Raw genomic sequence first — 60948 nt, forward strand, 5'->3', positions numbered from 1 at the left:
CACGCCCTGAGCATTTTTACACCTGGTAATTGCTCCACAAAACGTCGTGTAATTTTTCTTTAACGAATCTCAAATGACTTTTGTCCTTTGTTCAATCTGGCAATCTGGACCGCAAGGATTCATTTTGTTTTGTTTTCAGCTGCAGGCCAGTAAAACATTCGCATTGCTTACTTTATTAAAGCATTGGAGACATTTATGACCTTGGTCAAAAATACTTACATACTCGTATATGCGAGCTGCATGTTGGGTACATGATTAATGCTTCAACCTTGGCACAATGCTGGCAATTTGGTTTTGTGACTGTGTGCAACTGTTTCTATTGAGGCATTGTGCATCTGTAGGCGTTTTGAGCCTGACTCTTTGTCGGCACAGCAGCATTCTTTACACCTCGAGAGACGGCTGCTTCTTTCTTGGACTTAATGCGTTTACAATGAGACCCAGAGATGACTTTTGAATTATTGTTCCAAGGAATCGAACCTTTACAATATTTGGCCAGCTGAAAATGGGTGAATTTGGGTTACACACACACTGATACACACTGACACACTGACACACGTACATACATCCATGTGTGAGATAAAGTATTAAAATAATAAGCAGTGTGCAAACTTTTACATATTCAATTGATGACTTTTCGCTCGGCTAAATCGCTGGGTCACCAGGTTGATGATGAGAATGGCTCATTACGGACCACTTTCCCGGGGCCAATTATTGAGAGTGGCGTTGCGCGTGGACTTAAATTCAATTTAAAATGCATCAGACTGTTTACCGTAATAATATAAACACATTTATGAATGCCTGCCCACTGCCTTATCTTATAAATATCCACAATATCGCCCTCAAGCGTCCAACCGATTTCTGGCTCTGCCATTTGCGCAGGCGCACAGATCAGGACCAGTTTCAGTTTCAAATTCAGTTTGCGCTCTCTTCTCCCAGATGCACCAGGTGCAATACTTTAATGAGCTTTTGTTGTTTTTTTCCATTGCTTTTGCTGTTGCCTCTGTCGATCTCAACCAGTCGCCGACTTCGTCAGCGCTTGCGGCTGCTGCGTTTTTATGTTTATATGTATTTTTTGTTGCTTGGCTGAATTAAATAAATTTAAAGCTGGCACTTTTTTTGCAAACAGCACGCAAGATTTGTTAAGGTACAACAGCTGTTTATACCCTTTGCAATTTGCCTGAGAGGGTATACACATGTACACTGTTTTGTGTTCATTGCAATCTATTAATTTAACCCTAAACTTAATGTGAGGAATACGAATCTTGTGTGTGGATTCCAAAATATCCGATTCCCCAAGTCAGATGGGAATCTGTGCAAAAGAAATGCATACTTCTCGCTCTTCTTCGCAATGTTTAGGGTGAGTTGCCGCCGTAAAACGATAGATTCCTCATTGACTTTCCCTCCCCAACTAACGTGATGCAAGTTTAAGTGCTTGTAGTGCTTGCACACCTTGCCACATTCTCTTAACCGGTGAACTAGTAATTATTCTTTGCATAAAGTACTCTGTTGTGATTACATTAGGTTTTCTCTAGCAATTTTATCCTTTTCCTTTTTGTTCGGCATTTTAATTAATTCTTGTTAACTCTTTCTCATGCTAGGCCTGTTTGGGTTTTTTCTTCCCCAACCCATTCAATTTTGCAATTAAATGCCACCAGAACATTTATCCATTTTTCATATATTTCAAAATTAATTTAATTTAAAAAACATAAATATTACATTTTATTTTTAATTTTAATATGCTTAATACGAATATATATGAATGCAAAATATATCGGAGCATACAATAAACAATAAAACACTTGAACTGCAACCAGTGAAAAATATATTAAATTATAAAAATAGGTTATCAAACAATAAACAAATTTTAACTTGATTTAATTTGATTTATTTGTACATTTTAATGACATTTTAAATTATTTCTTGCAATATTAGTCGTCATTAAATAAATAATTCTGTTTAAGAAGGTAACAAATTTTTTAAATAGTTGAGTTTAATCTATAGTCTACTACATAGTTGTATACCGTTTAGGAGCCTGACGAAAATGTATTGGTTGTGAGACTAGAGAATTAGACCAACTGCAGGGTAATTAGCAGTCCAGCCATGCGTTTTTCATCTCAGTCTCTCTTTCTCTGGTTAAGTTTTTACTGGCATGTTTCTTGTAGCTGTTCCGCATCGCGCTGCTTATGCAGTTAACTGATATTTTTGCATGCCAGATAAAAGTTGTGTGTGCTGTACCAGTGCGCATCTGTTATCCTGACAGCAGGCAGGTGAGGCAGTGAGGACTCTACCCGCCCCTGCCCCGCTGCTGTCGCCGTCGCCTCTGTTGCCGCTGCCCGCACGCTGGGGAGGTAATCGATCTCTTGTGGTTTATTTACATCCGTTATTGAAATTCGCTTTTTGCCTTTGGTTGTTTTTATTGTTGTCGCTGGCCTTTGTTTTTGTGAATTGGCTTTGTAGTCCTTGCTGTTATTGTTGTTGCTGATGGTGTATTGATGACAATTGCAGTTCGGCATACAGCTGGACCTTCATTTACATCCGGTTAACGTTTTTTGCAGCAGATTTTTTCTTCCGTTTTTAGTTTAAATGGCAGCCGGCGGAAGTAAACAGCATCCCAGTTCTTTAATATTTATTTCCACATTAGTTTACTGATTTTTATATAAAACGCAAATTTAGGAAATTGCACTGCAATAAATCAATACAATGGATGCTAAAGGCAACAAATCAACTAGACATAATCCTTTAGCTTTGTTGAGAAAAGCAGTTTTGATTGTTAAGGAATATTTTATTTGTTTCAAAGTATTTTGTATTTTGTTGCATTATTATAGCAATCGAATTTATGCTTTGTAATATAGCCTTTATTTTTTTTTATTACTTTTTAATTCTAAATTTTAATTCAATTAATCACTTTTAATATTAAATGTTTCTTCTTAAACTGTGGATTGTTTTTAATGGACAATAATTAAATTAAAATAAAATGTAGTTATAAAGTGACCACTTGACGGTAAATAAATAATTACAAGCAAAGTTGGTATTAATGTTTTGAACACACAACATTTAATTGCTATTTCAATTAGAATGTTTTGAGTAATGTTAGTTATTTCATTTTGTGGGAAATGAGTTAAAAAATCAATTAGCAAGCGAAAAAGTTTCAATAATATTTTGCCATAATAAATTGTTTATAAATGTTTAGAATATTGAGTTTCTGTCTTACATTTTGTTTATAATTCAGTTAGATCAGAGTTTCAAGCAACATTACTTAATATAAGTTATTTTATTTAAGCCTAAATCAGATAAGAAATCAACAAGATATATCAATTATATTTTGCAACAATTTTTAACAACAATATTAAATTTAATCCTAAATGAGACAGGAAATCAAGAAGAAATATCAATAACATTTGCCATAATAAATTCACTATCTCTGACAAACTTTTTCCCACATTCGCATCAACTGCATTCCCAGGCGTCATTCCACTGAATTTCCCTCACCTGTCCTTTAGCTGCTACTAGCATTCATAATCAGCAATTTCACTAGCAAGACAAAATTATACATTTCTGTAGCCTGACTGCCACAAAAATAGGTATCCAATAAGCAGGGGCAGGCAAATTCACCTGTCCACACGGATTTCTAACTTGTAATACATAAATGAATGCTTTAAGAAAAACACAAAGCAATCCAAGACATTAAAAAGATAAAGACCTGATCACAAACACACACAAACACACACACACAGGTATATTGAGATTCCACCTGCAGTTCAACATTCAAGAACAACATATAATAATCCCATCAACATTTTTGGATACGCTTTGCAAATGAATTGTATCGCGGCCGGCAAAGTCGAACAACCTGACCAGACAGGGACAGAGACCGGGCCACAAAGCGTGGATAATAATAATGTGGAACCGAAAATGAGCTGGGATCGGTCAGGACTGACGACTGGCAAAGTGGCGACTGCCGGTGCGGACTCTGAAGTTTTGTATTTGCACCTGCAACACTCGATGCAGAAATTTTGATGAGCCATGCGCGGCTTATAATTAAATTGAAGTTGTAGATACAGTTTGATATCAGCACCGTTGCGCCCCATAAAACATATGTGCATAAAAATTACATAATGGCTAAGCGTGCGTTTTAGAAGCCTTGGCATTTAAAATTGTTTGCTGGGTAAATGTGTGAAAGGGAATAACCCCGAAGGCAACCCAACGTAAAAGTCGCATATATAAGCTAACTTTAAAAATGTGAAAATGCAAAGCACGTTGTCCGAGACTTGGCTTTCGAATCTGCCTTTATTCATTTTAATACCCTTGCAAAGGGTATATTATTTTGTGGTAAAGTTTGCAAGGCATTGTAGAAAGACTCTCAGTTTTAAGGATAATCCGACTTGGGAGATATCAATTTTCTCCTATTTTTATTGAAAAGAATGGATTCTAAGGAAATATATTTTCCCAACTAAGGTAACAAGATCAACTAAATATTAACTAGTAAGATTTTGGTAAGGAATTATCAACATCAGAGTAATTTATCATATGGCTGCCATATCTTTTTTGGCCATGTTTATTCGGGTATTTCTTCGCCTATTAGAATTTATTTGCACAAACAAAAATTCGTAGCCTGAGTCGAGACTCATCCATAGCCACTTTATAAACCGATCCTTTTCAGCATTCCCAAGCTGCACCACCAAACAATTGAACCGAATCCACTTCTATTGTAGAGTCCGTTTGACAGCTTATTTTCATGCCACACATTTGCATTTATCGAACGAGAAAAGCTGCAAATTTAATGTAGGCCTTAACCGAAAATAAAGCTGAAGCTGAAAACTATGCATATATATATATGTATTGTCATTGTCGAATAAATCAAAATTCACACACAGGTCGCTTGGCCAAGTTGCAATTGTATGCAAAAAGAAAAAAAGTGAAAAAATGAAATAAATAAATGCCGCAGGTGGCCACAAACTGTCGGCCGTTTGTCCGATTGTCTTTCAACGTTTCAAGTGTTTGTCTTTGCATCCAGTTGGACAAATTTACATGCGCGCCTCGCGCACAATGAGGCAGCCACAGGTAGGCACGGCTGGACATTCCATTCTGGCCACTGGACAATGGCCACACGTCGATATTCAAATATATACATTTTTTCCTTTTTTTGTTTTTTTTTTTTGTTTTGTTTTGTTTTTGCGCTGCCCGCTCAAGGCACACATTTGAGCATTAATCGCACCGGTCAAATATGTTTTAAATGGAAAAACTTGTGAGGGACGCTTGGTCGTGTCATTTCCGCTTTTGTAATGCTCGTTATCCTTTGACAGTATGTGTGACAAACGTACAGCTGTGCGGGTGTCCAATTATAGAAAATATTTGTAATTAAAGTGCAACTCTTAAGCTGTGTGAGAATCCAGCGAGCCTAAATCCATCAATCATTTTTTTTTAGTAATCTTTGAATTTATATATAAAATATTCGTTTTTGACAACTCTCCTTTTTATACCTTTGTGTAAAGCTGATAAATCCGGATGATATATGTATAAGTCACCTGAATCTATCTGTCATTTAACATCTGGCGATTTTCAAAATGTAGGCTTAAGATTTATGAATCCATCAGTCAATTTTTTGTAATGTGTGATTTTATATCTATAATTTTAATTTGTTTTTAATTTGGGAAAAACTAGTTCTTTAACCTCAATTAGAAAATATCCTAAATAAATGTATTTCCCCATTACAAGGCATACACGTCTTAGATATTTAAAATAACACACGTTTTTAATTGTACAACTGTGAGTAATTTTGGTAAATATTAATATACAATTTCCAGCTGTATTTCTTAACCGATCTTGATTTTTGCGGATGATAAATTGTATGCCAAGTTACATAATATTGATATTGGTGATCGATTCGCGGAGACTGTGGATGCTAGACAAACTAAATCTGCGACAAATTTAATCTCTACCAGAACTGAGAGAAAGAGAGTCTATGAGATCGATTCAATTGGTAGATATTCTGCACGGACGCCACACTGTATAAACATATCTATTAATGTTCACCTACAGAATATACAGCTGCACGCATTCCCACTAATTTTAGATCTTGTTTGTCTACTATCTCAGATCGTTAGTCTGAGCAAAAGTGTCAAATCAAATCAGAGTCAAGATGATTTGCTGGTAAAAATTACACTAATTCAACTTTTTAGGGCGTCAGATTTTTCATATGCAGTTGGTTTTTGTTTTTAGTAAGGATTAAGAGAAGTCAAGGAAGTCTAGGAAAACATAACCCACACATAAAGGAACTGTAGCTATTAGGTGGGAATTGAAAGCTCAGATTTCTATATGGAAACTATGCAGTGACCGCAATATCCAATACCAAAAACGATGTCTGGGTTGACAGTTATCCTGCAGGGAGTCAATCTTCATGAAGATTTGAGCAGGGAACCGTCAACGCTTTTTCTTGGGTTAAGATCCACAGCATGATAAGCAATTTACTTGAAATATCATTATATGAATTTATAACATTTTTGTTAATATCAAACAAAATATTGGAATCTTACAGAGATTTCAAAAGACATCAACAATCTTTTGGCTTAACCCTAGACAAATCACTAATTTTAGACAAACATCTAGACAGTAAGGCAGACTTCTTGCTTTAGACAGTTTCCACTAAGAAGTCTCAAATCTACAACGTTCCCCGGATGTAATCGACTTTTCGAATTTTGGCAGAGTATTTCTTAATAATGAGAGTCGCTCTCGGACAGCTCGCCTGCAACATCCTCCAACTGTTCCTCTGGATTCTTAAAATTAAATTATATTCACAAGCCATAAGGGCGGACTACATATATAAAAAAAAAGTTTTAATAAAAAGAGGGGAACATTTTGTGGTGACCAAGTATAAAAGCAACAAGAACAGTCAAAGTAATAATATTAATAAGGGCGAGCAACATGCAACTTTGGCATTTGCATTGTTTACGGCTGCCGGCAGCCGGAGGAATGTTCCCGAAATTAGTAAGTCATTTTTCTACTTATCGCAATTAGTTTGTGTTTGTTTAATTATAAAAATAGTTTGCCAACAAAGTTTTGTGCGCTGACATTTATTTGGCGTGTAGCCTCCCCTGCCCAACCCCGTACCCCACGCTCCGCTCCACTGCATACTCAACTCATCAAATAAAAACTTGTTCGACATTGGCAGGATGAAAAGTGAAAAGAAAAAATGAAAATGAAAATGAAAATGTGAAACTAACAAATTTTATTTAATTTTTGCTGCGTTTCGTTTCGTTTGCTATGCAAATTTGGCGCTTTTGATGCGCTTTTAATTAGTCCGCTCTCTCCCCGCATGGAATAACGCGAAAATCCGCTGTCAATCGGATTGTTGTCTTTGTTTTTCTATGCTGATTCGTATTGCACTTTGATTCCGACCCCCTTCCCATTCCCCTTCCCCTTCCTTGTCCCACAACCCACTCACCCACTGCCTGTCAATCGCATGCAAATGAGCTCGTTCGTTCCCTCACACGACAACAGCAGCCAGGTGTGGCCAGGTGCACTGTTTGGGTGTTTGGATGTTTGGGTGCGGCGGGCTGTCAACGTTTTACGTTTTTAGTTTTATGTTGCGAAAATTGAAGTGTCCTTTGCATATTCAGCAGCATGCAAATGCATTGCACTCAGCCAGCAATTACAACGCCACTCGATTCGAGGGGACGCTTCTCGCATGCCCCTGCTCCTTAATATACCCGGCAGCCATTAAAAATGGCACCAAAATAAGGGTATTACCGAAGACTATACAAATATATATAAAAACTTTGTCATAGCAAAGTTGTATGTGATAAAAAAATCGCAGTAAATTTTAGTAAATCACCCCAAAAAAGAATTAAGTTTTAAATGTTCTTAGAAATAATTTCTAAATATTAGGAAAAATAGTTCAATTTCATAAGAAATAAGAAAAACATTTCCAAAAATTAATTTTTAGAAAAAATCATTCCGAAATTCAGAAACAATCAATGGCTCGGCTTTCATATTAGAATTCGTGTTCTTTCAAGTTAAGTATGTGAATATTATAAACTGTATATATGTAAAGTTTTAAAATATTAATGTTTAATAATAATTGAATTAACAAAAAATCGAATATACGAATTCTTTAATGTTACATACATATTTTTTCTAAATTTTTAGCAAAATCCACCCTGAAATTTTGAAATGCAAAACATGGTTTTTAGAAAGCTACAAGCATGAATTTTAGAAATTTCCCTTCTGAATAATATGGAGACCAATCATCCAGGCACATTTTATTTTATTTTAGGGAGCACTTTCTGTTTGTCTAAGACATATATATATATAAATTTACGTTGCCTTGATCTGTAATTGTAAAGATTCTTCACTAACTACACACTTCTTTATTAAAAATAAAGGAACTAACGCTTATAGTAATGATCAAGTCATATTTATAGTTTATTTACATATGTTTTATAATCAAACATATTGCTTATAATTCTAATTTTAACTTAATTTTTAACACCACCACAATCAAATGGTCTTGTAGTAAACAAAAATAATATTATTTGTTCATATGACATATAGCTGGAATTTTAAAGTTTAAGATCAAATCCATTTGATATTACAAAAGTGAAAACTCTTAGATCCCATCGATGCTCATTTTTGATGGCAGATAGGAACAGACACATTTTACTTTAAGAAAATTATTGAAAGCTTACACAAGCTTTGTACAACGATACGAAAGAGAAGAAAGATTATATAATAAAAGTTTACTACCGTAAGTAGGTTAGCTAATATAAGTACTCCCAATATGATTCTATATGATTATTACAGGCACAATAAAAGATTTAACCCCAGGAATCAGCTTTGGCAATGCCTTCTTACAATGAGAACCATATCAGGTAATGTTGTAAAATGTAACATTATTTAATTATAAGGAAATTAAACTAAGTAAGACTAGGTAATATTTATTGCCCAGTTTTGCTGGTGCTGGCGGCTGCTGCTGCCGCTGCCTGTGTTGCATGATGTTTGGCGACGGCTTCTTGGGCTTTGCTGAGCTGTATGTATCCTTCGTGGGCACGCGAACGGAGCTCGCTTTCGACACTTTTGTTAACCGATTTTGAAATGACCGCCTTAATTTTTTGCGTTTCATTGAATTTGCCTTTCTTCGCTTGGATGGGAGCATCTGTAAAATGCAAGCAAAATGTAATTAAATAGTTTTACATTATTATTGATCTACTCACTTGATCGACGTGTGAAGGCTGCTTGTTTCTGCTGTTTCTTCTTGTTTTGTATGGCAGCCGGTAACTTAGCTTTCTTAAATTTACCTTGTGGCATTTTGCTGCTAATAAACAATAACTACGCTAAAAGCACGTTTTTGTATGATTGTTTTTATTTTGCACAGCTGATGGCCAATTCGCTGTGTGGTGGTCAGCCGATAACGATGAGCGCAAAATCGAGCATGTTAACGCATTTAAACCTCTGTTAAACTTCTGTTATATACCTTATTCTTTAACGAAAAGACGAATTGTACAATTCCCTTTCGTAGTAAATATTTAAGCTTATCGAAAATAATATGCTATCTTTGAATTCCTTAAACAAACAGAAACGAAAACAGAGCGATTATTCATCGAATATTATCTTTTGCTACTACAAAAACAAATTCTACATTCAATGCAAAACGCAAATTATTATTGTGATATTTGTTTTAACAGATAATAATTTAACATTTAAAAGCGCTAAATATTGTAAGTTGTTATATAATTTTAAATGTTTTTTTTTTGTTTTGTTGTTGTACATATATGTATATTTATAACTATAATTATTATTTTCATACACATAACTAAAATCTACAACGCGCTTCCGATTTAAACTCGTATTTGTATTTAATGTTTGCTGTTTTGTCTTTGCTCGCTTGGCGCGCGCTTTTCCTCACTTTGTGATTAATGCATTATATTGTTTTTTTTTTGTATTATTTTTTATAAAAATAGTTTTAGAAAATTTTAATGAATTATTAAATATGTGTGTGTGTGTAGATGTTTATGTTTCTATTGTGAAACGTATGTGAAACAATTAACTCAATTTTCCGACTATAATGCCAGTTACGACTAATCCTATTATCACAGCAATCACTAGAAGTATTAGTATCTTACGGCGGTGGCTATAACGACTGGCAGCCGCTTTCTCCAATTCGCTGCGCCCCTCTTCCACATTAACGGTCGTATGTTCAATGGTTTCCTCGATGGTGCCTGCAAATTAGAAATTTCAATATGGTAAAAATATTCATATGGTAATAATATTTTGATATGATTTTTGATTTTTGCGGTTGGGTTTAAAAATTCATTTGTATTTTTTGATGGGTTTTTCCCAATCAATGCAACAAATTCTGGACCATTTCCAATTTAAATACCCCCGAAACCTTATAAAACTTATAAATATTTCTTATTTCTTTAATTTAAATTTAATGCATTTCATTTTTTATATAAACTAGCTTAAACTTTTTGCATTTAAATACCCCAAGACATTTTATAATTATTTCTTAGTTTTTTTTTTTAATTTAAATGTAATATTCAATTTAATATTTCTACAATTTATATTTGAAATTGAATTATATTTTTAATTTAATTTCAACTATTTTATACTTTTATACTTCTTATATTTCTTGGACTTTTTAAATAAATAAACTATTGACAGCTGATCGAACAGCTGCCTCATATAAAAGTCAAAACAGAATCGTTATCGAAACAGGAAATCGATATGACAACATATTCCGAATTTGAAAATATCTTTAATGTTTGGGGATTGATTGTACTCACCGACCACCGCTCCCTGCTCAGTGACCAAGTTGCTCAGCTTGTTCATGATGACATTCACATCGATGATGTCTGCCTCGATTTGTTCAACTTGGCGCTGACGCTCCACGAGCATATCGTGTTGGCGCTCGAGGCCCGCCTGCTCCTCCCGCTGCTCCTGCAGCAGCTGCGATCTGGCACCGATCTCCGATTCCTGCTCGGCAGCGGCAGCCTGATAGCTACGCCGGGTGGCCAGCGAAATTCGCTTCTGCTGCGTTGAGTATTTCTCGACAACGTTCTGAAACTCATGAGTCAGTTTATCCAGCTGCAATTTCTGCTGGCGATCGCCATGACGCACAACGGCTTGGAGCCGTTGCAAGTCGCTGCTGGTTGCCTGGACACGGGTATTGGTCTTTTTATTGATGCTGTGTATTTTCTCGCGCAACGCATTCAAATCCTTGGGGGTGCCAATCATTTTAAGTTGCTTCTCCAGCTGCTTGGTGCTACTGTTGATCGCCGTGATATTGTGGCCAATATCCTCGCTCAGCGAGACAAACTCTGTAGGACTGAAACCGGAATTGCCCGAATTGGAGGCAGCCGCAAAGCTAACCTCGGGTGTGGCACTCGATGTGGCACCATAATCACGATGTGAACTGCCGCCTCCAGTGGGATTATTGAGTGCCTGTGACATGATAGCAGCCCTACTCTCTGTCTGTGGTTCCTCTTTACAAATTTAATCACTCCAGATCTGTGTCTCTGATTTGTCTTGGTTTTCTTCTTTTTTTTTGTGGGTGGTGTGTTCTGTCTGCGAATACAAAGAACCTGAATTTGAGTTATACTGTGTTGTCGGCCTCCAAGCATACCGCAACTATCTGCAAACTAATGCGCCTCACATTACACAAGCAAACAAACTCGAACTGCGAGCTAAACAAATGATTCACTTTAAGCTCACAGAGTTTATCAGACAAGCTAACATATGACCAATATACACACACACACACGCACGCACACTAACACATATATACAAACATATGTACGTCGTATGTATGCGGGTGCACAACAGACCAACACACAAACACACACATGTTCACAGTGGTTGCCAGCATTTATATGGCTTCGAATTATTAGTATTAGTTACCTAGGATTTACTTCAGTGGGTAAGTTGATGGCCAAGTTTCTTTTTAACTAATTTGTCCAGTGCGCAAGCCTTTCACTGCATTACACACAAAGACACAACTTATTATCGATAAGTACAATACTTTTACTAGCTATGCTTTGCAGCCCTGCACTTAACACATTTGACAGCACTGAACACTGATAAGCCAAAGAAATTGCGCGCCAAACTGAAAAGCCTGAATTACAATATTACAATTACAATCAGACAAATAAATTATGTTCACGTCTCATGATTTCTAAAAACATGACTTGTTTTACAAATTTTTTCTTGAACATTAAAACAACGCGAAAACGTTTGCCAAAATTCAATTGCAACTTTAAAATTGCTCTCGATAAAACACATGTGACGGCGATTATTTAAGCAACTTTGTATCGATAACAATTGAGAGCTGTTAGAAAAGTGTTGCTAAATGCACCCTACATTTGCGGAAATTGTCACTCCATAATAAAGACAAATACTTTTTGTTTACGTTGTTTTTGTAATTCCGTAGCTTTAACGTACAGAGTTATGCTAAAAAGTAAAAATCCTCATTACTCTTGTCCCTCTGGCTGTCTCGCTGGCTGGCATGTTATTTATTTAGTGGGTCTTGGCGGCCAAACGCTTGTCGCGCTCCTCCGAGATGCTCAGCTTGACACCCTTGCCCTTTGGCAGGGAGATGTAGGGTTTGTTGCCCTTGCCAATGATGAATACGTTGGTCAGCCGAGTGGCAAACACATGTCCCTGCGAATCCTTAATGTGCACAATATCGAAAGAGCCGGGATGACGCTCACGGTTAACGACGGTGCCAACACGTCCCAAATTCCTGCCTCCGGTGATCATGCACAGATTGCCTGCGAATTTAAATATAATGTTTATTATTATGGTCAATCTATTTTTGTTTTGCTTCAAATGTAATTGCACGTAAAAGTTACTGAAATGGCTGATAAAATGCACAAATCAGAGACCGTCGTATCAAAAATTGCTTTGGGCTTTGTTTTTGAACCACGCAACTTGAATTTGAATGCGTTTTGTGGTCTTCGAACCAGCCAAGAATATTCATAAAGTCTCTTTAGCACCTACCCGAATCGAACTTGATGTAGTCGGTGATCTTTCCGGATGCAATGTCCACTTGCACCGTATCGTTGGCGTGCACCAGCGGATCGGGATAGCGGATGGTGCGTCCGTCATGCGTAACCAGAAAAGGAACACCCTTGGCACCCAATTGTGTCTTGCGCACCTTGCACAGCTTGTACTGCAATAGCCAGAAAATAGTATTTAATAATAAATAATACAAATATTGAATATTTAATAAAGAAATCTCTTAAATCTAGCCTAGTTTATAATGGAATTAGGTTGATTTGTAATTGCACGTAAAAGTTACTGAAACGGCTGACAAAATGCTCAAGAATCAGAGACCGTCGTATCAAAAATTGCTTTCGGCTTCATTTTGAACCAATTAGCGTATGGGTAAAAAGTAAACACTAAACGGTCTTCGATGAAGCCCACGATAAACTAATTCCAAGCGATGCTCTTCCCGTATTCCCTTTCTTCTTACCTTTGCCTCCTCAGCGGAAATGCGATGAATGGTGAAACGACCCTTGACATCATAGACCAGGCGGAAGAATTCACCCGTCTTCTCAATGGTGATGACATCTACAAAAATTACATTATAGAATAAATAAGTAATATAAATGAATAATATACATAATAAATTAAAAATATAATTTAAATAGAAATAAATTAATAATTTAAATATCATAATGTAAATAAATTGAATATTAATATTAAATAAATAATAATTAAATATAAATAATAAATTAAATAAATGCAAATTGAAAATTGGCCTTCTCTTCGTCGACTCACCCATGAATCCCGCTGGATAGGTGGGATCGGTGCGCACCTTGCCGTCGACCTTGATGAGACGCTGCATGACAATTTTGGTCACCTCGGCGCCATTCAAAGCGTACTTGAGGCGATTTCTCAGGAAGATCAACAGCGGCAGCGATTCGCGCAGCTTATGTGGACCGGTCGAGGGACGGGGGGCGAAGGCGCCTCCCAATTTGTCCAACATCCATGCCTTGGGTGCCGCTAAGCGCTTCAAATGTTTCTTAGGTCCACGAGCCTAAAAAATTTTTACTCAAATTAAACCCAATTCTTTTTTTTCGATGACTCGGCAACAACAAACAAAAACTCGAAGTTTTTTCATTTAAACGAACGCACTTTCACATAAATGCTCACATATTCAACAATCGCATAGTTTGTAGCGATATTTTTGTTATATTTCACTGCGTTTTTGTTTGTATTGCGCGTCGATGTCAGCGTATTTAAATTGCATTTATGTTTTTAGTCTTACCATCTCGTACGATACGTAAAAAAGGAAAGGAAGTTGGTGCGCTGTCAAAGCATTTGACAACTGTTGGCAGCGTTGCCATCACGCTTCACTTAGTGTGACCAACGCCGATGAAAACAATGTTGCATAACGTATACACGATTAGGGTTGTAAGGAGGGCGCCCTCAATTCTTCGAAATTCAAAATGCCAATGATTTCTTTTACAATTGTTTATTTTTGTTGTTGTATGTATTATAATAATTAATAATGCTTTCAAACGCACACAATTTTCGTTTTAGGTATTATTAATTACATTCTGTAAAACCTACTTAGACATTAAACAGTAGTGTTCTAAGCAAACATTGTTGCCAATTAACTGCAGCAACTTGCATTTTGCCAAACGTTTTGCGTTTGCTTTATGTATTTTTTTCTCTTTTTGTTTTTGTATCCAAAGCACATTGGCTTTTTTTTTATTTATATGTTTGTTTTTCTGGTTTTGTTTTTTTTTTTTTGAGAAATATTTTGTTTTTTCTTTTTGTACATAATACAAAAAATGTATTTATCATGCACGAAGTCCTCTTATATTGATTCTGACGCGCAATGAGACTTAAAGTGTATGAAATAAATTGTTAGAAATATTAATTAATGTGTAGTATGCAAATATGAATGTTACGTTAGTATTTAAATGGCTACGCATGTCTGTCCAACGGTCTGTCCGTCTCTCAGCTTGTCTGTCCGTCCATATGCATATGTATCTTTTTTTATGAGGGAGTTCGCATTAATGTTAATGTTATTTCATTTCTCTTTTTTGTTTAGTCAGTTTATTGTAGCTGTTCTTCTTCTTCCTCCTCTTGATGTTCTTCTCTTTGTTGTTGTTGTTGTTTTTTCAGTCCAACTTCTTCATGGATTTGAGTGCACGCTCGCGCAGCTGTTTCTCCAGATCCTCATTGATGCCGGGATTGCCAGTGATGAGCAACGGCAACTTTCCATTCCGCTTGGCAGCCTTCGTGGAAAGCTCCTCGTCGTCGTCATCGCCACCGCCGCCGCTGCTGGCGTCTGAGCTGCTTGCGTCTTGCCGATGCTTGGCGTTGCTGCTGCTCTTTCGCTTATGCTTCTTATGCTTCTTGCTCTTCTTGCTGTGCTTCTTATGCTTCTTGTGTTTCTTCTTCTGCTTCGATGACGACTCAGCCTCCGACGCAGAGTCGCTTTCACTTGTATCGGCCGCTTTCTTTGATTTCTTACGTTTCTTTTTGGGCAAACGTTCATCCTCCGATTCGCTGGCCTCACCTCCCCCTCCACCACCACCCCCGCCCCCAACCCCACCACCGCTTCGCGATTTTTTATGACTTCGCTTGCGGCTTCTGTCGGAGCTTTTCTGCTTGCTGTCCGCCATTAACGCATCCGTTGGCAGCAAATCATTTGACATGCTGCGCTGCAGTTTCTTGTCCCCGCTGCGGCGCTGCTTCTCCGACGACGCCACAGTCGTTGTTGTTTCCTCTTTACGCTTCTGGTTCGCCACCAGCTGTTGCTGCTTCTTCTTTGTCGCCTGACGCTCATCGCTGCTGTCGTCATCGTCACTGCGCTGCTCACTGCTGCTGCTGCTGCTGGCAGAGCTGCGCAGCGCTTTAGCCTTGTTACTTGACGACTTCGCCGACGCTGACGCAGACTTTGACTTTGACGTTTTGGCGCTGCGACGCGCCTGTTGACGCTGCTGCTGCTGTTTCTTGTGCAGCTGCTGCTGCTGATGCTGATGGTCGTCGTCGTCGCTGTCCTCGCTGTCGTCGGCGCTGCTGTCGGAGCTGCTGCTTTGACTTTTGTTGCCGCCGCTGCGAACTTTCTTTGGTGCAGACGCCGACGCCGCTGCCGACGCAGCGCTGCGCTCATGCGATTTAAGGAACGGCGACGGTGTGCGCGACAAACTGGCAAGACTGCGGCGTCGCTGCAGCTGCGACGGCGGCTGCGACTGCGACGGTGGCGGCTGCTGCTGCAGAGACTCTGATTTGCGCAGCGACTGCGACTGCTGCTGCTGCTGCTGCGACGGTTGCTGCTGCTGCTCCTCGCGACAGAGATCGATGGTGTTGACAGAGGGACCGGCAAATTCCACAGAACGACGTCGACGCTGCTGCTGCGGCTGCCTTGAAGTGGATCGACTGCGACTGCGACTATGCTGGCTGCGCTGACTGCGACTGCGCGAGCGACTGCGACGTCGCGGCGGCAGTGGACTGACGCTGCGCTGCTGCTGCTGGCGACGCGGCGGCGGCGGACTAACGCTGCCAGAACTGGAGCGACCCATGCGCTGCTGCTGCTGCTGACTGCGCAGCGGCTGACGCTGCTGATCCCAGCGATTAAAGTTCGCTGGCGGCGAACCGCGACGCTCGAAGCGACGTCCAGGCGAAAACTGCTTGCGGAACTGCTGCTGCTGACCCGAAGGCGGCTGCTGCTGCTGCGGCGACTGGCGACGATCGCGTGAGTAGCGACGCTGCTGCTGCTGCGACGACGGCGGCAGCGGCGACTGACGTCGATCGACAAAGCGACGTCCGCCGCCATTGGGACTATTCTGCCTGGCCTGCCAGTGGATGCGACCGCCCCCGCCGCCACCCCGATGATTGTTGGGACTGTTGCCACGGTGCAGCTGCTGCTGCTGCTGCTGTTGCTGCCACATGTTGCGCGGATTACCACCACGCCCACGTCCACCGCCGCCGCCGCGAAAATGCATCGGCGACGAGCGTCGCCGATTATTAAATCTGAATGCAGAAAAATTATGAAAATTGTACATTAGAAAAACGCGTTGAAAAACTTCTGAACAAATTGTCAAGTGTCGAGTATCGAGTAAAGATTAATGAGTATCGTTAATTGAAGTCCTGATTGTGACAAGTCGAATTGACACTTTTAAAATAGTCTCCATAAAATACAAAGCTAACTATTTAAAAATGACAATTAATAAGTCTAATAACAAAATTCATTTTTTGGCCGATACAGTTCTGGATATATATATATATATATATATATATATATATTATGTTACAGGATAATTGCATTCCTGATTATTAGATACCTTCAAATGCACTAATTTCCTATCCATTTTTCTTTTGGGTTTATTATTCTTTTTAATGTAACTTTTAGTTTTTTGATTGATTGATTGAGATAATTTGCAATATTCCTTATTGTAAATTCAGGGGGGTTTTTAAGACAAAAATTATCAAAATAAATCGCTTATCAAAATTTTAGCCTAAAGTGATCACGTTGATCAAGTTGCTTCAAATATAATTCTTCTCAATAATTGCTAATTTAGTTTAATTGTTGTTCAAAATGCTTATCGAAATTACAACCTTTTAACTAAAATTTAGTTTTAAATGCTCATAAAGAAGACTAAGACTAAGTTGCTGTTATTCTTCGTTCTTTCTCAAATTAATGTTATATAATCTTTCAATTGGTTGATCAAAGTTTACAATACATTTTAATATCTTTAGCTGCTCTCTATATTTGCTAATTTAGTTTAATTTCAATTTTAAATGCATATAAATATTTCTATAATTGCTATCTATTTTTGCTAATCAAGTTTTTTGCGTGCCTATAATTCTCATAAATATTTCTTATTATTGTTTAATATTAATATTATATTTAAATTTAAAGTTAATTTAATTGAATCTATTTTTTACCGACTTTAGATGGCATTAAATAAATAAATAAATACTGTACATTTTAATTGCTTAATTATTTAATTTATGTTTTACTTTTTGTACTTTGACTGACTTTAGGTTTAGTTAACTAAATAGATTATTTAATAAATGGGATTTAAATGATGGATTCTTACCGCCTGGGTGATCTGGAGTAGCGCATGGGCGATCTGGATAGCATGCGGGAGCGCGAGCGACGTCGCGAATTGGAGCGCTGGAAACGTCCACCGCCGCCTTTATCCTGGCGAATGGGACTGCGTCCGCGTGGCGAGAAGCGTCTGCCATGCGGCGGCGGACGACGTCCACCGCCACCGCCTCCTCCAGCTCCACCAAATTGGCGGGCACGAGCATCACCACGCTCCATGGAGCTGGCGGAATCATCTCGGTTATTGCGATACTGTCGCTTATTCTGCACGCTATTCTTATTGCGCCGATGCTCAAACTGTTGATCCTGCTGGCGCTCGGGCGAGAGCGAGATGCTGCTGGCCCGGGAACGGGAGCTGCGTCGGCGACGATTGCTGCGCACCGAGGAGCGGGATGAGCTGCGGGAACGGGAACGCGCCGCTGCAGAGCCTTTGCCTCCTGCTGAGCCTTTGCCTCCTGCTTTGCCTCCACTGCGTGATCTAAAAGACAAATAAAAGTTATCAATTGCCATGGAAACAGAATTGTTACTGGTTAAACTTCATTTTCAATAACGAGCATTGATTGACATTTCTTACTCAGATTTTACAGATAACATAATATATATTAACAGATATTACAATGTTGCTTAATAAATCATATATTAGTTTCGAGGGAATTAAAAAAAAACTGCTTCTGAATAATTTAAAATTTAGAAATGTTGCAATTCCCAATTGAATAAATAATCCGTTTGAAATATATAATATCTCAGGACACAAATATATATATGCATATAAGAATCTACATCTAAATCTACATCGTTGATAATGTCGAAATACATTTATAATTATATATCGAATAATGTCATTGTCAAGCTGCCTCTTTAGTAGAATGTGTGCGATATTAAAATAGTTCATAAAATGTTGCTTAATAAATCAAATTTAAATTTAGACTAGAGAAATAAAAAAATGCAATTTCTGCGTATTTAGATTTTGAAAAGTTGCAATTTTCAATTCACAAAATAAAGATGATCTGCGCCTGGTTAAAATCTGTACACATAAATATATATATATATGTCTACAGTTGCGAAAAATATAATAACTCACTCTCATAAGAAATATTTTCAAAGACGTATTTCTTAAATTTGTAGTTTTAAGAAACTTATGAATACGATTTTCAGAAGTGGAAGAAGAATCTTAGAAAAGTGAGAAATAGAAAATCCTCACTTTATTTAGATTTTTCAACTTAAGAAATTCTAAATAAATGGAAGAGAAAACGAACACAACAAAAAAAATTGTATATATAATAATAATAATTGTGTTGCTATAATTTGGATCCCTATAAGAATGTTTATCGAGCATCGTTTTAATTAATTGAATTTATATTGCAATCAGTAAGTTGAGTCAACCTGAAGTTTGGAGTCGATTTGTACCTGGTGCGACTGCGCGATGAGCGCGAACGTGAACGGGATTTGGCCTTGGATTTGGTTTTGGAGGCGGCTGCCGACGACGGCGGCGACGACTTCTTTGCCACAGAGTGTCGTCCATTTAGAGTCTTTGCTGTGCCACCAGCCGCATCCGCTGAGCGATTGGATCGTGAGCGGGAATGTGAGCGACGGCGACTCGAACGCCGCTCTCTGGATGTGCTCGATGGAGGAGCTGCTGCTCCAGCTCCTGCTGCTGATGTTGTTGTTGTTGCACCCGCTGCTGCACCAGTTGATGCAACTGGTGAGGCACCACCACCCGCACCACGTTTGCGTAGACGTGCCGCTGCATTTGCGGCAGCTTCGCGTGCTGCACTGTTAATGGGCGGCGGTGCCGCAGTGTTGTTGTTGCTGTTGTTGTTGGACGAGGCAGCCAACATTTTGGACGAGATGGAGCGACTGCGTGAGCGAGACTTTGATCTGTCGTGGCGTCGCTGCTTGTCCCTCGTGCGTGACTGCGAACGTGATCGGGAACGGGAGCGTGTCGAGTCACGTTGACGCTGCTGCTGCTGATGATGCTGGCGTTGCTTTTGCTGCTGCTGTTGCTGCTGCTGCTGCTGTTGTTGCTCCTCCTCGCGCTTGAGTATCTCATCCTTTTTCTGCTGTATGAATTCGGCAGGAATGCCACTGTCGCTGTCCTGGGCGGACAGCAGCAGCGACCAGAGTTCACCCATAAATTGGCGCGCATTGCGACCGTTGAGGAAGCCAGTCATATTGATTTGCATCTTTTTGGGGCACGGATATTTCTCCTCCTCCAGCTGATTGTAGACAAATTCAACGACAACATCATCCTCGATATGCAGAATATCGGTGATTTTCTTGCTTATCCAGGGACGCAGCACATCCAACTTGACCTTGGACATGTCCACGCGCTTGTTGAGACAATCCCCAAATTTCATTTGCTTCATTAGCTTCTTCTCCTTGTCGCTGAAGCGCGTGTCCTGCTGCTGATTGGTGCCCTAAACGAATAAAAACACATAGAACATTTATATTTCATTTTCCAACACTAGATTAATTGAGTGTGCATAACGACATTATTCGCCTATTTGCACACACACACACACACAAAACATAAGCAGAGCATAACAAGAACTGCTGCTGATCTTAAAAAAAAATACACTCAAATTTTTGCGGCTCTCTCTTCTTCTTCGTGTGCAGTTCTGCAGCGCCGCCTTTTATCGATTGTATTGGAAGCATCGGCTGCTGTATATGTATGATAAGCACCCCTCTGCTTAACTCAGCAGAACTCAGCACAAGGCGTAACAACAACGTACCGTGAACATCATTTTGAGATGAGAGCCACTTGCACTCAGCTAGCTAGCGTTACGTGGTTTTTGACTGCGGCACCGGCCAACAATTTGCGTTGTTTTTATTTCTGTGTGTTTTTTATATCATGCCACACAATCGATGCGCGCGCTTCCCAAATCAACAACAAAAATAATATTGTAATATTTGTAGCTGTAACCCGGCACCACGCAACAAAAATTGTCACCTATACACACACACACACACGCACACACTCGGCGTGTGTGTGTTAGTGCAAGTGCGGGGCGACTAAGTTTGCGGTACGGTAAATGCACACGAAAACAAAACACCGTTGCAATAAGTGCAATAATCACACAATGTTATTCTGTTGCCAAACACAAGATAGCACTTGCTATAAATTTGGCCAGCTTTTGGTTGGCCTTTTTCTAATTTTTCGCTAAAAATTTATGCGTGTAGCTAGTGCTGGCACGAAGCAAAACGATACACGGCAACCGAGAGATGAGACGATAGTTGCAGCGGCGGCGCATGCACTTTAACCGGAAAAAAAAACTATCGATAGTGGTGAGCTTCAGTGGGCCTTGATAACTCACCTCAAGCTGCCCAAATATATCGTACTCGATAAGTTTTCATTTAAAAAAGAAAAGCAATTTCAGTAAACGGCGCTTTTTGGCGGCAATATTTTATTGTTGTGTTATGAATACTTGCGTATGGGTCTAAATTAAATTCGCTGCGGCAACAGCCAAGGTTTATTTAAAATAATTTAATTCATTTAAAATTAGTACATACAAATAAATTTTAACAAAACGTTAAAAAAGGCGTGTTATAATTAATTTACTATTTGTAAATATAAACTAAATTTGTTTGTTTTGCCATGTAAATTGTTCATTTAATCTGTCGGTTTTGCTTTCTTTTCTTTTTTTTCTGACTACAAATCTAATAATTTGTATTGCAGCTGATGGTGCGCGCATTTAATGATATTAAGTTTAAATGCATAAATTTTAATTAAAAACTTAATACTAGCATTATTTTTCGAGCAAAAATCTATTCCATTTTTACAGCGACAGGGAGAGATAAGAGAGACAAACTAGAAACGAATAATAAATAACATTGAACATTTGATTTTGCTACAAAAAATAATTCCACATTTAAGCACATTCTGCGGCTCCACCCCATCATACGTAACCTCGCTCAGTTCTTTTGGTTGCTGTTGTGTACCAGTAAGGATCACACTTTCGAATCCCACCATTCCACATCCCACCTGCCATCTCCAACTCCCTCCCTCTACGGTATCATGTTCGGCTCCTGAGCGGCGCCCGTCGAATACTTCGGCTTGCAAACGCATCCACTCTCAACCAGCACATAATCCTGGCCGGTCAGCGTTACGGGGCCAAGTGGTATAACCAGGAACAAATACGGCACATATGTTTGCGTGCACTCGCCGCGCACCACGTCGCATTCGGAGGATCTGCAAGGAGTGAAGATATATTGTTATTTATAATCACTTTTATAATTTATATATGAATATTTATTTCTTACATTCTAGATTTAAAGTTATACAAGAATAGATTAGCAAGCCAAACAAATCCAATAATAAATTAATTGATTTGCCAACGTTATCGTTAGTTCGATCACACATATAAATATCTGATCACAATATTACCGTTACAATTTGGTATGCTTTTATTCAAATCATGCCTGACCGCTTTGATCGTTCTCTTTTGTTCGCTCACGAACTTAAAAGAAACACAGCATAAGCCCGATTCTGGTTCGTGAACGAACTTGAGCGAAAAAATAAGCTAACGATCGCTGAATTGGTTGATCGATAATGTGCGATCAGTAGATTTTTGATATACACTTATAAAGTTGCGAAATAAAAAAACATTAGTTTTTGAATTTTGATTTTTAATACATTTTTTAGTATTCCCCTATAAATTAAATTTGTATTGCTCCTGAACATCGATTCCGTATACATCTATATATATATATAAATCATTTATTTGTAATTTGCATAAATACAAATGCACATTTGAATTCTTCTATATATATTGAAGAGTTAAATGGTCAACGGAATCGAAGGGATTGAGAAACTAGCTGTGCTAATTTAGAGTATTGGCAGGATTGTTTTTTCTTTCTCACGTTTTTTAGTCTTCTTCCACTTCTAAAATCGAATTCGTATGATATTCCTAAACTGACAAATTTATAAAAGATACTTTTGAAAACATTTCTTTTGAGAGTGGTGATATTATTTTTTTTAGCCAGTGTGTGTAAATATTCACATATGTATGTATGTATATATAATATATTTGCACACACATTAATTATGGGTTTTTCGTTTCGTTTTATTATTGAATACTCACTCGCACACCTCGAAGACGACCTGCTGCAGCAGATCGGGAAACTTTTGCACAATGGTCACGGGCTGACCCGAGGTCAAGCTAACGCCATACATGGGCGCCGTGGTGTTGTAGCGCGTCTTGCAGAGTCTCGCCGGCGTATCGCTTTTGCACTGTTGCGCCGGCGTAGCGTTCTTTAGCGAGCGACCTAAGCGAATCGCAAAGATATACAAAAATGGAAAAAAAAAAAAAACAACCAGTTAAGCAATCATCAATCAAACAGAGTCAGTCAATCAATCAATCAATCAAACGATAAAATCAATTGCGGCCACGCCACGATTATCATTAGCGTATTTGCGGCTGACCGACTTACCATAACGATTGCTTCCGATAGCCTCATTGTTCACCTCATCGTAGGCCCTCAACAATGCACTCGTCGTTATTGCTGGATCCAACGTGCTGGGCAATTTACTTTGGCGTCCACGTCGCGAATTTCCGTTCCAATTGGAGAATGTGCGCGCAACGGCCGCACTGCAATACGTATGTAGATGAACGGAGCAGAGGCGTTAGAAAAGAAAGTTTTGCATACTTGACAACACTGACTCATACAAGGCACACGCACACATATACACAAATGCATACCTGGGATAAGGCGCATTATTCGGACCCAGGCAGTCTAGTGAATCTGTCAACGCATCGCCCGACAAATATTTAAGTCCACGCGCACCGACGCATTTGCTGGGCGGCGGCGCATCGTCAGCGCTGCTGCTGCTGCTGCTGCTGCTGAAGCTCGGCCACAGCGCCGCGTTGGCGCATCTGAGTGCAATGCTGATGACGCAGAGTGCCGTTAGCTGCTGTAAATCGAGAGAGAAAGAGAGAGAGATAGAGAGCAAAAAAAAACAAAAAATAAATAAAAACCGTTTGCATGCATATCTCAATATATTATCTATGTATATTGTTAGCGGCCAAGCCTCTTTCTTCGTGTAGTTTTGTGCTCATAACGGTAATTGCGAACATGCCAATAAGTGTCAGGTCAAAAACGGCTGCGTCATCCGTCATAAAGACAACAAATACCACAATGCTATACCCAGCAGGAAACCCAGATTACAGGTGAATCAGCCGTTTGGCATGAGATTTTTTTAAACAACTCTCATAAACCTTATAAAGTGCTTTTATTTCTTAAATTTAAATTTACAAATTTGTAATTTTATTTAATCTATTTTTTACTTTTTTTTAAGTTATCTTTTAGTTAGTTCTTATTTCGCTTTAATTATCTAAAATATACTTGATGTCTTACTACATTATTACAGTAATGCTTTTTAGCAGCAACTGCAAAGCGTTGACTGAAAACCAATCTAAAAATTGTGCACATATTCTTAGGGAAAAATATTTAAAAAAAAGGTATCTCATCAAACAAAAACTCATTTGTAAATAAATATTAAATAAACACATATGCTTGAGTTGTATGCCTTTCAGCAGCTTATCAGTTCTAAGACGATTACAGTCAAAATTGGCAAATTTTATATTTTATGTTTTTCATTTGACTCGTTATTCTTTATATTATAATTTATTTATTATTTATTCATTGGCTACGTTTGAAAATAAAATCAGAATTTAATTTTTTTGAACATTTTTTAATAACGGAATGGAACGATCGACTAAAAGCGGGTAATTTTTGTAATAAAATATACACAAATATGATGAGTATTTGAATTTTACTTGTTGCTTCATAAAAACCGTTTTATCTAAAGGCATAAGCAGTTAGCCTATTAGTGAAGTACTCTGTCTCTGTCCCTCTTTGTTTAGGCCTGGCCTGTGTGCTTGGGGTTGTAACTCCTAATATAATTTCCCAGTTCCCAGAAATACAAACAAACTATTAAATGACGTACATATGTTATGTATAAATACATAAAAAGCATGAGTAAATAATTTCGTTTTCATCATCAACAAACCACAAGCTCAATAATACAAATTTCTATTTTCTTTAAATAAAGGCGGGCGGTTACAGACTTGACCCGCTTCAACTTTTTTGTAGTAGTTGTTAAGCAAATTAGTAGAACTCATAAATAACCACAACAACAACAGCAACATTAGCTACAAAAAACAACCGCAATCGCCCCCATAATCGTACGTGAAAGTAAAAACAAAAGAAGAAATTCCAATTGGCGCGTCCAAAAGCGGACAGCAACAGCAATAACAACAACAACAACAACCACAGCAGCAAGAAAGATGTGAATACATTTTTCAAACCACATGCAAAGTTGGCTTCTAATACGGTCTGAACTTTTTATTGCCACTACTTTTAGTTTTATGTATATCGTTGGCTTGATTTTTTTCTTTCTTCTTTTTTTTTTGGTATTTTCTTTCACTTTCTCTGTGCAGATTTTTGTTGATCAAGTGTTGGCCTAACCAAAAAAAAAAAAAAAACAAAGGCAAGAGGCCAACGCCGAAAAACCAGTTAAGATTGAATCAAATTGCAGCAGCACAAAAAAAAGAGATTCCCGTTGAGAAAATCATTTCACGTATGCCACTAAAATGATAATAAGCTCAAGTCTGATCGTCGCCGTCCCCCGACAAGTTGTAACGTGCACTGGCCCCCCACCACTGCCAGACCAGCATTTGATGTTTATCAATAATAAATAAGAAAAATTAAAAAAAATAATTGCAATGGCAATGCGAAGTTATTTTCAAATTGATTTAAAACATTTCTTTTATTATTACATTACACATGCCTGTCTATTATTACCGTTGTCTGCGTCTTGCGTGATAAAATTGTTCATTTCATGCGAAAGCATTAAAAAATAACGACAAAACTAAACTAAACTTTCTTTTCAATTGCACATTTGACAAAATGTTTGAAGTGACAAGCTAACTCATTATGGCCCATTGCGTGTTTGCCGCTTGTGGGAAGTGAATGAAAGCGAAATTCTATTATTTAATTCTTTTCACAATTCACATTACATGAAATTAATGAACGGGCTTTTGTTGCTCTTTTCAGGCAGGTCTGGTCTGGTGTGGCCTGGTCTGGTCTGGTCTCACAGTCGGGGCTTCCTTCATTCGCAGTGGGGCCACTCTCACCTGAACTCGAAACTCAACGCTCGACGCTCGAAGCTCGAACTTTGGCTGGCCCTTTTGTCAAATTCTTCTGGTAGTTGTCATTAAATGCGTCCATTGTCAATGCCGGTTTTTAACTTTCTGTTTTTCGACAATTTCATTTAATAATCATTATAAATATATATATATGTACAGCAATGTATGTGTGTGTGTATGAAGCTTAGTTACTCCTCGAACTAATTTCACATTAATGACATTTTGAAGCATTCCAAGTTTCATTCGCCGTCGTGTGAATGACAATTGGCTGTCGCCGCCTGCCTCCAAGGCGAATTTTGATGAAAAGGCGAAAAGTCTAATGAGGGGCAATATATTCGTAACTAGCCAGCCGCTGACTGTTTGTCATCTTGCTCTGAGTTCATTGAAATTGACTGGACTTGGGGACTGTACACAGAAAGATGCAAATAATTATCATAATTATGATAAGCGATTTTTTTTCCTTCTCATAATTGGGTTAGAAATTGTAAAATCATGCATTAATCAAAAAGCCATTGAAGGCGCTTACGGCGACAATTTGAACTTTTTCGGACTAATGCGGCGTCATTAAGCGACGACAAAAGAGCGCTTACATAACAGAAACAGCAACAGCAGCAACAACAACAGTAACAGCGAACGTAAAACAGCAGCGGCAAACGCACTAAATGTCATAGTATGTATGTAAGTATTTATGCTGTGTGTGTATGTGTGTGTTTTTTTTGTCGTTGATGACTTAACGCGTAACAACAAATAAAAAACAAAGTAGACAAGGTGAGAAAGAATAAGAACTAAAACTACAGCAAAAGAAACAGCAAACTATAAAGAGCACACACACATACATATAAATATTCACATATACATATACATATGTGCAGACATATAAGGTGCCGTTATAACGAGGTTAACGACCCACATTCATCCATCTATCTCTGTCTCTATTTCTCAATCTATCTGTCGCAGATGTCGCACTCTTGGTATTTGTATTATTACCTGGCAGATCTTAGAAAAGCATGAGCATTTAATAAAGAATATTTAATTCTCAAACACAAAGCAACAATTGGCTCCTATAATGTGGGGCGCTCCCAGCAATAGTTCAAGTGAAAATTGGTTTCTGAAAGCAATGGGGCGACGACAGATAAAATTGACAGCCAGCAAACAAACAAACAAACAGCGAGCAACTCGCAACTGGTTTATTGATAAGCAGCTGTTGGCACGCAGAGAGCAGAGTTCCACATTTCATCCTCATCCTCATTCACATTCACATTCACACTCGCATTCACATTCACAATGGAAGTCAGTGGTGGTAATCTCTATTGATTGAAATAAATTACTATTCGCTTTGCTTTGGCTTGCTTTGCTTTGCTCTGCTCGGCTTGGCTTTGCTTGGCACAATTTTCAAGGTCTTTGTTGCTGCAGGATCCGAGTTGTTTCAATCTGTTGTACAACTTGTCGTGCATGTTGAACATTTGTCGAACTGTTCTCAGCGTAGCTTTGATTTTAAACCGTTGTTTTTTTCTCTCTTTCCATTTTCTGCGCTTTGGCGTGATAACCCCAAGCGACAAAACTTTCAATATGCGGTTTCTTTTTTTTATTTTCTGTTTTTCGCTTTGTATTTTTAGAGATATGCAAAGCACGTTTTCTCAGACACTGAAACCACGGTGCGCACGAGGATTGCCATTTGTCTCTGTAGCTTTAGCAGTGCTGCTGCTGGTGTGCGACAGAGATAGACGCTGACAAGTGCAATGGCTGCGGTTATTGCCGCTTCTCTCTTCCTCCCACACGCTGGATGACGACAGCTTTCATTTTGGGCTGCTTCGCATGCTGCGTGCGTTCTTTGGCCATTTGGCCATTGTCCGGCTGAAGTTGGCGGTTCGCGCGTGGAAACGAGGTTAAGAGCAAATAAAACAAAAAATTTCGCTGCCCCCGAGTAGAACCGAAATAATAACAATAATAATTAGATACAGTCGCTGACACTTTTACTCATTACGCCTTTTTTTTTTTTTGCTTCGGGCAGCCCAAAAAAAATTTCACTAAGCAATTCTACACGCTTTTTTATATTTGCTAGAGGCAGGCACGACTCATCAATTATGGGCTAAGGGCCAAGTACTGTTAGTTCTTGGCGCTACATTAAATAAGCCAGTTAACACAAACTTATAACAATTATCATATATATGTATAGAAGCAGACATAATTTTTATTTCCAAACGGCAATCAGAATCAGAAATGGCAACAATGGCAACAACATTTTGACCTAAATAGACTGAAAAGACTTCTTTGTTTTACAGTTTCAGGTTTTCATGCCGCTTATGCACCGTTTTGCAAATATTCAGATTGGTTGCTTCTAAGGTTGGGTTCCTCTGCTTCCTCTTTTAGTCACACTCAAGAGGAGGAATGAGGAATAAGAATAAGAACAAAACTGGCCACGCATGAATGAGATTTTCACGCTCAAAATATGAACACACACATATCCATATGTGTGTGTGTGTGTGTGTGTTTGTGTCAAAAGACCGTCTCCAAACATACACACACACACACTAACACTACAAATAACAAGAAAAAATAAATAAATAAAAAAGCAATAACAACAATCACGGGACACCGTATAAAAACCAAAGTATGAATATGTTTAGCCTACTTTTTATAAAAACTTTGCTTTCTGCCTGCGGCTCTTTGAATCAGTCTGGGAATTTGTTTTGAATCATCTTCATCACGGCTACTGAACACGTCTCTAACAGTCTTCAGGCGGAACGGGATTGCATCAACATAGTGTTAGTGTCAAAGGTTTGCAGATCGATGAGCTCAACTATATTAAGCTTAAGCAATCGCATAAAAAGAGGTTGAGTAAATAAAAAACTGCAGAATATTTCATTCGAAGTATTACTCAATCCGAAACGTGCTGATCTCTCAAAAGATTTTTGTTTAAGAATTGATCTTAGTTGCTTTTTAAGCTATTAATAGTATAATTTGTATAAGATATGTATGTTTTATAGTTACGCTCAGTTTTTTAATTATTGTTATTATTTATAAAAACTTATGAAAGCTGCTAAGTGAATATTTCTTGACAATGATTGATGCTGTTTATTTTTTAAATTGTTATTAATATTATTATTTGTATCAGATATGTATGTTTTATAGTTATGCCCATTTTTCTTTATATTATTCATATATGTATATATACATATATGATATATTTTTATTTTATAGATTCAAGCTCACCAATCAATTTAATTTTCAATGATTTTTAAATCAGTTTCAATGATCATGCCAAAATGCAAAAATTAATCTGTGCGAAAAATAATCAATTTGGATATATTTATAAAATATATTTAAGGGAAATCCCATAAGTGTATAATTGAAACGTGACACGACTGGCAAAAAGTGCCTAGTAAAAGTTATTTGAGTACGGCAAATTCATTAAAAATTCGTTTCGATAAGGCTGTAACTGAGAGTGTGTGTGTTGGGTGTGTGCGTGTGTGTGAGCACAGCAGGCAAAAAGAAAGTCAATGAAAGGTGCTAATTTCAACAAGTGATTGGCTGACAACACAAATAGGTCGTCGGCATCGTCGTTGACATGCCACAGAGCCAAGCAGAGGCAAGCAGCATAAATTCCTGATGAAGCGAAGAAGTAGAAGATGAAAAAAGCCTAGCAGCCAAACCCAAAATCGTTTAATCTTTAATGGACCCACCAAGGTGTTTCTGTGACTCTGCCAGGCAGGCTGCACATACACATTGCACTTACAGATTTATGTACACATGTACACACATATTTTTAGAGTTTTATGGCATACAGGTTTGCATCGTTAAAAGGAATACAGACACAACGACGACAACAACGACAAGAGAACAACAACTGAGAACAATGCCAAGAGCCAAAGAGAGTTTGCAGCCTGAGAGAAAACTTCAACTTGAAGCTGAAGCTGAAGCTTCCTTTGCAGGCGCTTTATTGGCTGCTGTTGCTTACTGTCTGTCTTCATACCCTGTACTAAACCTAAAAACTAACAGTAAACACATTGATTTCAAGTGTTAAGTAATTCCCTTTGCTCACCTCTTCAGTTTAGTTGATAAATCGAAAATATTTACTACTATTCAAGAATTTATTTTTATTTTAGCAAAGATTATTTTACAGCAGATACAATACAGAGTATCGGGCGATCGAGACCAAGAGAACTTTTTAGTTATTTTTTCTTCTTATTTCTCTTTTTTTTTTAGCTTATTGAGGTCACTTACTTTGACAGAACTTCTACTTAAGCACCGGTATTCCATTTTTAAAGTGTGTTGAGTTGTTTATTGATCTGCTGTACTTGGGAGCAGCTCTGTTGTTTTGTATGTTTAACGTTTTTTTCTTCTTCTTTTTGTTGTTGTTTGTGTGTATACAAATTTGATTTGCTTTCTTCACAGCACTCGATCGAAACACGTAACGGACACACGAGTCACAAAAGAATTTCAATTTCCACAGCTCAGCGTCTTTTTGGTCTTTTTAAAGGAGGAGTGTTGAGAAAACAACGCGGGACAGATGATGGCAAAAACAGCGAACCGAACAGCACGAGCGCTCACCTTGGACTGACGTGCACAGGTAACGTTTACCATTCCTTAAGCACTTGGCCGCCCCTCTGACGTTAGCTGCGCTTGCGACTGCGCGACAGCGCGACTGCGCAGCGACAGCGACGCATTGATCGTAACCTGTTGCCGCCGTCGCCGTTGCTGTTGTTGTAGTTGTCGCTTACTCTGGAATTGGAGAATTGGTCTTGGTCTCTGTTTCGGTGTCGGTGTCGGTCTCGCTGTCTGTCTTCGTATTGGCCACGGTCTAGGCCGATGTATGCCTGCGCGAGCATCGCAAAACTGCAGCAAAAGCAGCGGCAGGCGAACGCCAAAACACGCATGCAGCTCTGGAATGGAATGAAGAACGCACAATTCTGACGCAAAGCTGCGCATAAATCCCAAATGCAGCGTGTACGTCATTTTATTGTTGTAGAACCAACCATTTACCAACCATTTGTCAGCTGTCAGTTGACAGTTCAGTTTACTACAGTTGACAAAAAGTTTATGCATCATTTCAGAGATAATAATAACAATAATATTGATTAAAGAATCTTAAATAGAAACTGACTTTTAACGACAGTTTCTATTGTACTAATTGATTCATAACGACAATCAAGTGTAATAATTGGAGTGCTATCAGATGGCATAACTTATGGCATCAGAGTATTAAGCAGTCGGTTACGCCCGACTGCAACGTTCTCACTTGTAATAATTTAAAAATGTCAAGGGTAAATATTTTTAATTAAGGGAATTTTTTTTTAAGCTCTCGGATATATTCATTAATTCCTTAAATTTTATTAGGGTAGTTTTGAAACGTCCATAGGTCAACCCTTTATAGGTCAACCTTTGATGGACACACTCAGCAATCTACCTTCCAAGTTTGGCAGTCGACCTTCTACCTTCGATATCAGAGTGTCAAATAAATGCAGTTCCGCATAAATCAGGGCAAAAGTAAAATTATTACTAAAATCATTATTCTTATTATTCGAAAATTTTTATAAATTGATTATGTTTGTAATCGAGCTTAGAAAATACTGCGAGATGAGATTTAGAATTAATCACTGCATGCAAATTCAACAAATCAATATTGGTTTTTGTGTAATCAATTTAAATATGTCTTTGGGATAATGCCAGTCCTAATAAGAAGTACACATAAACTAACAATAGATCTTTAAATAAAGTGTCTTTTGTGTTTGTAACAAAGTGTGCGCTTATTTAGTAATCCCAAAGCTGATTCAAAATGAGTTGGCTTACTGAAAACAATCAAAATATGTATATTAAGAATGAAAGGAAATAACTTTTAATGGCCAACTAAATGACGAGTTCCCATTTTAACAGAACTCTGTTTTTGTCTAGTTGATGTAACAGGTAACAGCTAGTAACAAATGAATCGATTTTGCTAAAGACATACGTTAATTTTGCATTTCTTCATTAGTGCGTTTCAAGAGCAAACACAATGAATAAGTCCGCAGAGTCATTGACTAGAGATACCGAAGATCAGCAGGGAGGATCGATTCTTTTTGTTATAATTGGCTGCACTGTGGTCTTAGTGCTGTTGTGTCTCTTTTGTGTTTTCATGATAGTTTGCGCTCCTTGTTTAGCCGTAATGTGTTGTTGTGGGGATTGTATGGGCCAGGCCGAAGATGGCGATGAATAAATTTGCTGACCCCTTGATATGAAAATGCGTTTGGATACCAAGTAAAGCCGGCAATCGAGAAAGAGTGAATCCAAATTGAATACAGTTTGCAAACTATTTCTCACATAAATTGTAATTAAAATGAAAACGAACTCAAAATGAAACATCCCCAAAATGCGGCAAATATTTAATTTAAAATTATAGAGTATTATGCAATAATTTTGTAATATTAGTTAGTGAAGGACTCTCGAACTCGAACTCAAAACAGCAAATAATGTGGGCGTGACCACACAAATTTTGTATCGATTCTGCGGCTACCCGAAATTTACTTCCCAAATTGAATGGTTCTAACTCAAAAACTGTGGAAGATATAGCCATTTCAATAGGCGATGGGGAGGCGAAGCTGGGCGTGACACATCCGATCTTTGAAGGACATGCCAACAACATACCAACCAAATTTGGTGACTGTAACCTTAAAATTGTGGGACATATGTGGCCTTACCGATTTGCAATTATCCAACTTATCGATGACACATTGATGCGGACACAGACCCGTATATGTTCTAACTGTTCAATTCTCTATCTGTAAGGGTATCGAAAAAAGTTGCGTTCATACAGACGGAAAGATGGATGGACAGACAGGCAACATGACGGACATTGAACAGAACCAATATACGATGACACCTTTGGTATCAGAGTATAAGTACATCTTTGACTGATAATATCTCTGTCAGCTATATGATATTTGGATTCTGGCATGATTTCTGCTTTAAACATATTGTAATCTTTTTAACGGTCCAACAAAAACAGAAAGAGATCATTTTCTTTTTCAATGAATCGTAAATGAATAGTAGAAAATAAACATTAAATTAACTATAAAATGTATAGTATGGACATTTTTTTATTTTTTCCTTTGTGATCGACATAATTATAAATATCTCAAACACTCTGAAAGGGTATAAAAAACTAGTACACTCAATTTAGCTGCGTGTGACTCTGCCTAGATCACATAAAAACTGAGGCAACATTTTTTTTAACTAGTTTTAAAAACCATAAAGAATAGTCGAAAATATTAAATAAAACAGTAAGCGTATGATATGTAAATTTGATTGCAAAAGAAATGGGTATATATGAATGTTTTCCATTGGGATCGATACAATTGTAATTTTTTATATGTATTAAATAATAAAATACATTCAGCTGCCTGTGACACTGACTAATGTAGTAAGTCTGTCTGTCTGACTATAGCTACAAATGTGCAGAGATGCTACTGAAGTTTTCACCTGCATGAATAGAAACTGAAAGCATTGCAAAATGGCTGAGCCACGTACTGCATTTAATTGAATTACAATTAATATTATTGCATAACAGCATATTCTGTAAAAATCTGTAAACACATATGGATTGATGTATGTAGTTATGTGTGTGTGCATGTGCGTCGATACTAAAGGCGCTTTTCATTTTGGGAAAGTTGCCGTTGGCAAGCGATATTAGTTTTAATTTGTGATGGTTATTATCAAAAGATGAAATAAAAAAATAACACGCACATACGCACACACTCAGTTACCAAACTTTCAAACTTTGCGCTTGTGTTCACATTTCTCTTTGGTAAAATACAAGAAATTTCAAGTCAATTGTCGTCGTTGTCGCCGTGCAGAAAAAGTGTTTCGACTCTTGGCTGGGAGTATAAATAATATTAAATTAATAGTAACAATTGAAACAAATGTCACACTCGCAGCGCGCAACAATAAAAACGTCGTCAAGCTGAAACATGAGTGGCCATTATATGTTGATATGGTTGTTTTTGCTTGTTGTTGTTGTTGATTGTTGCTGTTGTTGCTTGTTGTTGCTTGTTGTTGCTTGTTGTTGTTGTACTAGCTGTCCACACGGGTGTCATCGACGCGTCGAATCGTCTGTCATTATCACACATTGGTCCCCAGCACTTGACATGGTCTCAAAGTACCTCATTAAATGGCATCTTACTACATTTCTTTTGTTTTACCCATATCAATTTGTGCCCAAATATCCTGTTAAGATTTCATTTGAAATGTTATTGGAATGACTCTAAATATTTGCATTTGAGACCACTGTGCGGCTGTGGTTGTTTGGTCATAACTTTCAGCGAAAGTAACTGAACAAGTTCCAATGCCAATTGTGTGGTACTCTTATTTTTATTTTTTGTTTTTGTGCTTACCAACTAAACGTGAACTGTCGTAATATGGTTGCCAAAAAGCCAAAAACGAACACTCTGACTTTGCGTATAGAATTTAAGATGGAGAGAAAGTAAAATCAGGTTTACCGATACCTTTTTCCTGAATTTTTCAAAGTATGCCTTGAGAATAATAGAATTCCTTAGTCTAAAAATGTTTAAAATTCACGTAGAGCTTTGAAATTTCCTTGCAGTTTTTGAATACGTTTTGGTTGATGTTCGTTTTACGCGCGCCAAATCCATGTTGCATTAGCGTTATCGACTACAATAACAATACAACCGTGCGTACACAAACAACTGTTTACCAGCACTATCGCCAGCGACCGTGTGTGTGTGTGTGCGTGTGTGAGCGATTGAAGACAATGGCAGCGGCTGCGGACGGTGTTGTTCCTACCCTTGCAAGTAAATATCCAACAATTAAAACACATTTAATTCGATGCACATCGATTGCTGTACAGGCGAACTATATTAGACAAGTGTTTGCGTCAGCCCAAAACGCTGACAGTGCATATTAAAAGGGCTTTCGTCTGAGCGCCTTAACCGCGTGTAAATACATATATACATACGTGTATACGTATATATTATATATAATATATATGTGTTGGTTACAACGTTTAATATTTCTTCTTCGTATTTGTAGTTCGCTCTAGCGTGGCTGTTGAACTGTGGTCGTCAGCTGGTGCAAAGCAGCCATATGAACACAAGCCCAATTTGCCGCGAGAGGAGACGAAAAGTTCGCGTTCGATCTGCTTCAGTCCGGATGGCCGTTATTTTGCCTATTCGAATGGCGTTGTGGTGAAGGTGCTACACGTGCCCCCCACCACTGCCAACACTGATGGCAACAACACTGCTGTTGCTGATGCTGTTGGTTGGCCAGTGCAGTGCACGTTGCCTCGCCCGAAGGCCTTCTATCTGAAGTTCTCGCCGCGTGGCAATTATCTGTGCACCTGGGAGAATTATGCCATTACTAAGGATCGTCCCGAAGGTGCTCCCAATTTGCTCGTCTATGATGTTGCCACGGGCACGGAGGTCTTTGCCACGGTGCAAAAGAATCAAACGGACTGGCAGCCCTCGTGGTCAGCGGATGAATCGATCTTTGCATTGGTAGTGGGCGGCGAGGCACTCTTCTATGATCTGGCCGTGGATCCAGCTGTGGGATTTGCGCAGACTTCCCGCAAAATTGGCGGCAGTCGTGGCGGCATGTTGTCCCTCGGTCCGGGCAATAGTCCGCCGTATTTGGCATTTATTACGCCCGGTGCGAAGGGCGCACCGTCCATGTGCAAGCTCTACAAGTATCCGGCCCTGGGCCAGAATCAGACAGTCGCCTGCAAGAGCTTCTTTCAAGCGGATCGCGCCGAGATGCTGTGGAACAAGCGTGGCAGCGGCCTGCTCCTGTTAACCAGCACCGAGGTGGACAAAAGCGGTGCCTCCTACTATGGCAATCAGGCGGTTCATTTTATGGCCACCAAGGGTGACACGTGCTCCGTACCGTTGTCCAAGGAGGGACCCGTGCACAGCGTCAAATGGAGCCCAAAGGCCAATGAATTTGTTGTCGTCTACGGTTTCATGCCCTCTAAGGCGGCCCTGTACAATCTCAAGTGTGATGTTGTCTTTGACTTTGGCGAGGGTCCGCGTAATTGTGCCTACTTCAATCCGTTTGGCAATCTGTTGGTGCTCGCCGGCTTCGGCAATCTGCCGGGCGCTGTCGAAGTCTGGGATATTAGCAAGCGGGAGAGGATCGCCAATCTGAAGTGTGCGGACACCACGCACTTCGAGTGGCATCCAAATGGAGAGTGGTTCGTCACGGCGACAACTGCGCCCCGGCTGCGAATTAGCAATGGGTAAGTCAGTCTGAGATCAAAGATTGTCTATTTAATTTTTTAAAATGATTATTTTTGTAATTAGCTTCAAGATCTATCATTACTCGGGTGCCTTACTGCATGAGACATTTTGGCCGCAGGGGCAGGAGCTGCTCGGCATTGAGTGGCAGCAGTACGCGGATAATACGTTTGCCGAGCCAAAAATAACGAAGGCCAAGCACGAGGGTATCAAGTCCAGTCAGCCTGAGGCTAGCAAGAAGGTGTACACACCGCCCCATTTGCGTTTGCTAAAGGAGGGCAAGAATCCGGAAAATTATTTGCCGCAGCCGACGCCGACGGTGCCGGGACTTCCAGCAGCAGCACCAGGTAATAGCAGCAGGAAATTTTGGCATAGACAATATGACTTGGATAATCCCATAATGAGGCGATACCAGGGCGAGCAGCAACAGGGCCAGGGCCAAGGCCAAGGCCAGGGCTCAAATGCCGCCAGCTCAATACGATCCAATCGGCGTTATCGACCCTACCAGCATAGGCGCTACTAAATTGTTGTAAAGACACATCATCCATCATCCATCATTCCATTCCACATTCTCCATACAAACCCCCCCAAATGTAGGATTTTAGAGCAACGTTGGCTGTAAGTAAATAAATATCGTAATGCCTACAACATATTTAATGGTTATTTAGGTAAATTGTAGTCGTCTCTCTTTATCCGACTTATCGATCATATTTGGCAAAACAAGATTATCTATTTTTTTGTAGGCTCTTTAAGGGTTAGCCTTTCTTAACCTCCTCTACACTGCTCCTCCTCATACCTCATTATGGTATATATATAAATATCCTACTCTAAAATGATTTAACGTCTTTTAAATAATAACTTAAATATATTTAATAAAAATGGACTGACTTATAAGCATATATTTAAATTTGTATGTAATATTTTGTATAGTGTTCGGTCTGAGAATCAAATAATTTATCGTTTTTTTTAAGTAGGTCTTAATTTTTTTCCCTTTTTTTGTTTTTGGGTCATCAAATCATTTTTCCGAACAATTAAAAGGCCATCGCTAATTGCTCTCAATATTTTTGTTCTCTTTATCATCTGCAGGTTCGGGCAAGAATAAGAAGAAGAATAACAGTCGCAGCAACAAAGCCAGGGGCAACAATTCCATGAACAACAAGCAGCGTGAGACAACTGGGGATGCTGCTGCCACACCGCAAGATGCAGCTGCAGCTGATGCAGTTCCAACTGATGGTGTGGAGCACCAGCAGCAACTGCCTGCAACCAGATCAGGATCCGCTGCTGCAACCACCTTTGGTGAATCGCCGCGCAGAATTGCGCCGCCAAGACAGCGACAGCAGCCCCGGCAACAACAGCAGCAGAATAATTATCCACAGCAACAGGTGCAATATACTGAGCCCGGTGGCACACCACGTCATCCTGGCAATGACAATGGCAATAACAACAATAGCGACAAGGATCGCAAGATTCGTAGTGTTGCCAAGAAATTGTCCGATATTAAGAAGCTCAAGTCGCGTCAGGGTCAAGGGGAAACCTTGGAATTGAATCAATTGAATAAAATTGAAATGGAAGCCAAATATCTGGAGGAGCTCAAGGCGCTCAAATTGACCGTCTAAGAGCGACATATGCTGGATGCCATCAACTGTTAAATGTGTGATACAACAACTACAACAACAACAAGAAAAACAAAAGAGTTTACTGCAACTGCAACAACAACAAGAATAAGAATAAGAATGAGAATGAGAATGAGAACAACACGAAACACTCCGGAAGTTCATTTTTTAGGGTGTCGTCCATATTATGTACTTCCGTACTTCTTGTATTTTTCTTTAAGAGAAGTGAAAATGTGCTGTTTACTTTACGTGCGCAAATTTTTCAAAGTTAAAAAAAAGAACAGAAACAAAAACATTTTTCTACCATTGTGATTTTTTGAAAAAATATATATTTTTTGGCAATAACAATAATAGCAACAACAGCAACAACAAACTCATGTATATGTACCAAATTGTGCAAAACAGTAAATAAATAGTTTCCAGATGCAAAAACATTCACATTCATGTTTCCCAATTGGACTTCTTTTTGACGAACTCCTCGCGGCCATCTTCCTTGACAGCCACATAATAGCCAAGAGCCTGGTATTTATGGCGCATATACGCAATGTAACCAAAAACTCCAGCAACTGCCGCCAGTCCCAGGCCCATTATGATTTTATTCTATAAAAATAATTTTTACAAATCATTGATTTAGTATTGAGTCAGTTTCAATTTGGGTGTGCGATGTGCTTACCGGTTTCGCATACAGTTCAAAGTTGATGAGTCTGAAAGCAGTTGTGCTGCGCATGGAGCGTATTCCTTCTCCAGGCTTCGCTTCTGGTTTGTTGTCACTCATTGTAGATTAATTATATTTTGTAATCAATTCTCAAAACGCATTGCACAATTCTGGTAAACAACTGCAATACATGTGTGCTTCTATCGATAGTTGTGCGCAGTTGTAGAGTACAATTATCGATGAATATAAAAGTATCGCAAGGTTGCTGCAAATTAAGGTTCTCCATTTATTTTCGATATCTCTTTGCTTAACCGTTAACAAAATAGTCAACACACGTCATAATTAATTCAAAGGACTTGACAAAATTAATATTAAGTGAATATTAAAAATAAGTAACTAACTATCATTAAATCAATTTTTAATATTTAGCTTATATTGATACACCCTGCAAACTCATATTGAATTTGAAAACGGAAACAATAAGTAATGACAGTCAGCTATAATTCCCAATTGGATTTCTTTTTAATGAACTCTGTGCGTCCATCTTCCCTCAGTGCCATATAATAACCGAGCCGTTCGTATCTGCGCCGCACGTAGGTTATATAGCCAAAAACGCCAGCTGCTGCAACTAGACCCAGGCCCACTAAAACTTTGTTCTACGAAAACAAGACTTCAGTTTCATTCAAATTATATTTAAATGCCGTTACCTGTGTTGAATTAATTTCGGCGTTGATCGCCTTAAATAAATTTGTGGTTTGGGTGGGGCGTATACCCTCACCGGAGTTCGTAATTTTCTTATCGCTCATAGTACTAAATTTTTCGAATATGTGTAAAATTTTGACACAAAATAGAAACAACTGAATGAGAGCAGCGCGATAGCAGTGAGCATTGAGCTGCAGAAATCGAAATCTATCGATAACGGAACGATAAGAAGCAAACTGACGAAATACGAAATCTGCGATGGGATTAATTGTTGGGTTTATGTACACTTAATCAATTTTATATATAACTTTATGTACATATTTGGGAGTTTTGTGTCTTCATTCGTAGAACAAAAATAAATTTACAATTCTATGTTTCATATATAAATTGTGTTATATACAAGAGAATTTTGCGCCCCGGCTGCTCTACTCAAAGTCGAACTGATAGCCGCGATCCACGAAGCTAAGGCCCCGCTCAGAGCTAACGGGAAAATCATCCATAAACACAATGTAATCTTTGTAATCTGCTGAATGTTTCAGTTCCTGCAATTAATGAAATCAAATAAAATAATTTAAAATATTTTTCTAATACCAAGCACTCACATTGACATCTACATAATCCTCGAAGCCACAGAGAATATAATAAATGAGCAGTGGTCGAGTGCGAGTAAATTTACTATGCTGTTTATTCGGCTCGCGCTGCTTTAAAATGTTCAATGCACGCTGTAGAAAATTGGGTGTCAGCTCTCGACAATAGGACACATCCAGATGATGCAGTTGCGGGCACAGCTCAATGAATTTCAGTAGCATATCATCGCACAAATATGTCCAATTGCGTAGACACAGCAGCTGCAGGCTCGTCATACAGGTGTAGCGCTCCAGGAAGCCAATGGCATGTGTCCAACTGCAGATGGCCAGGCGCTGTAGCTTGCGATGTGACCAAATGGGCAAATTCGCATCCCAACCCGGCTCCAGTGGCATGTAATAACCATCGACGGCAACGCCAACTATATCCGGAGCCTTGCGTTCCATTATCTCAAAGAATTCGTGCACCTCGCGTATCTTGTGATCATAGCTATCCACACTAGCCAATGGTGGTATGCACCACTCAGTGTCCAGGAGAACAATCAACTGTTTGAGTGCTGGCAGTTTGAGAACATCGGTTAAAACTGATTTCAGCGTGGCCAAATTAAGCTTTAAGATGCTGAGATTCTTAAGGTAGTCCACGCAGGTATTGAGCCGCAGTTTGCTGATAACATCATACATACGTATGTCCAGTACTTGCAGATTAAGCAATTGACTGTAATTTGAAAGTAAATGAATGGTTATGTTCTAATATATAAAATGTATATACAATACCTGCATATCTCATCTAGATATTCCTGCTGCAGTTCGTATTCCTTGTGCTGATCCTCGTACAAGTGCAGCTCTTGCAGGTGTCGAAAGTTCGACAGATATCGGCCCTGAATTGGTGTCGTTAGACGAAGTCGCTGCAAATTTGGCATCATTTCAGCCATCTTGCTTATGCTGCGATCCGATGGATAGCAGTCCATTTCCTCGGGATCGTAATAGAAGCTGGTAACATTGGGCAGCACATACACTTGCATCTCATCTAAATCCTTCAGCAAGGCGCACAGACAGGTCGACACATGCATGTGGCGTATAAAGGGGCGCATTTCTTTTATGAAATAGCACAGGTCCTCATAGTTGGGCAACAATTCGCGCCACTTTTCCATGTCCAGCTTATCGTATAAATGAGAACTGCGCCATCGGTTCAGGCATATCCACTGAAAGCGCTGGCAGACTCTGGCAAATGCCACTTCACTGCGTAAATCCTGCAGACGCTCAAATATACATTCCAGACAATCGTTGTTTAGCTTGAATATATCCGCCGTTTGTCCGCCAGGCGTCGGCAGCGTTGCAAGTGCATTTGACGGCGCTTCGGCCATAATTGTAAGATTTAAATTTTTTTCTTTCTGCTTCACAATATGTTTTTGGCCACAACTGCGTTCTAGTTTGTTAAGTATATTTAATTGACTGTTTGTTTTGGCCAAGAGTAAAACGAATTTACAAAAAATTGTCTCATAACAAACAAAATTGTACCACAGCTGTTTGAGGGCAGTGTTGACAAATAGAGCTGTGCTATTTATTTCGGAACGAGTTCGCACGAACTGGTCCTCGAAAAATTAACTATTTAGATGGTGTTAATTTGGTTGGTTATGATCGGTTTTTAAAAAATTTTCATATATACATTTTCTAAAAACCGTTCTCGCAGAAAAAAAGTGGTTTACATCTTGATATATATTTTTGTTTATTATTTTAATTTGTTGAAAAATGTTATAAAGTAAATATTGATAAGATATAGTAAATAAAATGAGCAAGGGGGTACATATTAATACAATGTGGACAATTAAATGAATAAATGTTAATACCATATGATAAATAAAATGAGCAATAAGCTCGATTAATAAACTGCTAAGTAAAATATTCGAATTGTACAGCACCACTTAAAAGTGCTGTAAAACTAATGGTCGATTACGAATATATCGAATATATCGAAACAACACGTGTGTGTGCGCCGTTCTGTCTTATGCCTTTTATTGTGACTGCAGCGAACAAGACGTTGCTTAAAGTTTTAAGTGTCAAGCAAAAAAAAGGATTTAGTCAATTACAATGGCGGAACTGCAAAAATTAGCCGATGCCATAGTGCTCGAATATCTCAAAACCAAGGATAAAAATATGTCTAAAGTATTCGAAGCTAAAACCAAAGCGGTAAGTTTGCTACGCTGCTCCTACTTCATTTTTTTCCCCAAGCTGCATGTCAATTTGTATGCTTTTTGTGTGCAATGCGGCGGCGACTGTGTCGGCAAATGTGAATTTTGTGCGTGCGTGTGTGTGTGTGTGCAATCGATACAATTGAAAATAGTTGAAAATGACTGGTTTGGATTTTCTGCGCACTATTCAATGATTTCCGACCATGCTGAAAAACACGTGTTTCCACTAACCAACAACTTTTCTTGCATGCTTGTGAATTTTTCTTGGCGTCTTTAGGCCCCCGTTGGAAAGAATACACCGAAATTGACAGAGATCTTGGCCTTTTATCAGAGCACAAAAAAAATACCGCCATTGAAGAAAGCTGGCACAGATAGTGACGACAGTGATTCCAGCGATTCAGATGAGGGAGCGGCACCGAAAACAAACGGCGGAACGAATGGAAAGACAGCAGTGCCAGCTAAACCAGCTGCCGGCTCAAGCAGTGATGATAGCGACTCCAAGGATGAGCAGCCAGCGAAAAAGTCGTCACCTGCTAAGCCAGCAGGGCCAGTAAAGAAAGCAGCTGCTGCTGCATCCTCAAGCAGCGAAGAGGAGAGCTCGGATGACGAACAGCCGCCGGCGAAGAAGGCAGCTCCAGCTGCTGCTGCAAAGCAGGCGACAAAACCCGCATATACCAGCGATAGCAGTGAGTCGGAGGAGGAGAAGCCAAAGCAGAAGAAACCGGCAGCAGCTGCTGCTGCGGCGAAGGCACCAGCTCAAAAAGCAGCTGCATCCTCTTCCAGCGAAGAATCCTCCGATGATGAGCCACCTAAAAAAACTACTACGGCCGCTAAGCCAGCACCTAAGGCTGTTGCCAAGAAGGCAGCCGAGTCCAGTAGCGAGGAGGACAGTGATGATGAAGTGCCGGCAGCAAAGAAGGCTCCAGCAGCAGCAACTGCGAAACCTGCAGCTAAAGCTGCCGCATCCAGCAGCAGTAGCGAAGACTCGGAGGAGGAGAAAAAGAAACCAGTAGCTGCTGCTGCCAAGGTAGCGCCTGCAAAAAAGGCAGCCTCCTCTAGCAGCGAGGATTCTTCCGATGAGGAGGAAGCCCCCAAAAAGGCAACACCGATTAAAGCCGCCGCACCGGCCAAGAAAGCCGCAAAGTCCAGTTCGGACTCCTCCTCGGACGATGATGATGAACCGCCCAAGAAAGCAGCTGTCAAGGCCGTAGCGCCAGCCAAGAAACCAGCGGCGAAGGCTGACTCTGAAGACTCGTCCTCAGACAGTGATAGCTCGGAGGATGAGAAACCTGCAGTGAAGCCGGCTGTCAAGAAAAACGCAGCTACTGCTGCCAAAAAGGAGGAATCCTCATCATCTGATGATTCTTCCGAAGACGAGAAGCCGGCCAAGCCAGCAGCAGCCAGCAAGGCAGCTGCTAAGAAGGATGACAGCTCCTCTTCGGACAGCGGAGAAGAATCCGGAGAGGTGAAGGCCCCACCCAAGCCAGTGGAAAATGGAAAGAAACGCAAGTTCAGCGGTGCCGATGTGGAGGAGGAAACGCCAAACAAAAAATACAACAATTTTGTCAAGTCGGGCGAGCAGCAGGTGAGTTATCAAGAAGCGTTAATTATAATCTAAAGGAAAGGGCAGAGCAGCCTTCAAAATGTGATCAAAATTAGTTTTCCAATATACAGTTGCGGAAAAAATAATAGAACCACTCACAAGAAATGTTTTCAAAGGTGTCGATTATAAATTTGCAAGTTTAAGAAACGTTTTCCGTAATTGGAATCTAGAACAGAACTTGTTGAACGCAATCAAAGCAAAAGTTGTGTTCAATGGAGTCAGATATATTGTTATAAGCAACAAAAATCCACTTTTTGGAACCATTGTCAAGATTCAAGGTGTAAGGTTTGAAGTTGCTGTTGCTGCCCAATCCCAAAGGTATTCAGTAGATGACCTAAACTAATTGACAATGTGTGCAATAGCGAAACAGTTTCACATCCACGCCCAACAACAATAGTATAAATAATGCCAACAACAAAAGTGGTGGTGGAAGTGGTCGTCGAAGATCGCCTTTCCGGCGTGTCCGCACCGAGGAGGTGCTCATCGATTCACGCGTCCAGGACATGTCCTTCGAGGCGAAGGTGAGTGCCACAAAAATGCATTTGAGAGGGGACGCGCGCTGTCTGTGTGTGTGTGTGTGTGTGTGTGTGTGAGTCTGGAGTGGGGCATTTGCAGTGTTATGTTTTTGGGGTCAGTTCCGGGTGGGGGTTAGGAAGCGAAATTGGGGTTACACACAAATTAGCTAAAGCGCCTTTCGAACTCAAATCATTTGTGGCACTTGCGTTTAGATTATTTAAATTTGTATTTGCCATTTGCTTGCACTGCTTGGCTAATTTGTGTTTAACCAATTTTTGCGTTGCTCTCTTTAAGGATGGTTTCAAGAAGTTTAACAATGGACCACGTGGACGCGGACGAGGCGGCGGCTCTGGCTTTGCCGGCCGTCCTGATCGTAGCACTTGGGAGACTAACAATGAAAACGGCGAGGATGGCGGCGATGGTGGCTTCAAGAAGAGCTTTGGCGATCGCCAGAGCTTTGGCGGCTTCGAGCGCAAGTCCTTTGATGGACAGCAGCGTGGTGGACGTGGCGGCGGCCGAGGGGGTGGTTTCGGTCGTGGCGGCGGCGGCGATCGTGGTGGACGCGGTGGATTTAGCCGTGGTCGTGGCGGTGGCGGCGGCGATCGTGGCGGTCGCGGTGGATTTGGACGAGGCGGCGGCGGCGGTGGTGGTCGTGGTGGTGGTGGGCGTGGTGGGGGCTTTGGCAATAAATCTTTTGATTCGGCGCCAAAGCAAAATAAGAAAATTACCTTTGACAATTGATATGTAAACTAGCTTGGACATAGACATAGACATCAATCATAGACACTACGCAAAAGCAGAACGATAAAATGCAATCCCAAATGAAATAATCACCATAATGCGGATAGTTTTAATTCCCATTATTATCGTGTGTAATTATTTAATTTGGTGTTTTATATTACAACGCCTCCGAACAGACAGACACAAACACACTCGCACGCAAGTTAAATATAATACATATTTGTTGTATACATAATAATATTAACTAACTTTTATATACGATATATAAAACAAAAAAATATAGAAAAACGCTGCCGGCTCCTGGGGAGAGCGCGCCAGTCTTGATTTGAAACACACGCGCGGCAAATCCTTCAAGCACGAGAAGACCAAAAAGAAGCGCGGCAGCTATCGGGGCGGTCAAATTGACACTGGCGTCAATTCAATAAAATTTGACTAGATTTATGTTAGCACATAACATATATGCGTACATATTTTAATACATAAACTTAAATATTTAGTTTGTAAACATGCCAATCACCCACATACACGTGTAAGGCAGACCTTGGACCATCAATTTCGATGGCCAAGTATCGATGTAATGTTTATTGTGACTACTTATGAACTGTTGTTCAGCAGCCAGCATATTGTATACATAACTTCACCCTAAGATCTGGAGAATAAAACGTGTACATTTCATGTTGTAAGCTCAATTTGAATTTCGCTGCAAAATGTTGTTTTTATTTTGTTATTGCGTTGCTGAACGACAGAGCATAAAACTATAGAGTGGCATCACTAAGCATTCAACAACTTTATTATTCAATAATTTTGAATAGCTCTTGTCTTCTACATGAAACTTCAATACATAATATTTAAGATCAATCGCTATGAACGACTATCAAACATTTTGTTGATTGCGAGTGAAACATACATGTGTAATAAACTTATGAAAGAAACTTTGCATTGTTTTGTGTTAGTTCTTTGAGATTCCAATCCAAGTAAGCATTTAATTTAATATATGTTATTTAAATCACTCAATTTAATACACAGCATTTGGATGCATTGACCAATGATTGGTTGCCATTGAATCTAGATTCACCAGGAACAGAATATATGTATACATATATTTTCTTCATATTTACTCGTATGTCAATGGAACCACGAGCTAAAGACAATGCGATGGTAATATTTATGTGGGGGAATCTTATAAGCACTTATAACCAGCCGGGTGGCTTCTGTTCGCAAATCTGCTCGGATAGGTGACATTGCATGATGATAATTGCCCGGATATGGCGAGGTGGCATATGAATTGAATGAATTGGTAGGTCGGATACGCCATTTGCATCTGCGCCGGATACGGCATATTTCCTGGGGCGGCAGCGTCGGCTGTTGTGGCTGGAGCATCAGCAGGGGGTCTATTTGGAATATCGCTGCCACTGCCGATTTGGATGCATATTATGATAGCTCTGTGGTCAGATCCTGGAGCAGCTCCTGTTCAGCATTGTGTGCAAAAACAAAATCTTTGATCTTATTCTGAAAGACGACGAGCAACTGCATATATTCCAATTGGAGTGTGCTACTGGGTTTTTTAAAAATCTCTATTGATAGAAGACCGTTTATCTTGAGGAAATTATGGTTCGTACCTTGGTGCAACATGGACTCCAATGATTGATTGATTATCGGTCGACTATCTGAAGAGTGCTATGCTGTAGGTGTTTACAATGGTCAAGTAAGTTATTTCAGATATCCGAAAGAAAAGCAATCAACTTTATTTCTTCAGAAGGTATGATATGATGTGTTCATTTTGTACCGTTTGGATATAGTTATATTTAAATAATTATAATATAAAAATCAACATTAACACTATACTATTCAAAACATCCAAAGTAGAGAATAGTCAAAATTTTCACAATAAAATTAATCTCATAGCTGTTATTAAATACTTAATTCCAAACTATAATTTCGAAAATATATTATATGATAATAATAATTTCCCAAATGTATTAAATTTTAGCACTTTTTACGCTGTTTTCGAAATTTACCACAATTTGAAAATAAATCAGGACAAGCTTTCGAAAGTATTTTTCCAAGAATACTCACCTTAGGCAAATCAATTAAGTTCTTCATTAATTTTGAATTTATCATTTTATTTTACTGAATTTCAATATTGTGTTTATCGTAACTTCGTATCGATTTTGTTCATATGTTTCATTTTCCGTATTATATTCACATTTAGTATTGAAAATGTATTGTCAAGTTGTTTGCTTGTATGTTTAGGGTATGCGAACGTTGCCATTTATATACATATATCTGCATATATAGTTTATAGCAATAGTAACTAGGTGTAACTTTATTGCGTTGGCCATGACGGCAAAGCAGAATAACGGAAAATAATTATAAATTATATAATTAAATAATCACAATTGGTTGTAAAACTTTACTTTATATAATTTAGTAGGTATTATAATATTCGAGCTACATTTTATTTGTGTGTAGTGTGAGGTTTTAAAATGTAATCAGCATATCAATTTACAACTTCATCGGGCATTTGCTTGTTCGAGGCGATAAAAATACAGCAGAGATTCGATATAACATTTAACTACATACAAATGTATTGGTTATACAAGGGCATAGTGGGATGAAGGTGCGTGTTTTAAAAATATATCAACAAAATACATATACAATCCCTTTATATAAAGCATATATATGAGTTAGTAGTTTATATGAGATTCCTGTTTTTGTTTTTGCTTTTGCTTTTGTTTTTGTAATTCTTTCTCGTTCACTCCTATTCGGACATGTAGGGATAGTTAATGTCACGCAAGGGCACAAACGTCTCCTTAATCGACTGCGGGGATGACCAGCGCAGTATATAATGTGGCCCACCTGCCTTGTCATTGGTGCCCGACTTGCGGCCGCCTCCAAATGGCTGTTGTCCCACCACAGATCCCGTGCACTTGTCATTGATATAGAAATTGCCAGCTGCTATTTTGAATTCTTCCAGAGCGCATCTGATAAAATCTCTGTAAGACATAGTTTTGTTATAAATATATATATATATTTAGATCGATTGACTTGCGCTGGCTGCACTTACTCATCCTGTCCAAAGACTGCGCCGGTCAGAGCGAATGGTGTTGAGGTATGCACCAGTTTCATGGTCTCCTGCAGATCTGAATCCTTATATACGTAAATAGTAACCACGGGTCCAAAGATTTCCTCAGTCATAATGCGATCTTTGGGATCTTTGCTTTGCACTATGGTTGGATTTATAAAGTAGCCCTTGCTATCGGAATACGTGCCGCCAGCAAGAATCTCCAAATTGGGACTCTTTTTGGCATGCTCAATGTAGCTGGTAATGCGTTTAAATGCTTTGTCATCGATAACAGCCGATGTGAAAGTGCTCATGTCCTGCACATCATCAATCTTTAGTTTGCCCACTTCGCTCAGCAATCCAGCCTTGATCTGTATCCAAATCAAATGTTCTTATTACTTGCATTTTGCATTTTGGAAACCAGCAGCAACGCTTACCTGTGGCCACAGCGACTCGGGCACATACATGCGGGAACATGCCGAACACTTCTGGCCGCTGTACTCAAAGGCTGAGCGTATTGTCGAGGTGACCACGGACTCAACATCCGCTGACGCGTGCACAAAGTGGAAATTTTTGCCGCCACATTCGCCAATGAGGCGCGGGAAGTTAACATATGTATCCAGATTATTGCCCACTTGCTTCCACAGTCGATTGAATGTGCTGCGTATCAGTTATGAAATTCAGTGAAGTGTGGCACACAAAACAAAAACAAACAAAACTACTTACGGCACAGAGCCGGTGAAATTGATGCCCGCCAAGTGAGGCGAGGCGGTTATTGTGTCACCAAACACTGGGCCATCTGCAGGCACAAAGTTCACGACACCATCGGGCACACCAGCCTCGCGCATAATGTTGAAAATCCGCCAATTGGACAGTAGAGCCGTGTCCGAGGGCTTCCACAGCACAGCATTGCCCTACAACAGACAGAAGACAGCGATAGACGTTGAAGTGGGTCGTTGAATACAGATTGTGAATACCCCATCCCTCCACTCATACCATCAATGCGGGCGTGTAGGCCAAGTTGCCACCAATGGCGGTAAAGTTGAATGGACTGACGGCGGCTATAAATCCATCAATGCCACGATAACGCATCGAGTTCTTCGTGACCTTTATGTTCTCGCTGATGGGCTCGTATTTGACGCACTCCTTGAGAAAATAGGCGTGAATGCTGTGAATAAGGGAGATGTTTATTATTCGAAGGAAACTGACAATGGTATCACCTAGTTAATAGATGACATGTATAAATCGGGATCAATTGCAAAATGCACATCGAAAAACGATTTATAAAATGATTATGAAATAGAAAAATTGTATTTTCAAACCGTATAAAATCGATGAGCTCAGCGGACGAATCGATTTCCGCTTGAATGGCCGTCTTAGCCTGACCCAACATGGTGGCTGCATTCAACTCCTGACGATATTTGCCCGCCATTAAGTCAGCGGCACGTTCCCAAATCTGTAAGCGATCCTCCAGCGGTACTCGGTCCCATTTTGTCTGCGTCTCCACGGCCGTTTTGATGGCCTTCTCCAATAGTTTCTTATCGGCATAGTAGAACTGCGCCAGTTTGTGCGCATGATTGTGTGGCATCACCTGATGCATCACCTTGTCCGTTTTGTACTCCTTGCCGCCAATGACAATGGGCACCTCCTCACATTTGGCGGCAGTACTCTTCAGTGCCTGTTGCAAGGCTTTGCGTTCCTCGGAGTTTTTTCGATAACTCAATATGGGCTCATTCATAACACCGACATCCTTCAGCTTGGGTTGTGCAACAACGCTGCCCAAACTGCGTACATAGCTGTTTGCGATTGGAGAATTGCAATATTATTAAAGATATGCTTATTCAATTAGATTAAATCATACGTTTGAGCAATGCTTTGCGGCATGGAGGAGCCGATGGCTGGAGAACGCATCAATCGTAACATCTTGTTTGCTGGGAATGATGGTTTGGGTTCGTGTGTCGACTCTGATTCACTTGTCTCGTTATGCAAACGCTAGAATTTTGTCGCTCTGCGAGATAACGTTGAAAAAAAAAATACAAACAAAAAAAAAGAAAAAAAAAGACGTCATTAATTCCATTTATAGCGGCAGCGTTTTTATCAGCAACCTTGAACGTTCATTGGGGGTCTGACTCTGGCAGCCGGCGCAGCGTCGCGTGATTTTTACTTGATAAGCAGCCAAACGTGCGGCAGCCACACGCCCACTGTCAATGTTACCGATATCAAAGTACTATTAAAATACTTTCATTTACGTTTATATATATTTACAACCAAATCAAATGTCTCGTGCGAAAGCAAATGCCAACTGGGCAAGTGTTGTGTAAACGTGCGAGTTTCTTTCTCAAAGCTCACACAGAACGCGCACACATGCCTACACACAGACACACACACATGCATACATATATATACACACACAGGTATCGGCAAGTTTTAACAAGAATCAGCTGTTCTCGCTATGCTGAGACTGTGGAAATTTCCCACTGTCAAAACTTTTGCATGAAAGAGGGAAAGGGATTCCTTTTCTGGTTTTTATTTTAGATATATTAAATATGATGAGGGTAGCTCAAGCAAGAAAGAGCGCACGAAAAGCACCCCAGTTCAGTTCTTATACATACATAAGTGTTAAGTCAGCTATTTTTTTTTTTATATTTTTGTAGTATTCATTTCAGTAAATATGAATCTATATGAATTTATTAGTTGTGTTCTTATTCTGTTATATTGATTGATTTTTATATGTAAAGCATAAGATACATATTTCTATATATTTATATATATCTGTATGTAGTGTAATAAATGGTCACAAGTTTTTGAGGCCAAGTAAAACATGCGCACAAATACAACGATACTCAGCTGCAAGCTAGATATACACAGATTCTGACTGACACACAACACACATGTACGTATGTATATGTTTACATACAGGCGCAAATTGAATGCACTTCGTTTTGTTGTACGGGGGCCGCATTACGCAATGTTTTGATTTTGCTTTGCCATTCACTTTAGATATATATATTTCAAATTTTTCACTGGGGTGCCAGCATTATTGGTTGCTAAATTTTTTTTAGGTCTATCGTTATTTTAAATTAATTACAGCTTACTGTGTGTGTGTTTTATTTTGCGAACGATGTGGAGGGAGTGACACGAGAAGTCTTAATGATTGTTTGGCCTTTGCCTACGTATGTATGTATTCATCCGTTAGAACAGAATGCCTGTATGTGTGTAGGTGTGCTCAATTTTTAAATTTTATTTTCATTTCACAGCTGATGCCTATCGATAGTTTTGCCGCCTTCCAGTCACTTCAAGATTTATTACTATAATCATGTTTGAGTACAAGAAATTGAAGCATGGAAAAAAAGTGTTTTAAGTTTGTAATATTTGTTGTACCAATAGGCTAAGAAGATTTCAATGATTAAACAATCGTAGCTATGCCATTCTATATGTTTTTTGTCTATTTGCCTTTCTGTCTTACTATTGACGTAGTATGTATTTCAAAAATTGATTACTCTCAAGAATCATCGATTAATTTTGCGTGCGAAACATATCGCTTAATTTAGGCAGCGCGCCAAACCTGTGCACCACTAACGCTTACGTTTTGCAGCACTTGAATGTGTTATCGATTTTGGCGGGACGTTTGTATTTCTTGTAATTTAATTTTGCTTAGTATTTTCTTTTAACTAATTATGTGTATTGGAAGATTACTCATATTTTAAATATATATATATATATAGTTGGGTAGCACAGCATAACAGACTTATTTATTTTATATTAAAATCATTTAATAGCACAACAAAATCAACTACAGTTCAATACTTAACCGCTATGTGTATGATGTAAGTGTTTTATTAACTTAAGTATTTGTCCAATGCTTTACTTAGCCATAGTAGCCTCCACCGCTACTTGCACTTGCGCTGGCAAATCCTCCGCTGCTGCTCGCAAAGGCTGTGTCTATAACAGAAAACAAGTCCAGAACACTGACATATATATACAATGCAAATGCAGAATCTTGAAGAATTTGTTAGAAATGGTGCATTTTACTTACTCATCCCACTCCCACTATATGGATAACCATATCCATAGCCCGGGTATCCATAGCTTGGATAACCATAGCCATAGTTTCCTCCGCCGCCACCGCCGCCGCCGCCGCCTCCTCCGTAGCCGTAGCCAGGATATGTGTATCCATAGCCGGGATATGAATAGTACGATGGATAGCCGTATCCATATCCATAGCCATTACCATAACCACCATAGCCACCTCCATATCCGACACCCGCACCCGCACCCGCACCGGCACCAGTGCCCACTCCTCCAAAGTATGGATATCCACTGTATTGCGATTGCACCAGTTGGCTCTGTAGCAGGACGGCTAACAAAGCTAATAAGCATAGCCAAAAACAGCGACTTGTTGAAATTCGCTGATATGCCATATTTGTGGTTTATTCCCCGGGTTTAATCTCACTGGAATTCTTTTGAACACTGCTTGGCAAAATCAGAGCGTTTGCTCTTTTTATACGCCATAAATGTATTTGTATTTTTCCAATTTCGACTCTGAAACGATTTTTAATAGCGCCTAATCATTCACCATTTGGTCATCAATTGCTGAATGTTTACGTTGCTGTCGTTTTTTTATTTTATTATTTATTATTTTTTTTGGCTAGCGTATTGTTTGTTCATTGGAGTGTGTCGAAAATTTCGTTTGCACAGTTTTTACAAATGTAAAGACCTTCATTACATTATCATGGGATTATTATAATTTGGTTGACAACAAATAAAGGGTATTAACGCAAACTATAATAAAATACTATGAATATGTAAATAAGTATGATGCGCATGAAGTTACCCTGTCAATTGCGACAATACAGAATCAGAATCATTATTTGTTAACTTTTGCATCTTTAAAAAAAAAAATATATATAAGGTTCTACTATAAAAAAATGTTGAACTACCAATAATATGAATGATAGACATACTTTCAAATAAGGTTTCTCAAAAATTTCAGATAGTTTAGTTTCAGATAAGATTAAGATTTTGCAACAATTGCTGTATTCAAAAAAATGAAAAGAAATTTTATTTATGTATGTCGGAAGACAAAACTAATATTATACGGGGTAATCAACGAGGGAAAATTAATAAGACGCCAAGAGGCATATGATGACAAATGAAGGTAGGAATCCCATTTAAAACCATTTAAGAAGGAAATGCTGCTTATACCTGTTGTACTAAGGAGATCAAACACCAAAAGAGGTTTGGAGATGAAACGCCAACTTCCTTAAAGGGTACACAATAATGTGCATATGTGCGCATAGTATGTTCGTAGTAGATTGTAGGGTATCAAATTGAAATAAGTAGTAATCATATGACTCAGAACAACAGTTTTGTTTACTTTATAGGCATTTAAAATATTTCATTTTTTATTCTATTTTTTTGTATTTTAGGGGTTTACCAGTTCCTACTTCTGATTTAATGCATAAGCACTGTCATTAACCTTACAATTTGATGACATGACATTAAAATATCAACTGGGGTGATTTTTGGTTTAAGTCCGATTTTCAACTCTTTGAGGTTCAATGGTCTGGGTGGTCAATGCTCATAAACGCCCTTCAATTGAGGTCAGCTGTGAGCGATTAATATGAATATTAACCACACTGTGAGCAGAAATATAATTATAAATGTTTTTCTAGTATTTTCAATGCAATACAAGTTCATTGTGAAGGATTATGCTTGGATTGTTTGAGTTCGATCGCCGCGCATGCGAGATATTATTATTATTGCTGTTACCTTGGTAAGTTTAGATAGTTAGAGTCATAAAGTTAATGACATAGTTCTAATAACGACAATATATTTATTCAATATTACTTGGAAAATGTTTCCTAATGTAAGCCACATAAATTCTGCTGTTTTTTAATCCAAGTGAAATATTTTCACAAAGATAATCCATAAGATAGGCGATTAATGAGGTATTGTTGTAATGAATATTGTTTTGAATGAAATAATGTACATTATAATTGTGTTTACATCAAAAAAAGAATTAAAGCTTTAATGTGGTAGTGATGGAAATTTCAGTAAGTGATGTTGCTGCTTTAAATGTGGGAATATTCCGAACAGAAATTATTATATATGAACCGATTAGTAATTCCGTGGAACTAACTGCCAGCCCATTACCCGACCATTTGTTATGGCTGGCCTTATTATTGCTGTGTATCTATGTGTGTATGTTACAGGGCCAATTTGCACAGTTATTTTTTCCTAGATTGCCATCTGTTATTCTACTTGGATTGGTTGATATTATTGAAAATTACGCTGCACTGAATCTTGAGCACTTGCCTTGGCAAACGTGAACAATTTGCGCTTAAAAATACAAGTCACAAAACTTGGGAAACTTTTGTTGCATGCACACACACACACACACATGGGTTGTATATCAGACACACACACACACACACATACATTACATACATTTGCAATTGCATACACAAATTGTGCACAAAATTTCATTCATTAATTTTTAAATCCAGCACGGCCCGCTGTGTGTAGGTGTGTCGTGTCTATTTACACTGCCCAAAAACGTTATGGCGACAATTTTGTTCCGTTTCTAGTGTTGTTTCTGTGTTGCCATTGTATTTGTTGGTTAGCATACCATTTCACTCCAATTCCGCTTTGTGCCATGGGCTGTAAGTGTTGTAAGCAGCTGACGTTTGCTATTTTTTTCTTTCTTTTTTATATTTTTAGCCTCCTCCTTGCTGTCATTTGTTGTTGCTGCATTATATGGCTCCAGGTGTTTTATTGTATTGTTGTTATTTCTGTTGTTGTTGTTGTTGTTTCTGTTGCGAGTGGGCTTCTGAGTGATTTTACTTTGAGTTGCAGTTCTTTTGCGCATGCCTCATCTCAAATGTTGCTGGCTCCTACTTGGCACCCTGTATTGCTAGTTGTAATATAATTACTGCGTTGGAAGGCAGCGATTGTGGTATTTTGTTGTTATATGTATAAAAGATCTGTTTGGTGCACAGCTGATAGATTTACACATACAAATGTGTATGGTTTCAACTTTCAAATATAATGAGTAGAATATATATGAATTTGAATCTGCATAATTCAACTTTCGAGATCAATTCGATATTTTATCTCTAACATCGAATTATACTTTCGATTCTCCAAGTCGATTTCTCCTGCGCTTGGATACAGTATTAAATAAAACATAACTCGAATTTTACACAATTTACATAATATATAATAAATGTGAATTTTGAAAGTGTCTTTTTAATAAATCTGGCAAGGATTATTAAATGATAATGTGAGTTTTAGACGTTCGACTGAACACACGTAGAACTGATTATGTCCAGTTTGTTATTAATATATTAGTCATAAATATATTACAGTGAAATATGAGTAGGGGATTTACAACGTTATGCTCCACTTTATAAAACAATTAAATTATTTCCTCGACGCAATTTAATTTAATTCAGTTTCGAAATTCCTTATCAAAATTGTTTTGATAGATAAACTTATAATTCTACAAGTTAAACCGAAATTAGCCTGCGATTGTGGTATGTAATAAGAATTCCTATGGACATCTACCAAAATGGTCCCAATACAAAAGCTTGAAATAAGTGGGAACGTTCTATTTGTGGAGTATTCTGATACGTTTGAGCAAAAAATAAATGATCGGAAAAATACATTAATATCAGTCGGTTTTTTAAATTTATAATGATTTTGAAATTGAATTTTAGTGTCAGTAGGGGAACCGAGGTTGCAAGGCTTTTGACGTACCTAAAACCAAGACTGTATATTTGTTCTTGATCAGGATCAACAGCCGAGTCGATATACCAATGTCCGTCTATCTGCCCGTCTATATTAAATACACGGATCTCAGTGACTTTAAATTTGAAATTTAAGCTCTCGAATATCAGCCTCTAGACATGCACATGTGATGTATTCTTACGGTGCTTTGGATCCTATCATTTATTTGAGTTTCTGATTTAGAGTCTGAATATCAATTATGGATAAATAAAAAATCAAATTAAATGATTTTTAAGTTGCATTATTCCCAGTCTAATTCAGTAAAACATATACCTTTGTTCACTTACTAAAGTTTGTATATATGATAGTCTGATTCCCATCTAACTAGACTTCTTCCTTTGATATAAAAGTACCCTTCATAGCGACCACATACTAATATTATTTAGCTTCTTTGTTCGCTTGTTTTAGTTTTAAATTTCGAATTAAGTTCAGTTTGTTAATAGCTAATTGCATTCGTCTCTTTTATGTTCCGTAGTATTTTGTATGGTTATTGGGAAATATTCCATTAGTGTCTGAATTAGTGAATTAGTTAGGTCGAATCAAATTTACATTTTGATTACTTAAAATAAGTCTGCCTCCATTTTGGAGACGCATTTTGACAATGAATGTATATTTTCGAATAATATTTTTTTTCCAAACGCGATTTGAAAACTTATAATCCATGATGAATGAGGAAAGGACTCACTCTTAAAAATAAAGTACTTTGTTACTGAAATATGTTTTCCAAGAAATCGACTTCTACTTGTAGGGAGTGGTACGCATTCTGTTGTTGTTTTTTTTAAGGACTTCTTGGCTAATACCACAATCTGCAGTAGCATATTCTGGTAGACAAGACATCATTTGTCCATTATGCTATTCCGCAACCGGCTCAGTGAACCAACTGCCTAAAGCTGACACCAATTTTTGTTGGAGGTAAAAAAATGAATGGAAATTTGAGCTTAAATGGGTTTTCTTTTTACCCAGTCCTGTGTGAAGTACTGCTCACCTTTCAAATATTGTACCCCCTTGAACACACTTTACATATTAAAAAAACGTTGTCTATATGGGTAAGAGGAGTACAGAAGACAAGGAGCATCCTTCAGCAACTTCATTACACATTTTTCGTCTGGCAAAATATGCAAATTGTTTGACCAGCTCGACACTCAAGCGTCGGCTACTCATTTTTGTTTGGATTTTTTCGTGTAATTAATTAAAAATTTGTTTCCACAGCAAGTTTATTCAGTTTTGGTTATTTTTTTTCTTTCCATTTTGGCCTGTTGCCTGTTGAAATTGAAAATATAAAGCGGTAATTAAAACTTGGAAAATATGAGACCGACAACATTAATTGACCTAGAAGGGGACGACGCGTCGAGGAGATCGCAAAATGTCGACAAGAAAAAAAAAAAAAGAAACGAAACGAAATGAAAAGAAAAGAAAAACTCACTCACCAACAAGTCGAAACTCACTCAAAGTCAGGTGCGTGCCAAATGCAACTGCAAATGTTACGCATACGCCGCATGTAACCAACGAGGCAAGGCACACGGATTTCGCTCTCGCTCTTTCACTCTTTCGCTCAGTGGCAATAAGTGCATGCGAGAAAAACAAAATCAATTAAAATGCACTCGAGTGCATTTTCAGCTCTGTGTGTTTGTGTGTGTGTGTGTGTGTGTGTTCTCTTGTAAGAAATGTATTCTTTCATTATTTAGCGTGTATGCTGCCAAAAATAAGCAAAAGGCAAAATTGTTGCCGCTAAACCCCAAAATATACCGCCCCATCTCCCCTCCTCCACCTCTCCGTAGACCATAGTGATTCGCTCTCCCACGCTGTGCCCTTACTCAGTGCTGCTCGGTGCGGCAAAATTTCAATTCAGTTATTTGTGCAGTTTCGCTCAGTCAAGTTGTGTGTGTCCTGTGTGCGCTTCACATCACCAGATCAACCGACAAACGACAACCGACAAACGACAACGGACAATCTGACAATCGACAACCAACAGCCAACCAAATTCAACTCTGGCCGCACAGCAGCTAAATAAATAAAAGACCAACGTTTGTATTGCCCACGCTGCGCGTCTCTCAATCCAATAAGCGTCGCCAAACAAACAAACTGCATTAGCAACCTGCCCCAGTGGCAATCGCCAGACGCCGCCAAAACCGCAACAAACGTAATCATAATAAACAGTCACTGTGTGTGTGTCCGTGTGTGTATGCGTGTGAGTGAGAGAGAGGGCGAGAGAGTGCCACTGTGTGCGTGCGTGTGCGTGTGTGTGCGTATTTTCTAACTGTACTTTGGCGCCCAAATTATCAAACGGGATAATAACGAAACCAATTAACAATAACCAGAAACCAATCAGTGAACCAAACCAAAGAATTTATAATTAAACGCAAAACTCATTGATTCGATTAGCGTCGCCATTTACAGAGCAATGCCCATAAATAAATAAATCCATCTACAATTTTGACGGGTGAGTTAATGGACTGTTTTATTTGCCAACTCGTTTATGTATTAACATTTATATTTATATAGTCTCATATGTCTCATATGTTGTTCGTTGTCTAAAATGAAACATTTCAATTGATGATTATGCCCATGATTGGAGTACATGCATCGATAAGCAATCGATAACGATTACAAGAGTTACGTCTATGCGGTGATTTCTACATGCAATTATATAGTATTATATTAACTCTTTCTCAGTTGCTGCGGATATTCCTCATTCGTTTTGCGAAGCGGAAAATATGTATGCAGATAATCCAATTAACTCCATTAGATCTCCGTTCCTTTCAATATACTGGCTGGGTATTCGAATAAGCCATGTGAAGAATTGAAGAACCGTCTTCAACCCCAAAAGCTTATATTTTCTTGACTAGTGATGATGATAGCCAAGTCGATATAGCCAAGTCTGTCTGTATGTCTGTTTCTATCGGAACTAGAGATACATTTTCTCAGGTTTCTTATATTATTATAATATTGTGTCTGTATTTCTGTAATTATGCATTATTTATATTCAAATTTGATTCTTAATCTATTTTCTATGTATTTACACATCTCTCTAAATTTTCTATTTTTTTCTATTCTAATTCTTAATTATGAGCTAGTTCCTATCACTACTCCCACTTCCTCTTTAATTTCATTGACATGCAATTTCTATTTCTAGACATCATCCCACAGTGGCGTTTTATAAAAACTATCACCCCAATGACAGTGGTTGCTCATCACCCTTAACATTGAGTAGCTTCTGCTTTCAATGGCCGCAGTTACTTGCTATAGAGTCCAGGGGCTGGGGCAATGTAATTAAAAGCAATTCGGTGGGTAAATCCCATTAAATGTTTAAGAAATTTGCTCGGCACTCGCTACGTCAGAGCACATTGTTCTCGGGCAAGGACAATGGTGCAGGCAGGCAGGACTAATTATAACTCCACTAGAAACTAGCAAATATGGAAATGAGCTAAAAATGAACTTAGCGAGACAAAAAGCAAATGAAGTAACTAATGATTTTAAGGGCACCAAATTAGAGTACAAAATTTAACCAATACTCTTTAAAAAAGAGATGAGCGCCAAACATTTGCACTGCGAAAATATCAAAAGTATAAATATAAAAAAAAAGAGAAAAGAAATGAATGAAACTATAGAATACAGAATACGTGCACAGTAATGAAAGGCCTGGAGCATAAGTTTTAAATAAATATTTGACTGTGTTTATGTGCATGTAATTTAACAAAAAACAAAAAACAAAAAAGAAATACAAAAAAATGCATATAAAAAAAGCAGAAGGAAAGCCAGCCAAAGAAACGGACAAGAGTTGTTTTGAGCAAGGAGGCTGGGGATTGTGTGGAGAAACTGCAGCACATGAAAATTATGACGAATTATATTTAACTCTGGGCAACAAGGAAATCTAAATACTCTACGGGAAATACTACAGACACTAAAATTTAATTTTTATTTGCACATTAAGTATTTATAATTTACCAATTGCAACAATGATGACATACTATATAAGTAATATGGCAAAGGTCTAAGTTCTTTCTATATGCACGAAGTCTAGCGATTTAGTTATTATACCCTCTCTTTGGAATTAAATGCTGCTGCTGGTGCTGCTGCTGATGTGGACGCTGAAGAGTGGGCTAGGTAAACATGCAGAACAACAAAACTACCTAGCCTGACTGACTGCCTCACTGTTGACTGGATGCACGTTGCGTGGGTGAAGTGCGGCCATAGGAAAGAGGACAGGGGACGGAGGTGGTAGGTGGGGTGCGTGGGGTGGTGGGTAGGGGTGGGTTGCTTTGCTGCATGAGGGATTGGGGGTATGCACTATTAAGGTCTTAACAACGGCAACGACGACGACGACGACGACGACGCAGTCTGGCCCCAAAAGTAGGTTGAGGTAGCCGCCAAGCGCCGCCATGTTTAGAATATGCACACAAAGCGTAAGGCCAACAAAAGCTGCTAAAAAGGGTTGCCAGATGATTGCGGGGCATATCTGTGAACGCGTGAGTGGAGGATGGGTTGCGAAGTGGGACAGGGGGCGGTTGGTTGTTTGGCGGTGCAAGCGACTGGTTGGCTTAAGGACGGGCAGCCTTGTTGCTGTAGACAGTGTAACAAAAGATTTGCTTAGCTTTCATGTAAAGCGTAAAATACAAACAATTATGCAGCTGGTTGGTAGGATACAAGCCGTACCCCTTACCATGAACCTCCCACCTCCCACCTCTCACCTCCCACCTCCTAACGGCAACGAGCCCGCATTTCCTATTTAGTAGGCCGTCGAGCCACTTGAGCCCGAGACTTTGCTACTTGAAAATTTGGACAAAGGCACCTCGCCTCAGTGTAGGCGACCGTTGCTTGCCAGCTGACGCTCTGGCAATCTGCCGTTCTGCCGCTCTGGCGTTCTGACGTGAGTCGAGGCCCACAAAATATGACAAATTACAAAATAATTGTGCGCACAGTTCAAATGTGATGTCCTCGTTGTTGTTGTTGTTGTTAGTGTTGTTATTTTTGTTGTTGCTGCTGCTTCTGTTGGCGTTGTCGTTGCCGTTGTCGTTGCCGTTGTCGTTGCTGTTGTCGCCCGTCCAACTTGCAATATTAA

The 60948-nt window shown here is 39.0% G+C and overlaps 10 protein-coding genes and 2 non-coding genes across 16 annotated transcripts; 2 read left to right on the plus strand and 10 right to left on the minus strand.

The window, feature by feature from the left end:
- Positions 1–8868: 8868 nt before the first annotated feature.
- Positions 8869–9344, minus strand: LOC6557762. Its single transcript, XM_001985543.3, has 2 exons — positions 9210–9344; positions 8869–9151 (listed from the first exon to the last, which is right to left on the minus strand). Exons 1-2 carry the CDS (start codon positions 9301–9303, stop codon positions 8934–8936), a joined length of 312 nt encoding a protein of 103 aa, XP_001985579.1. The 5' UTR covers positions 9304–9344; the 3' UTR covers positions 8869–8933.
- A 289-nt stretch (positions 9345–9633) lies between these two features.
- Positions 9634–12014, minus strand: LOC6557655 (syntaxin-12). Of its 2 annotated transcripts, none has more exons than XM_001985542.2 (3): positions 11896–11976; positions 10782–11579; positions 9634–10214 (listed from the first exon to the last, which is right to left on the minus strand). In XM_001985542.2, exons 2-3 carry the CDS (start codon positions 11446–11448, stop codon positions 10039–10041), a joined length of 843 nt encoding a protein of 280 aa, XP_001985578.1. In that variant the 5' UTR covers positions 11449–11579; positions 11896–11976; the 3' UTR covers positions 9634–10038. The 2 variants fall into 2 exon arrangements, with proteins under 2 accessions (XP_001985578.1, XP_032591324.1); XM_032735433.2 differs by having other exon boundaries at positions 9700–10214; positions 10782–11562; positions 11896–12014.
- A 378-nt stretch (positions 12015–12392) lies between these two features.
- On the minus strand, positions 12393–14326 carry LOC6558666 (40S ribosomal protein S4). The gene is made up of 5 exons (XM_001985541.2): positions 14267–14326; positions 13777–14035; positions 13469–13566; positions 12994–13165; positions 12393–12764 (listed from the first exon to the last, which is right to left on the minus strand). Exons 1-5 carry the CDS (start codon positions 14267–14269, stop codon positions 12511–12513), a joined length of 786 nt encoding a protein of 261 aa, XP_001985577.1. The 5' UTR covers positions 14270–14326; the 3' UTR covers positions 12393–12510.
- On the minus strand, positions 12821–12966 carry LOC6557852. The gene has a single exon (XR_047051.2). It is a non-coding gene; the product is annotated as a small nucleolar RNA psi28S-3327 (small nucleolar RNA).
- LOC6558316 lies at positions 13270–13421 on the minus strand. Its single transcript, XR_047050.2, has one exon. It is a non-coding gene; the product is annotated as a small nucleolar RNA psi28S-3327 (small nucleolar RNA).
- Positions 14327–15078: 752 nt separating the features above from the next.
- LOC6557596 (serine/arginine repetitive matrix protein 1) lies at positions 15079–21241 on the minus strand. The gene is made up of 4 exons (XM_032737438.2): positions 20797–21241; positions 19472–20481; positions 18057–18542; positions 15079–16986 (listed from the first exon to the last, which is right to left on the minus strand). Exons 1-4 carry the CDS (start codon positions 20806–20808, stop codon positions 15129–15131), a joined length of 3366 nt encoding a protein of 1121 aa, XP_032593329.1. The 5' UTR covers positions 20809–21241; the 3' UTR covers positions 15079–15128.
- A 368-nt stretch (positions 21242–21609) lies between these two features.
- Positions 21610–30625, minus strand: LOC6558713. The gene is made up of 5 exons (XM_001985539.3): positions 30436–30625; positions 23764–23975; positions 23495–23652; positions 23146–23329; positions 21610–22253 (listed from the first exon to the last, which is right to left on the minus strand). The coding sequence occupies exons 1-5, from the start codon at positions 30469–30471 to the stop codon at positions 22070–22072; spliced, it is 774 nt and encodes a 257-aa protein (XP_001985575.1). The 5' UTR covers positions 30472–30625; the 3' UTR covers positions 21610–22069.
- A 4093-nt stretch (positions 30626–34718) lies between these two features.
- LOC6558367 (eukaryotic translation initiation factor 2A) lies at positions 34719–38488 on the plus strand. The gene is made up of 4 exons (XM_001985538.3): positions 34719–34994; positions 35233–36433; positions 36498–36778; positions 37518–38488. The coding sequence occupies exons 1-4, from the start codon at positions 34808–34810 to the stop codon at positions 38045–38047; spliced, it is 2199 nt and encodes a 732-aa protein (XP_001985574.2). The 5' UTR covers positions 34719–34807; the 3' UTR covers positions 38048–38488.
- Positions 38340–38890, minus strand: LOC6558181 (small integral membrane protein 8). The gene is made up of 2 exons (XM_001985537.2): positions 38718–38890; positions 38340–38644 (listed from the first exon to the last, which is right to left on the minus strand). The coding sequence occupies exons 1-2, from the start codon at positions 38817–38819 to the stop codon at positions 38486–38488; spliced, it is 261 nt and encodes an 86-aa protein (XP_001985573.1). The 5' UTR covers positions 38820–38890; the 3' UTR covers positions 38340–38485.
- A 207-nt stretch (positions 38891–39097) lies between these two features.
- Positions 39098–41570, minus strand: LOC6557822. The gene is made up of 4 exons (XM_001985536.3): positions 40760–41570; positions 40004–40700; positions 39407–39943; positions 39098–39355 (listed from the first exon to the last, which is right to left on the minus strand). The coding sequence occupies exons 1-3, from the start codon at positions 41347–41349 to the stop codon at positions 39827–39829; spliced, it is 1404 nt and encodes a 467-aa protein (XP_001985572.1). The 5' UTR covers positions 41350–41570; the 3' UTR covers positions 39098–39355; positions 39407–39826.
- A 425-nt stretch (positions 41571–41995) lies between these two features.
- Positions 41996–45729, plus strand: LOC6557763 (nucleolar protein dao-5). Of its 3 annotated transcripts, none has more exons than XM_001985535.3 (4): positions 42017–42172; positions 42452–43759; positions 44140–44298; positions 44588–45729. In XM_001985535.3, the coding sequence occupies exons 1-4, from the start codon at positions 42074–42076 to the stop codon at positions 45032–45034; spliced, it is 2013 nt and encodes a 670-aa protein (XP_001985571.1). In that variant the 5' UTR covers positions 42017–42073; the 3' UTR covers positions 45035–45729. The 3 variants fall into 3 exon arrangements, with proteins under 3 accessions (XP_032592229.1, XP_001985571.1, XP_032592231.1); XM_032736340.2 differs by having other exon boundaries at positions 42019–42172; positions 45318–45729; XM_032736338.1 differs by lacking the exon at positions 44140–44298 and having other exon boundaries at positions 41996–42172.
- Positions 45730–47136: 1407 nt separating this feature from the next.
- LOC6558332 (delta-1-pyrroline-5-carboxylate dehydrogenase, mitochondrial) lies at positions 47137–51302 on the minus strand. Of its 2 annotated transcripts, none has more exons than XM_001985534.3 (8): positions 51194–51302; positions 49960–50106; positions 49421–49894; positions 49095–49266; positions 48825–49012; positions 48536–48758; positions 48102–48469; positions 47137–48030 (listed from the first exon to the last, which is right to left on the minus strand). In XM_001985534.3, the coding sequence occupies exons 2-8, from the start codon at positions 50019–50021 to the stop codon at positions 47796–47798; spliced, it is 1722 nt and encodes a 573-aa protein (XP_001985570.1). In that variant the 5' UTR covers positions 50022–50106; positions 51194–51302; the 3' UTR covers positions 47137–47795. The 2 variants fall into 2 exon arrangements, with proteins under 2 accessions (XP_001985570.1, XP_032592220.1); XM_032736329.2 differs by lacking the exon at positions 51194–51302 and adding an exon at positions 50204–50286.
- Positions 51303–60948: the final 9646 nt, after the last annotated feature.

This window comes from Drosophila grimshawi, unplaced genomic scaffold (assembly GCF_018153295.1).
Source record: "Drosophila grimshawi isolate 15287-2541.00 unplaced genomic scaffold, ASM1815329v1 contig_44, whole genome shotgun sequence".
Lineage (NCBI taxonomy): Eukaryota > Metazoa > Arthropoda > Insecta > Diptera > Drosophilidae > Drosophila > Drosophila grimshawi.

Excerpts from the sequence above, each read along its gene's own strand:
- LOC6557762 (XM_001985543.3), bottom strand. The coding sequence starts at position 9,303 with ATGCCACAAGGTAAATTTAAGAAAGCTAAGTTACCGGCTGCCATACAA. Across the intron at positions 9,152-9,209 it reads AGCCTTCACACGTCGATCAA|ATGCTCCCATCCAAGCGAAG; the intron begins GTGAGTAGATCA and ends TGCATTTTACAG.
- LOC6557655 (XM_001985542.2), bottom strand. The coding sequence starts at position 11,448 with ATGTCACAGGCACTCAATAATCCCACTGGAGGCGGCAGTTCACATCGT. Across the intron at positions 10,215-10,781 it reads TGAGCAGGGAGCGGTGGTCG|GCACCATCGAGGAAACCATT; the intron begins GTGAGTACAATC and ends TCTAATTTGCAG.
- LOC6558666 (XM_001985541.2), bottom strand. Across the intron at positions 13,166-13,468 it reads TTTCCGCTGAGGAGGCAAAG|TACAAGCTGTGCAAGGTGCG; the intron begins GTAAGAAGAAAG and ends TGGCTATTGCAG. Across the intron at positions 12,765-12,993 it reads CTACATCAAGTTCGATTCGG|GCAATCTGTGCATGATCACC; the intron begins GTAGGTGCTAAA and ends TTAAATTCGCAG.
- LOC6557596 (XM_032737438.2), bottom strand. Across the intron at positions 18,543-19,471 it reads TCATCGCGCAGTCGCACCAG|ATCACGCAGTGGAGGCAAAG; the intron begins GTACAAATCGAC and ends TTTGTCTTTTAG. Across the intron at positions 16,987-18,056 it reads TACTCCAGATCACCCAGGCG|ATTTAATAATCGGCGACGCT; the intron begins GTAAGAATCCAT and ends TTCTGCATTCAG.
- LOC6558713 (XM_001985539.3), bottom strand. The coding sequence starts at position 30,471 with ATGGAATACCGGTGCTTAAGTAGAAGTTCTGTCAAA. Across the intron at positions 23,330-23,494 it reads TATCGGAAGCAATCGTTATG|GTCGCTCGCTAAAGAACGCT; the intron begins GTAAGTCGGTCA and ends CGATTCGCTTAG. Across the intron at positions 22,254-23,145 it reads GTCGTCTTCGAGGTGTGCGA|ATCCTCCGAATGCGACGTGG; the intron begins GTGAGTATTCAA and ends CACTCCTTGCAG.
- LOC6558367 (XM_001985538.3), top strand. The coding sequence starts at position 34,808 with ATGTTCGTTTTACGCGCGCCAAATCCATGTTGCATTAGCGTTATCGAC. Across the intron at positions 34,995-35,232 it reads TGTTGTTCCTACCCTTGCAA|TTCGCTCTAGCGTGGCTGTT; the intron begins GTAAATATCCAA and ends TCGTATTTGTAG. Across the intron at positions 36,779-37,517 it reads ACTTCCAGCAGCAGCACCAG|GTTCGGGCAAGAATAAGAAG; the intron begins GTAATAGCAGCA and ends TATCATCTGCAG.
- LOC6558181 (XM_001985537.2), bottom strand. The coding sequence starts at position 38,819 with ATGAGTGACAACAAACCAGAAGCGAAGCCTGGAGAAGGAATACGCTCC. Across the intron at positions 38,645-38,717 it reads TTGAACTGTATGCGAAACCG|AATAAAATCATAATGGGCCT; the intron begins GTAAGCACATCG and ends TTATTTTTATAG.
- LOC6557822 (XM_001985536.3), bottom strand. The coding sequence starts at position 41,349 with ATGGCCGAAGCGCCGTCAAATGCACTTGCAACGCTGCCGACGCCTGGC. Across the intron at positions 40,701-40,759 it reads TATCTAGATGAGATATGCAG|TCAATTGCTTAATCTGCAAG; the intron begins GTATTGTATATA and ends TTCAAATTACAG. Across the intron at positions 39,944-40,003 it reads AGGATTATGTAGATGTCAAT|GAACTGAAACATTCAGCAGA; the intron begins GTGAGTGCTTGG and ends CATTAATTGCAG.
- LOC6557763 (XM_001985535.3), top strand. The coding sequence starts at position 42,074 with ATGGCGGAACTGCAAAAATTAGCCGATGCCATAGTGCTCGAATATCTC. Across the intron at positions 42,173-42,451 it reads TCGAAGCTAAAACCAAAGCG|GCCCCCGTTGGAAAGAATAC; the intron begins GTAAGTTTGCTA and ends TGGCGTCTTTAG. Across the intron at positions 44,299-44,587 it reads ACATGTCCTTCGAGGCGAAG|GATGGTTTCAAGAAGTTTAA; the intron begins GTGAGTGCCACA and ends GCTCTCTTTAAG.
- LOC6558332 (XM_001985534.3), bottom strand. The coding sequence starts at position 50,021 with ATGTTACGATTGATGCGTTCTCCAGCCATCGGCTCCTCCATGCCGCAA. Across the intron at positions 49,895-49,959 it reads CCGCAAAGCATTGCTCAAAC|CTATGTACGCAGTTTGGGCA; the intron begins GTATGATTTAAT and ends AATCGCAAACAG. Across the intron at positions 48,470-48,535 it reads CCGAGTCGCTGTGGCCACAG|ATCAAGGCTGGATTGCTGAG; the intron begins GTAAGCGTTGCT and ends ATTTGGATACAG.